The sequence below is a fragment of the Mchenga conophoros genome, linkage group LG3, assembly GCF_057382185.1.
Source record: "Mchenga conophoros isolate Kocher_MC1m ecotype Shallow Benthic linkage group LG3, M_conophoros_male_GT1.1, whole genome shotgun sequence".
NCBI classification, from domain to species: Eukaryota; Metazoa; Chordata; class Actinopteri; order Cichliformes; family Cichlidae; genus Mchenga; species Mchenga conophoros.
The window spans coordinates 15,037,187-15,098,469 of record NC_140528.1 but is presented as its reverse complement, the minus strand read 5'-3'; the positions used below and the strand labels follow the sequence as shown (position 1 = coordinate 15,098,469).

At 47.3% G+C, this 61,283-nt stretch overlaps 4 protein-coding genes across 10 annotated transcripts; 3 read left to right on the top strand and 1 right to left on the bottom strand.

Annotated features, from left to right (window-relative positions):
- Positions 1 to 1,466: 1,466 nt before the first annotated feature.
- On the top strand, positions 1,467 to 31,480 carry focad (focadhesin). Of its 6 annotated transcripts, XM_085253668.1 has the most exons (45): positions 1,467 to 1,570; positions 1,801 to 2,345; positions 3,968 to 4,039; positions 4,594 to 4,668; positions 5,074 to 5,228; positions 6,104 to 6,196; positions 8,101 to 8,202; positions 8,322 to 8,547; positions 8,733 to 8,939; positions 9,490 to 9,577; positions 9,742 to 9,935; positions 11,543 to 11,803; positions 12,523 to 12,627; positions 13,208 to 13,309; positions 13,406 to 13,533; positions 14,641 to 14,767; positions 14,882 to 15,016; positions 15,794 to 15,844; positions 15,978 to 16,061; positions 16,322 to 16,460; positions 17,820 to 18,008; positions 18,372 to 18,493; positions 18,594 to 18,686; positions 19,758 to 19,846; positions 20,554 to 20,595; positions 20,695 to 20,803; positions 20,889 to 21,005; positions 21,132 to 21,370; positions 21,445 to 21,534; positions 21,853 to 22,000; positions 22,583 to 22,702; positions 22,779 to 22,901; positions 23,002 to 23,079; positions 23,408 to 23,479; positions 23,591 to 23,693; positions 23,866 to 23,946; positions 24,016 to 24,144; positions 24,224 to 24,339; positions 24,693 to 24,953; positions 26,768 to 26,857; positions 27,420 to 27,597; positions 27,727 to 27,824; positions 28,060 to 28,311; positions 28,400 to 28,475; positions 31,260 to 31,480. In XM_085253668.1, exons 3-45 carry the CDS (start codon positions 3,983 to 3,985, stop codon positions 31,331 to 31,333), a joined length of 5,418 nt encoding a protein of 1,805 aa, XP_085109794.1. In that variant the 5' UTR covers positions 1,467 to 1,570; positions 1,801 to 2,345; positions 3,968 to 3,982; the 3' UTR covers positions 31,334 to 31,480. The 6 variants fall into 6 exon arrangements, with proteins under 6 accessions (XP_085109794.1, XP_085109777.1, XP_085109810.1 ...); XM_085253651.1 differs by lacking the exon at positions 1,801 to 2,345; XM_085253676.1 differs by lacking the exon at positions 1,467 to 1,570 and having other exon boundaries at positions 1,627 to 2,197.
- Positions 31,481 to 31,505: 25 nt separating this feature from the next.
- Positions 31,506 to 37,457, bottom strand: hacd4 (3-hydroxyacyl-CoA dehydratase 4). Of its 2 annotated transcripts, none has more exons than XM_085253990.1 (7): positions 36,757 to 37,457; positions 36,194 to 36,300; positions 35,401 to 35,528; positions 35,204 to 35,313; positions 33,109 to 33,215; positions 32,646 to 32,777; positions 31,506 to 31,644 (listed from the first exon to the last, which is right to left on the bottom strand). In XM_085253990.1, exons 2-7 carry the CDS (start codon positions 36,204 to 36,206, stop codon positions 31,568 to 31,570), a joined length of 567 nt encoding a protein of 188 aa, XP_085110116.1. In that variant the 5' UTR covers positions 36,207 to 36,300; positions 36,757 to 37,457; the 3' UTR covers positions 31,506 to 31,567. The 2 variants fall into 2 exon arrangements, with proteins under 2 accessions (XP_085110116.1, XP_085110108.1); XM_085253982.1 differs by having other exon boundaries at positions 36,863 to 37,456.
- Positions 37,458 to 45,823: 8,366 nt separating this feature from the next.
- Positions 45,824 to 52,503, top strand: lg3h4orf54 (linkage group 3 C4orf54 homolog). Its single transcript, XM_085253706.1, has 2 exons — positions 45,824 to 50,273; positions 51,267 to 52,503. Exon 1 carries the CDS (start codon positions 46,057 to 46,059, stop codon positions 50,251 to 50,253), a length of 4,197 nt encoding a protein of 1,398 aa, XP_085109832.1. The 5' UTR covers positions 45,824 to 46,056; the 3' UTR covers positions 50,254 to 50,273; positions 51,267 to 52,503.
- A 226-nt stretch (positions 52,504 to 52,729) lies between these two features.
- Positions 52,730 to 56,672, top strand: trmt10a (tRNA methyltransferase 10A). Its single transcript, XM_085253926.1, has 7 exons — positions 52,730 to 53,069; positions 54,053 to 54,215; positions 54,287 to 54,358; positions 55,032 to 55,106; positions 55,700 to 55,849; positions 55,924 to 56,029; positions 56,195 to 56,672. The coding sequence occupies exons 1-7, from the start codon at positions 52,846 to 52,848 to the stop codon at positions 56,383 to 56,385; spliced, it is 981 nt and encodes a 326-aa protein (XP_085110052.1). The 5' UTR covers positions 52,730 to 52,845; the 3' UTR covers positions 56,386 to 56,672.
- Positions 56,673 to 61,283: the final 4,611 nt, after the last annotated feature.

Here is a 61,283-nt window from a genome sequence, read left to right as displayed (position 1 = left end):
GTATGGAAGACACAGAAAGACATGTGACTAAAGAAATCTGTGCTAGAGGGACTTTAAAAAATAAATAAATAGTAGAAAACAAAACAGATGTTGAATTCTTTAGAGAATTTTCTAAAAATCTTTTTCTTTCTAAACAGAATCCAGAATATTAATGTTTGACATGGAAGCTGTTTCTACAGGATCCTGATGGACACTCAGAGGTTTAGAAAATGTTCTCATTAGTTGTTTACAGCAGAAAATCAACCGATGTGAACCAAAACTACAGAAATGCACAAGTGGTGTGTGAGACTAGAAATGATAGAATCAGTGCTGCTGATTTCATTACTCTGAACTTTTAAAGGCAGGTTTTGTATCTGAGAGCAGGGACACTTGCTGTGTTCAGTGACTGTAAGTTCAGGCTACCCTTGATTTAGTTGCTAGATGTTTTTAAACTGTGTTTATTTTATAAGGCTCATTAAAAGCCATCTGAACTAGAGATGGACCGAGCCGATGTTGCATATCGGTATCAGTCCGATACTGACCTAAATTACTGGGTCGGATATAAGTAATAAATAAAAAAAGATGTAATCCGATCTACTAAATATCACAAAAGCTCCTCAGAAAACTTGGTGTAACCCAACACATGACCTTAGCACATAGGAGCAGTATGTGTCACGTGATAGAGCGGCTGTGGTGTGCGAGACCTGTCGGCGGTCTGGTGGAGCATTTGGAGCCTCGCGACGTGCTTCCAAACCGGCCGACGTGGTTTCTTACGGACTCATCTCAGACCCAAGACTTTGAAGGCTCGCCGGCTGTAAATCGTCTGTAATGAGACGCTTTGCATGTCTGAGCTGAAGTTTGTTATCAGTGTTTAAAAAGGCTGCATCTCTGATGGTTGGCATTAGATCAGTGCCTATGGAATTGGCACCTTGCACATTTGGAAAGGAACCAAGACTGAATTATATACACAGGTTTTAGAGCAACATGTGCTCCCATGGAGATGATGTCTTTTACATGTTTAAGGAGGATGTTGCTAAGCTGCACACTACAGCAGGGCTTTGTAGTGGAAGACCGCAAGTCCTGAACCAGATATTTGATGATATTTGTGACATCACGAGAGGAAAAGCCGCAGGACTGTTGGGCAGCTCTGTCCCTTATATCAGACAAAAATGATGCTCTCCCAAAAGTCCAGCACCTGGTCTCCTCAGTTCCCAGGTGTTTATGGATGGTTGTTGAAAGTAGAGGTGATGTTGGAAACATGGCCATGCTGCAAGCTTTTTGGGATGTTGCTGCCACCAAATTCACAATGAGCTCATTTGGGTTCATGAGATTTACAAACCATTCAATTTTATTTACATTTCACACAGTGTGTCAACATTTTGTCATAAAATAATATTAACAACAAGAAACAGCAACAGCAACAACAACAATAATAATAATTGCAGTGCTCTATTAAATGTGCTGAAAATATGAAGTCAGCCTGCGCGTGTTGTGCATGTCTGTGACGTAATCGCGTGAGACAGGCGGTTTCCTGTCCTTTTTGGCCCTCGCTGCTCGCCGTATTTCCGCGCGGGTCTGCTGGATGGAGGAGGTAAAGTTTTTTGAACAGCATGTATAACTTTAACTGAGCTTCGTTAGTCTTTCTTAGCCTGCTGCAGTTACAGTTACAGCCGCGTATCTGTTACAGTGAACCTGCCGTCAGCTGTATAACGTTAGCATTAGCTTGTGGTGATGCTAAGCTGCTATTAGCAGGTCCTGTTCAGCGCTAAGTTGTGTCCGGACGACTTTACAGTTTAGTTTTCTCCGTATTACGATCACCAGATAACTGTGGATGGCCTCGTGTGTACGGAAGCTTCGTGGTGAAGCGCTTTGGCCTGTGGGAAATGTAGGAAACACCAGGACGAGCTGCGCACCGCAGGAACCGCTTTGACAAATCAACCTTACTTTCACTCACTTCATTAATAAAAGTCTTGTCACTTGGAGAACTGCAGTTTTCACACATCTCGCCGTTAATGTCACCCAGCTAACGGTGTAGTTTCAAGAAACAATGCAGTGTTCCTGCCACGAACATCACGACGGAAGCCCTGCAGGGTCGATCTGCGCAGCGGCTCTGATGGAAACGCCACAGATAGTAGCTCGTTCTCCTTCTTCCGGTTTCTCCTCTTAGTGTCTCCATAGCAACTCATCTGCCTCCTCTCACCTGGTCCCGAGGATCCAGGTCTGTCACCTGGTCTCAGGTTCACCCTGAGCTGGCCCTCCTCGTCCATTCCAGTCACTCTAAAGACAAACTGAACATTTTCCACTACGACACATCCAGCTGGGTTTTAGATTTTAATTTGAAGTCATTGTCACCATCTCCAAAACAGGTCTAACTATAAACTGTCCTTTTCACTCCTGTTGCATCCTTCACTCAGTGACCCTTAACAGCTGTATTCACCCACTCATCATGTAACACCACAGTTCCTCTCCTGGTTTCTCTGACGTGTCCAGTTTCTTGTGGGACACTTCATAAACATGCTGCTCTGTCTTGGGTGGTCGGCTTTGCCATTTCCAGCGTTGTTATATATCTGGGGGATTACTCCTGATTAATTATTTGAGCTGTCACGTACTATGTGGCTGTATCAGTGTGAGTGCAGCTCATCATGGTGTGTCGCACTAATTTAATAACAGTAGATGTTAGCCTGATGTTAGCCTGATGTCCTCTTAGAGACCAACAGAGCAACGCTGCTGATTTTATTTTTGTATTTTATAGTTTGAAAGTGACACTTGGGACACAATGAGTGTGCGTCCCAATGTATTGTGCTCCTTCAGACACAGATCCACACAGCATGTGTATATAAACCATGGAAGAAGCAGAGCTTTCATAGTGACACACTGCTCAGCTTCACAGTGTGTGTGACACAGGTGGGTCACTTGGATGGGCAGAGGTGAGGCCTGGTAAAAAGCTACAGCTGTAAACTGTGACAGTGCTCATATAGGGGGCTGTTGGGGTTGTCTCACTTTTGGATGCAGGCTCCAGGGGCCGTTAGGGGAATTGCAGTTTTTGGCACTTCTGCACAGGTTTCAGTTTTCAGCCCTGGAGGTGCCGCCTGATATGAGGTGACACTTTTGTCTTTGTCCTCTCACCGTCTGTGAGAGATGAGTATCCACCATGTGAGTCCCTCCCTCTCCACCAGTCGGTCAGACGTCTGCCCGTCCTCCAGTCTGTTTCGGCTAAAAGGGAGATTTTCCTTCCTGCTGTGGCCGAGGCCTTGCTCATTGGGGTTGAGCGGTTAGTGGGATTTTCTCTGTACTTCGTGGTCTGTGCCTTCACGTGACTGTTGTTGTGATTTGTTGATCACAGAGACCTAAAAGACCTGGTGACCTCTAATTTCCTGCTTCTAAATCCAGACAGAGGCTGTTGTGCTCGGCCCTAAAACTCTTAGAAACAGCATCATCGTGGCCTCCAGTGAAGCTGTGAGGAGCCGTCTTTGAGCAGAATATATCATTCAGTGTGCACAAACAACCACGTAGGTCTGTGAACTAAGCTGAGAGTGATTCTAGCTGCATGATTGTGAGTCAGTGTTATCAGACAAGTGCCATGAAAAGCCTCAAAGCCTCCAGTTAAGCTGAAACGCTGCAGCACGAGTACCAACAGGAAGTAGAAAGAGAGCATATCTGTCACATATTAGCTCCTCTTCACTGACTCCCTGTTAAATCCAAGATTTAAAGTCCTCCTTCTGACAGACGAGGCCTCGAATAATCAGCCTCTGTCGTCTCTTAAAAAGCTTGTAGTACAAAGTTATACTGATAGAGCACTCCCTCCTCAGACTGCAGCCTTATTTGTTGTTGCTAGGTAGAATAGGAGGCAGTGCCTTCAGCTGTCTCTCAGTGGCCCATCTCCTGTGGACCAGCTCCCAGCTTGGATTCACGAGACTCCCCATTTAGTTTTTGTGTTTTTTCTCAAACCTCCTCCTCTTGTTCTAATGGAGATTCTGGATGTTCACAGGTGTGATCCAGTGACATGATGGAGAGTTTAAAGACGCGGCTCCAGTTCCCCAGCCCCGTCATACAAGCCCAGGTAAGAGGCGGACTCTGCTCTGTGACTCCTCCCATCCGAATGATACAAATGATCCTTCCCTTGTCTGCAGAGATTCCACAGGTACGAGTGATTTGTTACTGATAGAGGTAAACTAGCAGCTCACACGGGCAGAAAATCTCTACCATTAACAGGAATTCAGCAACACTCATAAAAAAGTCTCCTAATAAGACAGAGTAAAGAGTAACGTAACTATTTGATAGAGTAACATGACTGTAAGGTGCACGGATGCATGTGTGCAGCTGTTGGAGGATTTTAAAGAGACAGGAGGTGAGTTTACAGTGTAACAAGATCCAAGACACAGAGTTACTTTGTATGTTTGCTGGCAACCACAAGGGTTTCTGAGTCGCTCACACTCGTGTGTATAATATGTTTATGTAGAGGGGAGGCAGGTTTTACTGAACACACAGACTCAGGTCCCTGTGGGCACATTCATCCATTCATTCATTCATTCACTCACTCTGTAGTGTTGGTTTCTCTTCCTCTCTTTGTTATTGTGAATCATGGTACAGAAGTGTGATTTTCTTGTGTTGCAGACGGTGAGAAGTCTTGTTGCAGCTGTCTTAAAGGAAAAAGGGTCAGATGGGCAGATCACCTGGTCCTGTGCTCAGGTGAGTTCCTGTAAGAGTCACATATGATCATTTCTTTAGTTACATGAAGTATAAAAGAGCAGGAACATCTGCTTCATGTGGTCCTGTGTTTTATCCTCAGTGACTTTGACACATCTGCTGTGAGGCTGACGCCTCTGATCTCACAGTGTCAGCTTTGTTTTTATACACAGATATAAAATATGGATATGCACTGAGAAACGAGCATAGTTATATTTCTGACTGTCTGAGTCCAAATTGAATCAAACCTTGTGGGATTGAATCAGTGCTGAGTGGCTGAACTGAGTGGGACAGATTGCACCTGTGTCTCTGTCCGTTTTCATTCAGGGCTTCAGTGCATGTGTGGAAACGGCACAGATAGTCTAGTTAAACTTCTGAAACTCTGACTGCATCACTGTTGTCGTTCAGGGCCCAGCACTGGAAGCTTTGTGGCAGCAGTGCTGCAGTGACTGTGCTGTGGTGTGTTCAGCGTGCTGTGACACCTTGGTGTTATTGGTGGACCAGGGCCATGCAGACCTGGACTACATCCTCAATGGTGTCCTCAACCTCCTGCCTTCTGCAAGGTATGCAACACGCAGTTATTGGACGCCACGATCCTGCCTCAGAAAGCTCAGCTGTTTGTCAAGGAGTCTGATAGAGGCTCTGTAACCTGCATCCATGCAGCGTTACAGCCGCTGCACAAAGGCACAACATGAAAGACGGACCTCAGCAGGACGAGGTCGTGTATCAGCAGGACAAAGAAGGCTCTCTTTAGCATGAGAATGCTAACACTGGGAACTGAGAAGAGGCATGAAGAAGGCCGTGTTTGTCCACTGTTACGAATTCAGTCTTTAAATCCCTTTAAAGGCCCACTCACACCTCGCCTCAGGTGACCTCAAAGGTCACATGATGGGTCGCGGTAAGGTCTCATAGTGGTTCAACCCTTAACCCTTGGTGTTGACAATGACCTACGCTTTTGTTTATACTCATGTGACGACGCACATGACAAATAGCTCGATGACCATCTCCAAGGAGGGCAACGCCCTGTAGGGTTTGAGTATGTGGGTCTCTCCACCTTGTATAAGAAGGAAACATCTTTAAAACTTAATCAAGTCCAGTCGCCTTCTTTTCCAGCTACCAGTGTGTAACACGGAGTCAATGCTTCCAGTGCAGGAGCCCGACTGACAGTCTACAAACCGAGTTAGACACATGGAGGTCACAGCTTAGTCTGTGCTGAGGATAAATCCACGATGTCATTGCTCTCCATCAGGGCTCATGAAGTAAAGAAAATAGCTTTGAAACATGAAAATGTTAAAGGTCACTGTTCCACAGTTCAGACCTGGATGCTCTCTAATCTGGACGCTGACCTCGTGGTGCAGCATAATGTAACTATTTGAAAACATTTGAAAACACTCAGACTGTTAGTTTTTTCAGTTATTCTGACTCTGATATCCAACAGACACACTCAAGGGTTGATAAAAGTCATTCGGCGATTGTTGGAGATGCAGGCTGACCAGAGCGATGGACACTTCACCTGTCCGTATTCTATCAGGTAAGTATCTCGTGTCTAATATCTAGAGGTGTTCATACATGTTGTCTTGTGTAATCTATCAAGCTACACATAGCTTGTAGCTTACTGCTAGTCCAAAGAGGCAGCATTGGTCCATCACCCACTTGAAGTGCTGTAGGAGTCCGGTGCTCTGTGGGGTGGCAGTCGTGGCCCTGGTGCTTCAGTCCCAGCTATAAACTGGCTCTTGGAGCATGAACATCCCAAACTAGTGCGTGTTGAAAAATACTGACTACATGTAAAGAGTGAGAGGTGGCAGGCAGGGAATGGGTACGTTTGTATCTCCCTGACTTGATGCCAGCATTTAGACGTTTTCCCTGGTGGACAGGACGGTTGCTTCCCTGTGCCGCCATGTTGGGAACAGGTGCCCATAGTCATTTGTGCATATGTGACTAACAGTTGCTTAGAGTACTTTTTAGAGTTGCTGGGTGAGGTGGGTACCCCATCTAGCAACTCCATAGTCCTACTGGGGGACTTTGATGTGGTGGTGGCAATCCCTGAACCAGAAGATAGACATTGGAGGTTCAGGAGCAGCAGGTTGAAGCGTCCTGTTAGGCTTGGCTATCTTCTGGCAGATATCGACAGGATGAGTGTAACTCTTGCAGAAGCTGTACGAGGAGCTTGGTGAGGCAATGGAGCAAGACTTTTGGAGCTTGGTCCGTTTTGCCATCACTGTCGGATCTATTCCTGGTGGGTGTTGTTATCGATGCTGTTTTGAGTAATTCTGCAGCTGCGTGTGAAACATTGGGAATGAGAATCAGCACCTCCAAGTCTGAGGCTGTGGTTCAAAACTGAAAACAGTGGAGCAGCCACTCCAGGTCAAGGACGAGCTGGCGCCCAAGTTGGAGGCGTTTAAGTATCTGTGGGTGTTGTTCACGAGTGAGGACAGAGTGACAGACGGTGCTGTGGCTGCAGTGATGGGCCGCTGTAAGAACCAACAGGGTTTTAACATTAAAAGTGATGTTTGGTCACAATATAGTGAGCTCTCCTCTTTTTAGTGTATAAAATCTGTCCTGTGGATGAATGCAGACTTCACCTCAAAGGCAAAGACACTCGTGAACATCCGTATAAAAATCAGCGGTGCAACAGAAAGATCTCCCCTGTCCAAATTGCCTGCCAGTGCTCTGAAACACCAGACTTTGAGTCACAATAAATAGAAGAAACTCCTGATTGTTTGCTTCCTTTGTGCTGAAATGTGGGGAGTGCTCTGATAGGCTGACGAGTTGGCGCTGTATTGAAACTCAGGGTCTGGAAATGGCGTGCTGAAGGGTGACACGTGGTCAAACAGGTTACGTCATGTGAAGACTGGAAACACGGAGGCTGGATCTATAATGGTATCAGTGGATGCGTTAGTGTGTGTGGAACTGCTAACGTTTAGTCTCTCAAACTCGACTCTGGTTAGAGGTACGTGTGAGTACGCGATAGTTTTAAGCTTGTTTTCATCCTCATAGGTGGCAGCTACGTGACACTTTGCCTTTAGATTGTCACTGTGGGAGTGGGTGTATAAGTCCAGTTTGTGTGGAAACAGTACGGATGTTGGAGGACTATTTATGTGACTGCATTCTGCAAAAGTGACGATGTGTAGCACTTGGCCAACAGTAAAGGGTGGATGCTTTAAAATAACACCGTCAATAGTTTTTAGTGTTAACAGTTTGTTCTTTGGAGAACTTGTAATTCAGTTTTATTCATACAGCAACAAATCACAACAACAGTCGCCTCAAGGCGGGGCGGGGCCATGTGCTGTGATTGGTTGGGGTGAGAGGAGGAAGGCGACAGGTCTTGTGTGGATTTAGGCCTTCTTAGTTTGTCTTCGTTGTAATAGACTGACTCAGTGGTTTGTTGGGAGCATAACTTGAATCAGAGCTGGGACACTGACCCGTCCATTGCAGGAGCAGCCCTCACCCGTACGTCACAGCCCTGGAGAACAGAGAGGACTGCTGGCCGGCTCTGCTGTTCGAGATCGATGACTTTATCCAGAAAGCTGTTGACAGGTAAGTCTTACTGGCTCCTGTCGTATCCTGTTATGTTGTTGTCTTTGAAGACAACTGGACATTATCAGATGATATATTTTCAGAGATTCTTCTGACTCCAGTGTGTGTGTACGTTACAGAGATAAAGAGGCTTATATCACCATGCTGGCCCCCTTCCTTCGGTACCTATACTGCCAACCGCACAGGCAACCCGAGCACGCGCTCCTTCGACAGAGTCTTCTTAGGGTGCTGCTGCCCATTCAGGGAGGATCCAGGTCCGCCCCCCAGAACGAGGAGCAGGAAACGCTGTCCCCAGTGTCTGACAGGCTGCTGCTCTGTCTTTGTCAGCTGGTTCCACACATGCAGGTAACAAGCTGAAGTTATGTTAGGTAACTGTACAAAGACACGGCTGACATGTTTCCACTCTGTATGTTACAGTCCACCATCCTTTAAATGTGTCTCTCTTATTTGCATACGCTCAGATTGACAGGAAGTGACTAACACAGAGAGCAGGATGGAGCTATGTCAGCCTCTCCTCTCTGTCCCTGCAGGTGGACAGCGTGGAGGCAGTCCTGGAGCTGTGTGCATTTGTGGGCGCTCTGCTCCAAGATCTAACTGGGAGCTCTGGAGACCAGTGGAAACCAGAGAAAGCGGCGCTGGCTCTGCAGCTGCTGTGTGCGTGTCGGCGATGCCTCGAGTTCAACGGAGACTGCAGACCAATAATCGGCTTAATACAGCAGCTGGTTCCAGCCTGTCAGGTGATGGCTGTTTGTAAACAGACACCAGCAAAGATAAAGAAGCCGCGCTGCTGTGCTGGTTAACGTGAGCGAGCCTAAATATGGAAGCAAACAAAAGGGATGCTTTTTCTTTTACGTGTGCAAATGTCTCTGCTCCAAACCTGAGCCTGGACTCCCAGCAGTGGCTTATTTGGCATTAATGCTTATCAGCTTCTTCACTCACTGCAGCGAGCTGACATGTGAATATCTGACACTCAAAGACACTTTGTAGAAATGTAGCATTGTTTGGTTCAGTGTTTTCAGCCTTGTTGCTCCTACCAGGGAGAGCACACCTGAGTTTGAGGCCTGAACAGGTGTGAAACCTTTTGTCCTCCATGATGGCTGAAAATCAAAGCGGGTCTCACTTTAGCGCGCTCACGCTGCCCGTGTCTCTGTGTACCTGGAGAGGTTTACACATGTGGGTCAAATGTCCCCCATTGTGAACCAGTCAGTGCTGTAATGTGTGAGCCCTCGGGCCTCTGTGGCCTGCGGCCTGTATTGACCTGTTGGCATCGCTGTTTGTTTTCTGTAGGAGTTGCTGTTGGATGAGCTGGTGATGGGCGTGGCCTTGCTCTTGTTGGAAGCCCCTTCAGATCAGCTGACCAGCCTTCTCAGACTTGGTAAAGTGATTATTTTGGACAAAGCTCTGCTGGCTTTAGCTTCCTTTAAGAGACTTTGAAGCAGTGAAAGAATTAGTGGGAACAAAACTAGGTCCTGTGCAGGTCATGGTTGGAACCTCACAGAGCTTTGTGTCCTACATGAGATATTCTTTCTCTTAACACAGCACTGAGTTTGGTCCCTGAACAAGCGGAGGCGTCGCCCTGGTTGAGTCCGGTCCTGATTCTCCCCGTGTTGCAGCTCCTGTCCTGCTTGGGTCTCACTGAGCCGCTGTCTGACCAGAACACACACAGCACCAACCACAGGCTGGCTCACAGCCTGCTGCACAGAGTTAGCAGGCCCACGGATAAACCCCAGCAGGTAACCCAGCAGGTAGCCCAACAGGTAGCCTAGCGGGTAGCCCAGCAGGTAGCCCAGCAGGTAGCCTAGCAGGTGACCCAGCAGGTAGCCTAGCAGGTAGCCCAACAGGTAGCCCAACAGGTAGCCCAGCAGGTAGCCTAGCAGGTAATCCAACAGGTAACCCAGCAGGTAACCCAACAGGTGACCCAGCAGGTAGCCCAACAGGTAGCCTAGCAGGTAACCCAGCAGGTGACCCAGCAGGTGACCCAGCAGGTAGCCTAGCAGGTAGCCCAACAGGTGACCAAGCAGGTAGCCCAACAGGTAGCCTAGCAGGTAGCCCAGCAGGTAGCCCAGCAGGTAGCCTAGCAGGTAGCCCAACAGGTAACCCAACAGGTAACCCAGCAGGTAGCCCAACAGGTAGCCTAGCAGGTAGCCCAGCAGGTAGCCTAGCAGGTAGCCCAACAGGTAACCCAACAGGTAGCCCAATAGGTAACCCAGCAGGTAGCCCAACAGGTACCCTAGCAGGTGACCCAGCAGGTAGCCTAGTAGGTAGCCCAACAGGTAGCCCAACAGGTAACCCAGCAGGTAACCCAACAGGTAGCCCAACAGGTACCCTAGGAGGTAGCCTAGCAGGTAGCCCAGCAGGTAGCCTAGCAGGTAGCCCAACAGGTAACCCAACAGGTAGCCCAATAGGTAACCCAGCAGGTAGCCCAACAGGTAGCCTAGCAGGTAGCCCAGCAGGTAGCCTAGCAGGTAGCCCAACAGGTAACCCAACAGGTAGCCCAATAGGTAACCCAGCAGGTAGCCCAACAGGTAGCCTAGCAGGTAGCCTAGCAGGTGACCCAGCAGGTAGCCTAGCAGGTAGCCCAACAGGTAGCCCAACAGGTAACCCAGCAGGTAACCCAACAGGTAGCCCAACAGGTAGCCTAGCAGGTAACCCAGCAGGTGACCCAGCAGGTAGCCCAACAGGTAGCCTAGCAGGTAACCCAACAGGTAACTCAACAGGTAACCCAGCAGGTAGCCCAACAAGTACCCTAGCAGGTAGCCTAGCAGGTGACCCAGCAGGTAGCCTAGCAGGTAGCCCAACAGGTAGCCCAACAGGTAACCCAGCAGGTAACCCAACAGGTAGCCCAACAGGTAGCCTAGCAGGTAACCCAGCAGGTGACCCAGCAGGTAGCCCAACAGGTAGCCTAGCAGGTAGCCTAGCAGGTAACCCAACACGTAGCCCAACAGGTGACCCAGCAGGTAGCCCAGCAGGTAACCCAACAGGTAACCCAGCAGTTAGCCCCAGGCCTGTTTCTCACATTCAGTTTTTGGAGTCTTTCTTTGAGGTGTAGCCACGTAAAGAAACACTGTTACAATAGTGCAGGTAGGTGTTAGGTGGTGAGTGGACAGAGCATTAGAGCATAGACGACATCCATCCAAAAATACTGTTTCCCTCTCAGTGTCATAGCAACAGGGCTGTCTTTAGTGCCTCTTCTTCAGGGTCAGCATCCAGTCTCTGGAGTGTTGTTCCTCTGGGATGCTTTGCTTGATCCTTAAATTACACTTCATTAACATTCATGGTGCATCTGTAGCTTTGCTCTTTGTTCTTTATCATTTGTTTCTCGTGAATCTGTCTCCCTCAGCCTGCCCCATCACTGCCTCTGTCTCTGAGTTCCTGGTATAGTGAGCTCAGCGTGTCTTTGTCGGTACTGCGCAAAGTGGCCAACAATCCAGCAGCAGCGACCGATTGGCTGTTGGCGGTTAGCTCCACCCTGTCGTCCAGCCAGCGCCTGTCCTCCTCTCTTGTCCTGATTGTGACTTATCTCATCATCATGGGTCAGGAAAACATCTGCCAGCTGGCTTTGAAAGCAAGCCAGGCTGTCGCTGCTGCCGACCCCTGCCAGGTAGATAACCCACACAACTGTTCTCTTAAATCTGTGGACTGAATATAAAGTAATGCATGTTGTTCCCTCTGACATGTAGATATGTTGTATGTAAGGGAGCTAGCTTGTGTTTGTCTTTTTAAGAGCAGGAAACACATGTTGATAACCTGGTGTTTTGGCACCAACACATGACTTTGAAATGGTTCAGATCAGCAGGAAGATAAAAGCTGTCACTGCTGTGTGATTGCTGCTAATCTGCTGCCGTATAAAGGGAGAGGTTAGGGAGTGCTCTAAGGGGACAGACCTCTCTCTGGACTTGTGTTGGAGTCACTAGCTGCAGATGAAGTGTGAAGTTTACCCCTCATTACTCAAGCGTGCACCGGGCCCCAGAGGATTCACCTTCTGCTCTAATTGCTCCCAGAGTGCTGCACACACTGGTGTTTGGATGCACTGGTTGAAGGTTGTTGGCATATTTGAGTCCTCTGGAGATCTCTGCTCGCTCGTACTTGTCATGTTAAACGTGCAGCAGCAGGTCTTTGTTACAGGAAAAGCCAGAAGCTAACCACTATGAAACCTAAATGATGATTTACTGCAGTGATGTTGATTCAAAGTGATGTTTTTGGCTCGACAGCATTAAACGTGTGCACGTACAGGTCAGTGATGCAGCCTCTGTACGGTCTGACAAAGTGCATTTAATGTTTGGTTGGTGTGTTTGCTGATGTGGGTGTTTCCCTCTGCAGGTCCCGCCCCTCGTGCTGCTTCTTTTGTTCAAACTGACCAAAGAAAAGAATCCCGTCCTGGCTCACGCTGTTCTCACAAGCCTGCCAAACCTCGGCACTCATAAGGTACGCAGCACGACTAAGAAGAACCTGTACTGACTGTGAGCGTCTGGAGACGGGGCTGGAACATCAGCAGCACCTTTCTACTTCATCTGAGCGCTCACAGTGTGTTTTAGTCCATCATACACACATGTGAGCTTTTATCTGTGGGGTCGTCCAGGTCATGTAGTCTGAGGAGCTTCTCTTCATCCAGGAGGCTTCTAGAGTTTAAAAACCAGGGACCCGCGTGTCCCAAATACCAGCCTGTGAGCACAATCCACCAATAACAGCGAATAACTGAAATGTTCCCCTCTCGATGTTTAGCACTTTGACAAAGGAGCAAAGAGAAATTCCCACGTCTCCCACACAGTTTTCTCTGTGTGAACACAGACAGTGGTTCTTGTACCCAGTTTGTAGGAGCTGGGATTGGACTCCACCACAGCAGCCTCTGTGTGGGATAGATGCAGTGCTCTGTAGTATAAAGCACTCTGTCAGTGAGCTGGACTCTCCAAACCAGCAGTCATCGTCTAACATCTGCCTTCTTCAGCTGTAACCGTGTGTTTCTCTTGTAAACTTGGCTCTGATCATATGTGCTGTAATATTCCAGCTTTGCTTCCCGATCGTGCTGCACAGTCTGCACATGCTGGCCGGCTCCCCCAAGCTGAGAGCAGTGGGACTGCGCCTCATGACCGCTCTGTGGAAAAAACAGGTTTGTAATAATAACGCATTACTATAAATGTCATATTCATGTGTTCAAAGCTTCTGTTTGTCTTTGATTGTGTGCTGCTTTGGTCATGTCTGTAAGGACCGGGTCTACCCAGAGCTGCAGCGTCTAATGAGCCAGCAGGACAGCAGGGTGGTGCTGGGGAGGGACGCCCAGTGGGAGCAGATCCTGGCCAGGGCCGCCTGTGTCAGGGACATCTGCAGAGAGAGGTGGGTCCTCCCATACTTACAGAAACAGTGGGCACTTCCTACATTCACTGGTTCATTCATTCAGTGGACTTTACATGCACAGTGCAGACAGTGTGAGCTTCCAACACCAGGATTCTTCATCTTCCCTTCTAATGAGTAATAATCACTGACTGGACTCTTCATAGATGTTTCTGCTCAGCAAGCTGATGAAAGTTCAGAAAAATAGAAATATTTGTTTTTTCAGTCACATCAACTTTGCTTGTTAAGATAAATGAATGCACTTTGTAGCTTTGCAGTGAATGAAGCCTCAGCTCGACGCTCCACTGAGTCCCTGTTTCTCCAAAAATCAGCAGGAGTCCAGTTTTAAATATTTCCGTACAAATGTCCAGAGCAGCTACACGTGCCTGAATCCAGAAGGATCAAAGTCTTACAAAGTTCAGTTCAAACAGAGAGACTGAGAGGCAGCTAACTTCCTGTCTCTGCCAGACTATCAAAATAAAAGCATACATTTGAAGCAAAAGAAATCCAACTATGTCAGTCTGTAAGCACTGCTTCCCATATAATACAACTCTAAGCAAGTGAGCCATAACTTTATACTTTTAACCTTTAGCCCAAAAACTATGTTGATCATATAAACTCCACAAACTGCATCCAGGCTCCTGCACACGTCCTTTACATGTTAGCTGCTAGCTAATGCTTGTCAGTTTTTGTGAACTGGCCTTTATGTGTGTTGATGAAATAAAACGATGATTTTATTTGATTATTTCCTTTGTTCTAACCAGCTGGTGCACACTGTTCATCCTCCCGGGGCCTGTTACACCTGCTAACATGTACATGCAGCTTTTTTAGCAGCATTAGTGAAAACCTGGGAAACCCTCTTGATGGATGCTACCGTACAAATTTAGCAAATCATTGAGCTGTTTTGTTGTTTTCACAAATGCTTACGTTTGCTTTTATTGTAAAACATTTGCAGCCATAAGAGTTTGCAATGATAAGAAGCTGTGTTTGGCATTTACTTACTTACACGTGTCCTGGCACTTTTAATGCTTTTTTCTTAAATAAAAATGGTAACAAAATTAGAAGAAACACATTTCCCACTTTGTTCACGCTGATGTGTGTGTTAACCAGGCCTTACCAGCATGCAGGGGACATGGTGGCTGCCATTTCACTCACTTTAAAACAGTGCAACAGACCAGACCTGGCAACCCCGGCTGCTCTCGTTCTGCAGGGACTACAGGAGCTGTGTCGAGCAGAGGTACCTCGCCTGTCTCCATTTGTCTCTTTAAATTCAGGAATCATCATTTTTCTGGATTATAACTTTTGAATCTTTTCCAAAGTTCTGGTCTTAAAACAAATCTTTCTTTCTCAGGTGGTGGATATTATCTCAGCATGGAGAACTGTTTGGCCTGAGCTCAGCTGTCACTCACAGCCAGAGGTGGTTCAAGCCATCGCTGAGCTTTTGGCTCTGGTGCCTCAGCTCACAGTTAAATCAGAGCAGTACGAGGTGCGTCGTAACGTTCATGTTGCTCTGTGTTGAGAAGCTAACAGAGCGACACAGGAACTCCACCAGGTTATGTTTTTCTCTGTGGTTCTGTCTGTAAACAGGACTCTCACCAGCTGTTTGTATAACCTCACTGTAGAGTCACATCTCTACATCACTGTGTTTGGTAGCTAAAGTTAGCACATCAATGTAAAGTTGTGTAGAAGCACAAAGTACAGACGTGTGAGGGTCCAGTCCTCAGAGTCCTGCTGTGGTCGGACTTCACAGTAACTAATAAATGGATCAGCGAGTGTGAGCATCTTTTTAAAAACAGAAGTTTTGGTCATTTGTTGCTCTGGAGGATTCAACACAGTGCAGCAGTGGCCGTCCCAGCAGATGAATCCTAGACCATGCAGTGCTGCTTGTTGGAAAGCTCTCCTCCTCTCTAACAATGATATGGCAGTACAGCTTAGGTTAGCAAAGTTGCATCTAAACAAACACAAGACCAAAACCAAACATGGCGTATTAGCACAGGACATCTGATAGGGATGCTTTTGGGTTGCAGCCACAGGACCTGTGCACAGTGTTGAGGAGTAACAGAATACATGTAAAAAATAATGAGTAACAAGTCTGCAGAATACATAAGAAACAGGTTGGAATCCTCTATTGATTCTAGTGCTTTGTCTTATGTGTGTGTGTGTGTGTGTGTGTGTGTGTGTGTGTGTGTGTGTGTGTGTGTGTGTGTGTGTGTGTGTTGTATGTGCATTAAATTCACTTCTTATTTTGTGTCTTTGCTCTTAGAAATTAAAAGAAGAGGTGGTCAGCATTCTGTGGACTTATGCTCTGAGCGAGGTCTGTATATACTGTATCTACACACACAGCTGACATGATGACTCCTACATGCACAAATATGCTGTGATGTCGCATAAGTTTCATCATTTTGTAGGAAACAGAAACATGTGTCTGCACCTTTGTGTTGTAACAGGATCCAGAGGTGTCCAGCTGTGGCTACAGGGCTTTGGCAGACTTTCCTGAAACAGACCACACCATAAACCACCTTCCTGAGGCAGTTAAGAGTCCTGCTCCACTCTCATAACAACATCATAGCAGTTTGACTGACTCGTGCTTTCTAACATATTAGCCAGATCATTTTGCAATGTTTCTTTATTAATTGTCCTCAGACGTTAGTCGGATGTAATTATGCGGCACTAGTTAATGAGGAAGCTGACCGTTTCAGTTGTTTTAGCGTGTTCAGAAACATTCCTGTACGCCGCCGTGTGTCCGCTCTCTGTTTGAATCGTCCTGCTCTTCTCTTCTCTTTGGTTGAAGGCCCGACCACCTGCAAAGCTGCCTGAAAACGAAGAAGATGAACAGAGTAAAGAAAAGGAGGAAGAGGAGAAGGATCTCTCCGTCCCAGGCTCATCTTATGTGAAGCTGATGACTCTCACCACCTCGTCTGTTCTTCCAGGTAAACCGGAGCAGCCAACAAACCAGCAGGTTGTATCCTGTGGTCCCGACAGAATAAAGTGCTTCTAGAGATCCATCCAGGACACGAGACAGAGCAAGAGGCAGTCGACATCACAAAGCAGACATCCAACAATGAGTCTGGGGACCACAGCAGGACCCGACATAATCCACGTCTACTGTTGGAAGAAGCGTTCAGTGATCAGCGGTCTATAGATATGGGGAATGCTAAAAGCACGAACACAGGACAGAACCATCAAACCACGGCCCGATTACTCGCCTCTCCACGACACAGGAGCTGCTCTGTGAAGCTGTGGAGGCACATGAGCCAGTACACGACTCTGAAAGGCATTAGAAACAACACAAGCACAGGCTCCTGGTTCGTTGCTATCATGTCATTCTGACAGTACAAGAGCACTTGAGACTAGGCAGACCAGCCTGACTCCATGCCCCACTCATGCACACTGACCTGCTAGTTACTGTGCTTCAGCGCACTGCTAATATTCATCAGGACCTGTGGAAGACAGTACTGGAGTGTGCAGTGTACAAAGACAACGTCCCAGCTTCTGTCTGCACAGGCTTCAATCCCCAAAGCCAGCTCATCACTAAGAGGTGATGTCATCAAATGTCATCCTGTAGATGGATGACATCAAGCTGTGTGGGAGGAGTCAGTGAGATCCACCTGGGTATACCAGAGCCAGCAGGATGAAGATCAGTCAGAGCCACATCCTTGCAGATGCTAAAACAGATGCTGAGAATCCAGATGACTGGTAGAAAGATCCAGATCCTTAGAGCTGTGGTAGGAGGGAGTCTACCACGGCTGCAGACTGTGCAAAGGTGCTACGGACATTTTCCACCACGTAGTAGCAGGATGTAAGATGCAAGCTGGGATAGCATAAACTCAAAGCACAACCAGGAAGCTGTAGTGTATAGAAACAGCCGCGTCACATATGGACTAGAAGCCCCGTCGACCCGGTAGTAGGGCTAAGGGCCGGGGGTGCTTCAGCTTCCAGAGTAGCAGGGACCGGAGAGGTCAAGAACAAAGTGGTCTTAGTGGCAGCAGGAGCGTTGGAGGCTGTAACCCTGAAAGCAGCTGTGCAGGAGAGTGCAGTCCTGGGACCGCTAAGATACTTTAGGAACACGTGTATGCTACATGATTTAAAACATTTTGTTTAGCACAACTGTTCACAACCATCCACATCACAGCTGTTTGAGCTGTTTGAGCATACCTGCACAGAAACAGACACCAGGTGTTTGTGTTTCCTGCTGGTTCCCTGGAGAGATCGTGGATCTGTCACATCTGCATGTGATACTGAGTAATGCTGATGATGGTGCACTGATGGTGTTTCTTTTATGTTCCCAGCCTTCGAGCTCTTCCTGACGTCACTGGTGAGGCAGGAGATGAGTCAGATGCCACGGGGAATCTACTTCTCAGCCCTGAGGGGGGGTAACCTCCGCTCAGACCGGGGTAAAACGGTGGCAGGAATCCCGTCGTTCATGCTCAAGACCTACGAGAAAAACAAGCAGCCTGGGCTGAAGCCAGGACTAGCAGGTGACCCAGTAACAGCTCATTTAGCTGGTCTCAGTGACATCGACTGTGTGGTGTCGTCGAATGTGACTATGAACATGTCAGCTGCTTTGCCTTTCACATGGGTCAAATCTGTCAGTCAGCATATCAAAGTTATGTTTCTTAAATTGGTGAGGAAGGGAGAATATGTGGAGCTACAGGAAGGGACGTCTTTCTGAGGAGAGGTTTGGAAAATGAAGATAATCTGCAGATTTAATCTGTGTGGTTTTCATGAAGCCAGGACATGGTGGAGATTTCTAACCCACGCGTGCTGAACAGTGTGTCTGTGTACCAACATGTTACTGTTGGAAGCACCATTATAACTCACCCTTTCTGTCTGTGGTGCAGCTGGGCTGCTCCTGTCGTACAGTTTGTCTGTGCAGACCGATCGTGCTGGGAGACCCATCAGCCGCTTCCTGGTCAGCCGCAGCCGCAGCTACCAGCAGACGCTGACAGCCCTCGTTCATGAAGTACGTGATGTCTCCTTCCTTTCCTTTCACGCTTGTTCTTTGTCGTGTACGCAGAGCTTGAAAGAGGAACTGTTTCCTTCTTCTGTATTTTGGTGCACAGGTCAACATCCAGCCCTCTGAGTGGCACCGTGCCCTCCTGCTGCCACAGGCCTGGAGGGGCTTCATGAGCCGAGCTTTCTACGCCGTTATGGAGGTTTGTGCAGGTGTTACAAAAGCATACAGTAAAGACCTCTGACCTTACAGTAAAGGCCTCTGACCTTACAGTAAAGGCCTCTGAGGCCTCTGACCTTACAGTAAAGGTCTCTGAGGCCTCTGACCTTACGGTAAAGGCCTCTGACCTTACAGTAAAGGCCTCAGAGGCCTCTGACCTTACAGTAAAGGCCTCTGAGGCCTCTGACCTTACGGTAAAGGCCTCTGACCTTACAGTAAAGGCCTCTGAGGCCTCTGACCTTACAGTAAAGGTCTCTGAGGCCTCTGACCTTACGGTAAAGGCCTCTGACCTTACAGTAAAGGTCTCTGAGGCCTCTGACCTTACGGTAAAGGCCTCTGACCTTACAGTAAAGGCCTCTGACCTTACAGTAAAGGTCTCTGAGGCCTTTGACCTTACGGTAAAGGTCTCTGAGGCCTCTGACCTTACAGTAAAGGCCTCTGAGGCCTCTGACCTTACAGTAAAGGCCTCTGACCTTACAGTAAAGGCCTCTGAGACCTCTGACCTTACAGTAAAGGCCTCTGACCTTACAGTAAAGGCCTCTGACCTTACAGTAAAGGCCTCTGAGGCCTCTGACCTTACAGTAAAGGCCTCTGACCTTACAGTAAAGGCCTCTGAGGCCTCTGACCTTACAGTAAAGGCCTCTGACCTTACAGTAAAGGCCTCTGACCTTACAGTAAAGGCCTCTGAGGCCTCTGACCTTACAGTAAAGGCCTCTGACCTTACAGTAAAGGTCTCTGAGGCCTCTGACCTTACGGTAAAGGCCTCTGACCTTACGGTAAAGGCCTCTGACCTTACAGTAAAGGCCTCTGACCTTACAGTAAAGGCCTCAGAGGCCTCTGACCTTACAGTAAAGGCCTCAGAGGCCTCTGACCTTACAGTAAAGGCCTCTGACCTTACAGTAAAGGCCTCAGAGGCCTCTGACCTTACAGTAAAGGCCTCTGACCTTACAGTAAAGTCTCTGACCTTACAGTAAAGTCTCTGACCTTACAGTAAAGGCCTCAGAGGCCTCTGACCTTACAGTAAAGGCCTCTCAGGGTTTGGTTTTGTTGGCAGGGTCGACGTGCTGAGTTAGAGATGCTCCAGAAACAAGGCAAAGAGGATCCACAGGAGCTGCAGTACAAGCATCACTGTGCCTGGCTGTGGTGAGACCCACACTCATGCTTGCTTGTATATGTGTAGACTGTGTGTATAAATGGTAGTGCTTTTGTACATCGTCTCTAATCTTACTGTAATGACTGTAGTGTGTGTGTGTGTATCCCTGCTGTGTGGGCCAAACTTCACATCAACACTTTGTGGTAACATCTGCACTATGTAGCCAAAATAACTGGTTCTGAACCAGCAACCTCCTGACCAGTAGACCACCTGCTCTCCCTCCTGACCATGAAGAGAGTGAATCATGGTTTTCAGGCATGTCAGTCACAGGTTATAAAGCCTGTGGGACGGTGTCGTGATCGGATGCAACAAGCATAGTTGTAAAATGTCGTGTTCACGCTTCTCCGTCTCGCAGATGGAGGAGTCTGGTTGGGCAGTTATCAGGAGACTGGTACTGGTCTGACTTTGGTGGTGGAGGGATGATAGTGCGGCTGTTTTTTAGAGGTTGGGCTCAGCTGCTTAGTTCTGGTGAGAGGAATTGTTAATGCTTCCAAATACAAAGACATTTGGGACGATTTCCTGCTCCCAACATGAACGTGTGCACAGGAAGAACCTGACTGGCCTACAAAGAGTCCTGACTTTGACCCAGCAGAACATCTGTGGGATGAATTGGAGCGCAGACTTGTTTAGAAAGCATGGAGGGAAGCATTCACGTTCTTCATCTTTTTAATGTATTTTTCTCATGTTTCTGACACAGGGCCAGAGATCAGCTGGCAGATGTCATCAAAGCTGCTACAAAGTGAGTCCCCTGGTCGCTCTGTTTAGGGAAACGTTTGGTGAGCTGTGCAGAGTAACCTGATGTGAGCACTGTGAAATGACTTTCTGTGGATCGTTTCAGGGACAGTCCTGTTGTTCAGGGAAATGCCATCTTGGCTCTGAGCGGCCTCGCCGCTGTTCTCGCCAAGTATGAGAGCAACCTGCCCACTGATGGTGACGGCAGCCTGGGGGTGAGACACCGCAGGGTCCTGTTACACACTGTTTGCTATTTCATAATCATATAGATGCTTAGCTCAGTGCTGTTGGACTTGATAGGCTGGACCAGAGTTTGTGGCCACAGGAAGCTGGTTGACCATGGTGCTGGACACCCTGCTCAGCATCAGCAGCAGCAGCTTCAAGGCCACAGGACGAGTTTTCCCCTGGTTTCTACACGTGAGTTTCATCAGAAGCCGTGATTGGCAGATGATTCGAGTTATTTAAACGCTGTGACAGTTGTTGTGAATAGAAAGTTGCTTTCTTGCATTGATCACCTTCATCCTGTGCTGCCGGCCTCCTCAGCGCTCCTACTCGGGTGAGAACACAGCGAGCACCATAGCGCGCTCCTGTGCAAGCCTCGCCCTGTCGCTGCTCGTCTCCGTGCTCGTGGTGTGGCAGCGGGACAGTCTGACCCACATCCTGTCGGCACTGCGGGCCGGCCTCCCGGGCTCCCCCGCCGCAGACGACTCCCAGGCCATCCAGTTCCACTCTGGGCTCGGTCTGGGCATGGTGCTGTCCACCCTGCTGCACCAGCGCCTCAGGTACAGTCTGCAGGAGGAGATTCTGATGTGAACCAACAGCGTAACGGTTACTGACTGCCTCTGTCCTCTGTCAGTGATGAGTCTGCTCAGAAGGATGCTGATCTCCTCTTTGGCCCTCTGGATGCTCTGGAAGGTTCCTCTTTCAACCCCAACCTGGAATACAAGTAGGTCCTCTTATGAATAGAGTAAATGCACACTGACATCACACGGTTGGTAGGAAGCTGAGAGAGTGTCACTCACAGCTAGAAGGAGTGTGTGGAGTGTACACAGTGTCCCTGTGTGGCATCCGTCCATCATCCAGAAACATTACATGATGTTAACGGGAGATTCAGCTGTTACCAAGGCTGCATTCATGCTGCTGCTCGTTTGGCACATTTACTCTTTTTCACAGACACATCTGGAAGCATGTTAGGATATTCAACAGTGAAACAGCGGTTAGCATATTAAACGTGGTCTTTCCATGTTCTGCCTTCTTTCCTCAGCACTGGCTGCATACTGGGTCTGGGGCTAGTGCTGTCTGCCTTCTGCAGCAGTGGACAGAGGAGTCGACATGTCCGTGTCAGCCTAACGCTCGACAAGCTGCTGGCCAACCTGCAGGACTGCAGTGGGCGGGGACGCATGGAGCAGGAGGTAAGCAGCCCTGCACACGGCTCGCACGCTGACACAGAGCCGAGGTCCTGAATCTGATACAGGATCAAGTCTTTGATTGTAACTGTCTGCTCACACACGCTTGTGATAGAAGAAGCTGAGATAGTACTTAGTTCTGTCCAGATCTTTGATGAATTATCTACTAAAGACAGTTTCTGCTACATGAAGAGTTAAAACTTTGAGCCTGATGGTGATGTGTGAACTTTGACCTATGACCTCGAAGCACTAAAATCCAATCCAATCCAACTTTATTTATATAGCACATTTAAAAACAACAAAGTTGACCAAAGTGCTTTCCAATAATAAAACAGAGATAGCAGTTAAACCCATACTTTAAATGGTGCATCTTATGATCTTTACTGTACGACTGGAACAGATTCGTCTTGTGTAAGCTGTAAAAACGTGTCGTCGTGACCTTGTAGAGCAATAAAAAGTGTAACACAGATAAGCTTTGTTTGCAGCTGTCCAAGGTGGAGACGTTTCACGGCCAGTGTGGGGTGAAGGCTGAAAACTGTGTGCCGTACAAAGTTTTCACTGACCTTCACATGTGGTGTGTGTGTGCAGGTCTTGGCGTACTCTGTGGCGTGTGTGAGCGTTTCAGCGTTCAGCGCAGGTCTTATTGACGCTGCCAAGGCGGAGGAGGTGATGGACACGCTGCGCAGCCTGACTGAGGAGAGCCAGCAGGTCAGTAGGTAGCTGATGGAGGTCATTCTGGCTCCAGCAGCTCTTTGTGGTTTTATTGATGACCCTGTGTCCCCAGACCCCGGGCTTCTCCCTGGCTCTGGGGTTAGCGGTCCACGGGCTGTCGGTGTGCGGCCACGGCAAAGCAGAGCACATCCACCCTCACCTGCTCGCAGCCTGGATCAAAATCTTACTGGCTGAGGTACAAAACCTGACGTTCATGTTCATGTAAACGATGTCCAATCACGTGAAATGATGTTTGGGGTCCCAGCGCTGACCTCCGTGCTGCCTTTGTGTTACAGGGCTGTCCCACCATGCAGCGGCTGGCTGCTGTCAACGGGCTGGTGGCTTTGGTGGGGTCAGAGAGTTACCTCATTCAGGTGAGACGCCTGCAGCTGTTGGAGCTGAGCATCAGCATGTGCTTCACTCAGTCCCTGAAAACATGTCGTCACCAGCTGCTGTTTCTCAGGATGTTTGTTTGGTGGTTTCAAGCATGTGGAGGAGGATTGAGCTCATGTGACCCTGTAAGGTTTTAGGAATCACCATGGTTACCATAGGAACACACTGGCAAACCCAGCATTAAAAAAGATGTGACAGAAGTGCAGATGTGTGGAGCCATGTGAAGTGTCCCCGTGTTCACAACGAGATGCAGACACACCTTAGTTGCAGCTAAAGTTACCGACTGATGCTGATTCTCCTCTGATGCAGCTGAAGAGTGAGACGGAGCTCGTGTCCAAGCAGCACAACAGGCTGAATGAAGTTATTCGGGCCGTCACACAGGTCAGAGTTTACTTATCAAATATGACTTCACTCCCATTACTACACACCATACTTCCCCTCGCCTCACCTCGGAGCGTCTGTTTCATCCTCTTGTCGGCTCTCTGGTTGCAGATCGTCACGTTCTCTGGAGCCATCGGTTTGCAGTCCAACAGCGCCTGCTTGCTGGGACATTTGCATCTGGCCCACATCTGCAGCAGTCACAGTCACACAGCAGGTAACACAGGTGTCAGTGGGCGGAGCAGAGCTGGATGCAGCATCAGTAATCCTTTAAAATTCATTCCTCATAAAGTTTCAGCTCTTAGAGCACACACACATACAGACACACACATACACACACACACATGCTGGGAGCTACTGGGCACTAACTACTTTGATCCAACTCCCAGTTCCTCCAGATTTCAGTTACCTCTCAGAGAAAAGTGTCGTCAGATCCACGACGGAGTTCATCGCAGAAGCTGGACACAAAGGTTTGTGACATCTGCAGAGGTCGTTGTGTTTGAAGCTGTAACTCTGTAACATCCTCTCTCTGGGCCCAGGTCCTCAGGCCTCCCATCCAGGCCTGGTTAAGACCGCTCTCACCGCTTTGGCGTCAGTCGGCGCCTCTTTCCAGTATCCGCCCATCAACTGGAGCGCCGCTCTGTCTCCTTTAATGAGGATGAGCTTTGGTAAGAGTTGTCACTCAGTGCTGTCCGTGAAGCACAGCCACAGATCCTGTTCAGTCTGTGTTGTTGTTGTGTTTTGTAGGAGAGGATGTGCAGCACCAGTGTGTTGTACTGGCAGCCTGTCAGACCCAGTCCTCCCACAGCGCTGCTCTCTTTTTGGGCTCCTGGTTGTCCCCTCCCCTGGTCCACAGTCTCAGCGTAAGTCCAGTTGTGTATTAGCGCTGTGACAGCTGATATTCAGTTCTCCATCAGGTGTATAGGCTGGTCCACTTTAATCTGTTGTTTCTGGTGTCCAGCTTATATTTGAACAGCTAACAGAAACAGGTAACAGGAGCATCTCAGCCTCACCTCTGAGCTCAGCTGCTTCTCAGTCGTACAGCAGCTGAATAAACATCTGAATTAACAGCGTTTGGCTTCTGAAGCTGAACAGATGCTCTTTAACCGTGACACACATGCAGTCTGTCTCGTCACTGCTGTAGGAGAGCATGAGTCCAGTACCTGCTACAATGATGAAGGCTTTGAGATCCTTACTGGCTGTCTGTCTCCCCCAGTACCAGACCCGGGCCCACCTCTATGAGACTCTGGGCTCGTGGATGAAGCACGTGACTGAGGACAAGCTCCAGGTGTATGTGGAGAGTTTGGGGCTGCAGCAGTTTCAGGAGGACCTCCGACCCCAGCGCGCGTCCCTGTGTGGCTCTGTGCTGCGGGGCCTGGCTCAGGCCATGGCCCTCCCAAACCCCTCTAGCAGCTGCTGGACCATCCTCTGCTCTGCCACGGAGAAGATCTTCACCTTCCTGCCCGACCGAATCCAGGTGCAGTGTAACTGCTGACTGTTGTCTGTTATCACTGACATGTAGAAGCTTTTTCTTTGATACATGGCTCTGTCCCTGGTTTTACGCTCGGGGATCCTGATATCCTCTGATGCTCCCGTCCACCCACAGACACGAACAGGAGCATAAACCCATTTCATTCAAAGCAAGAAGCTGTGACACATGCTGTAGGTGTGCAGAGCTTCAGAGCTCGGCTGGAAATGAGCTTTTCTCTTCACCACAGCAGCTTCAGCCCATCGTTAGCTCAGCTGTAAGAACACGGGCCAAACACAGCATCATAATAACAGCAGTGGCAACTGTAACAGTTACAGTAACAGCTCACTTCACCACTTCAAAGGGAGCTCTGGCCCCTCCCTGCCTGTATCTCACATATCTGTTTCCTGTGCTCAGTTATTATATTAATGACATAAGTAATACATAATTATCTTGATGGATGTTGGATGAGGAGGCCTGATAGAAATGCCAGTCAGGTTTATAACAAGTGCAAAGACATGATGTGCAGCAGGTTCCTGTTAGTGTTCGTTTGATGTCGTCAAACTCAAAAGTTAAAGCTGTCGAACTCTTGGATACAAACTGGGTGCTTCAGTGAAACATGCAAACATTTGTACATGTGTTGGTGGGGTGGCTGTCTGGGTTTATTAGGACAACATTAAGTTTGCAAACATAAAAACAGGATGCAGTCATGATTACATCCGTAGCAGAACACACAGGACATGTCAGCTGGATAAACTGAGTGAATGGACACAGAGCATTCCCTCTGTGTGTGCAGACTAACTGTGGCACTGCGTGAAGAGCAGGTGGTCTGATGTAGGACAACAGCTGCTTAATAGGCCAGATGTTTTCAGCTGGAGAAAGGTGAGACGCAGGTCACGATGAAGTCTGGCTGTAGTCAGACAGATGTGTGTGCCAGTTCCAAAGACACTAACGACCTTCATCCCATCAGAGATGCAGGGTCTGCTCCTCCTCCTCTTCATGAGGAAGGATGTCACGTTTGATGCACCTGGTCAGAGAAGTGTTTACAGTTTGCTGCAGTCCATTTAAAGCTGATTCTGCCCGTAGAAGAAGACCTCTGGACCATGGTCACATGACCTCTTGGTCCATGATGCAGCTGTAACCAGCACATCTGCTCGCTCTGGCTGACAGTGATTTCTGTGACACAGCTGTCGCTGTTTCTGCCACTCCAGACCTCCTTTTACCTTTGTTTGTACAGGCCGTCACATTGAGACTCACAGGAGAGAGCTGATCTAGACCAGCATGTTCAAAGGACAATAAAAGAAACAGGAAAAATAGCTAAAGTTGTGTAAGGATCACGGGCAGTTACACTCATTTTAGCCTTTGTCCAAATCCTCTTGCTTCTGAACCTGTGGCATCATTAATCTCCTCAGTCTGAAGAACAGCACAGTGGTCGTGTTTCATGGTACTTGATGCCAGTGTGGCTACATTTCAGCTTTTGAATGGCTGGAATAATTTAGTTGATGATATATGCGCGCTGGTGTGTGTCGCCTCAGCTCGCCTCAGTTTAACAGCTGCTAATAGCTGAACCTGCTAGCCTGCTCTGTTCACCTTTCTGTGAAACCAGCTGATCTCCTTCAATCAGTCTTTGTCTGTTTTGAAACCCTGACTTTGTGCAGTCTAACAATGAAAGCCTTTTATTCGTCCTGCTGCTGGGCCCTGCTGGCATCCAGCTTTGCCTCTTTAACACATGAACACAGGTTCAAAGCTGTTTAAATGAGACATTTTAACTAAAAAATAACAATTTTTATGTTTGTGTTTGATTTCTTGTACATTTGTTTCAGGATAATGAAGTGGATCTGTATGTGGGCGTGGCCAAGTGTCTGTCTGAGATGTCTGACACAGAGATTGAGAGGATCATGAAAGTCTCTGAGGTACAGTCTTAATAACCCCAGCAGAAAATGAACAGAGGGACCACGTCCACTGTTTCCATGTGGGCAGAAGTACATTTGGTTTACAGGGTAAAACACATGTTGCTGGTCTCGTAGTGGAAGGAGAAATTGAATTAATTCCAGTCACCTGTAGCTCATATTGCTTTATTATTTATAGCTGTCAGTGTGTGGACAGTAAAACCTGCATTCTTCCTAATGCCCAGCAGGGGGCCCACTCTGAAAGCGTGCATTTCTAAAAGGAGTAAACGTTCAGTTTGACCAAATGTAACCATATAGTATTTAAGCTTTCAGTAATTTAGAGGAGTCTTCCTCACATGGTTACTTTGTTCACTTCAGCAGCAGTCGGCTCAAGGTGCTTTATACTGTAAGGTCGACCCTACAGTAATAACACAGAGAAAAGCCAACAATCATATGACCCCCTATGAGCAGCACTTTGGTGACAGTGGGAAGGAAAAACTCCCTTTTAACAGGAAGAAACCTCCTGCAGAACCAGGCTCAGGGAGGAGCGTGTGCTGTGGCTTTAACATCTCTGCGCTCTGTTTAGACTCAGATGGAGAAGACCTGCTTCATCTTAGCCTACCTGACCTCTCAGGGACGAGTGCCCCTCCTTAGTCTTAATGATGTCATTGCTGGGGTCCTCCGTGGTTGGCCAAGCCGCAGAGTGGGGTGGCTCCTCCTGCAGACGTTTTACCAGTGTCGCCTGGCAACCAGCATCAACACAGGTGAGACAGGAAGGCGTTCCTACTGCGTGGAAAGTGGATCTCTTCTGATCTAACAGACGACTGACACCTGTGTGTTTTATCATGGTGGTTGTCATTTAGTCAGCATGCTGAGCTCGCTCTTTGTCACAGGCATCTCCAGACGGATGGAGTGGCTCCTGCAGCTGATGGGACATATCCGAAATGTTGCCTACGGCGTAACAGACGTCCAGTGTGGAGACACCAGATCGGTATGTTTCTGAGTGACCCACAGTGACTCCCACACATCCTCCTCTTCCTCCCAGCAGCTGAGCTTAGCTAAATGCTGGTCCACCATGACGGTGCCATGTTTACTACAGTGATGGCAGCGAGGCTGCTCTCGAGCATCAGCAGCAGAGGAAAGCTTGCTGCTGTTTTCTTCTTCTGTGTATTTGAGTTGGTGGAAGCAGATTCTGTGTCGTGTTTCTAACTGAGTCTGCTCTATAGGCCACCGACTTCCTGTTCCAGCTCTTTGCTGCTGCAGTAGTTTCCTGGGGTGACCACATCATGCCACTCCTCTTTGGCATCCGGGTCCAGTGGTTTCCATGGCAGCCAGCCCCCAAGCCTCAGGCTCTAACACACGGTCTATATGGCGAGGAGTCGTCGGTGGACGGCGCCCTGTCCCAGTGCCTGTTAGCGATGTCCCACAGCCTCCCTCAGCTCCTGGACAAGGAGCCCTGGAGCAGCCAAACACCCAAGGTCAGTGTTTGCGCTGTGAACTTTGAACTTTAGCTCAACTTTCACTCGTTGTAAACGTGCAGAAGGGATGACCCCGTGTGTGTCTCAGTTCATAGACTGGCTGCTCAGCATCATGGAAGCTCCTGAGCAGAGCGTGTCAGCATCAACGGTCAGCACAGCCAAAGGTGAACAAAGCAGCCTTTTTCCTACTTACACACTCTGTTTGAGCCGCATGGCAGCACTACCCACAGACTGCTGTCTCCACAAAGTGCTTAATGAAATCAAAACAGTGAAATCCTGTTTGAACACAGCTGAGCTGGATTTAAATCACACCTAAATGAACAGTTTAATTAGATTATTATTATTACTGTCCTTGTGCAGGTCTCATTGAAATTAAGACCTGGCCTGAGTTTTGTCAGGTTCTTACATCCTCCAGGTAAAAACTTCACTGTAAAGCCAAAAGCACTCACCTCTCCAAACCACTGAGTGCAGGTGTTCAGTCACTTCTGTGGCCACAGGTGTAAAAGCCCGAGCAGCCGGGTGTTTGGTAGCGTCTACAGCACGTGCTGCTGATAGGATGGCACCTGAACACAAACTCCAGCTGAGGTGACAGAGTGGAAGCAACTGGGAACGACAGCGTCTCTGCTGTGGAGTGATAGGCCATCTAAAATCGAAGGGCGGGGTTGTTGTTTCTTCTTTACTGGTTTTGCCCCAGAAGCTAAAGCTTCGTGGTAAAGCCTGTATGTTCGGGTCTCCTTGTGAAATGCGTCGTGTGTTTCATGCACTGGTTCTTATGCAGCACTGTTCTTCTCTGAGTGGTTTATACTCATCCACGCACAGCTTTCTGTGCTTACATCGCACTGCTGTGGATGCAAATGTGTGCGTTCAGGTTAGAAGCCTGAATTTCAGCTCAGACACATGGAGTTTGTAGTTTCTGCTGAAATATTTCCGTCAGTGATCACAGAGACAGAGCAGTCCAACCAATCATAGCCTCCATGAACCTGGTTGTGTCGGAGCTCCTCCCTCACCACGTCCTCAGACAGGGTCGTTGGACTGTTAGGGTTTCTCTGCACTGCTGCAGGTTATCTCACAATATCACGTTACCATAGAGGGGGACTGTTGTGATTCGGCTCTATATACACAGCTGCAGTGATGTTTGTTAGCAGTAATTGTTTTTGGCCAAACGAGCTTCTGCTAACAGGCCTCATCTGTGGCCGTCTTTACATGAGAACTAAGGCACCATGTTTATTGACACACAGCTGACAGCACTGTCAGAAAACAAGGTGTGGAAAGAGCAGGCGTTACTGTAATCAGATTACTTTTTCCAGTAACGAGTAAAGTAAGGGATTACTATTGCAAAAACGGTAATTAGATTACTGTTACTTTCCCGTAGGAACGCTGCGTTACTGCGTTACTAAAACCGTGATTTTTTTGCGAGAACGTCTCACGACAGTGACGTAAGCGAGTGCGACGTTAGTGACAACAGCTGTGTGCAGATCAACAGTGGATCAGTATGAGCGTGCAGCGTTTAAAGCGTGGAAGCACTGACCTTACTTTGAGTTTGATTCCATAAAAAGGGACAAACATTAGCGTCCGTTGTGTGTGGGAAGAAAACTTCTTTTTACAGCGAAAAAAACCCTAAACCTCAGAGTAAGCACCGAGCAGCTACTGTAAGGTAAAAGAAAGACCTCCAAGTAAATAGCTTGCCCGCTCCAGCTCCTACGACCAAATACAAACAGTAACAGGAAGAGGGTTAGCTCAACCCACCACAACTTCCAAGCTAGCAAGGAGTATATATTCATGCGTTCACGTTCCCTAGAACACATCTGTGGCACACACATACTACACATTTATAGCATCTAACAAAAACAGGCATAATGATGACGATAACCGAACTAAAATTGCAATCAGGAACATCAGGGTGGCTAAATATGCATTATATGTGTGTTTTACAGTGTTGGAAAGAAATGACACCCAGCGCTCCCACAGGGGGATTGTAGAAAAGGGGAGGGGCCAGAGGGGTGCACTGTATTTATAGGGTTGCACCAAAGAAGAAGAACAATGAGGGGGGGCTCTAACTGATAATGAACACAACTACAGGCTTGGAGGTCCTAACAGTCAGGTATAACAGGAACGGTTTGGGGGTTATAACAAGATGTGATTTATGACCGTGTTACACTACGTGATGCGAAAGTCACTTCTTCCACTGACCGCTGCAGCTCACCTGCACCAGGGTAAACCTCCGCCTGCCCCAGTCCTGCTTTACAGGTGAAAATAGAGCAACAGGACCGCTGAGTCTGTGACTTTATTTATTTTCTGCTGTGTTTTACTTGCATCTATTTGAAAGAGTGAGTGTAAACACACAAAATATTTTATTTTATGTGCTGGAATGTGCAGAAAATAGGTTTAAATGTTTCTTCCAGTCAGAGAATGTTGCATATAATTAAATTTTTGCTTGATGCATAAAGTTAAAAGATTAAAACTAATAAAACAAGTTTTAAAAAGAGACTTTTCCATTTGATTACATTTTGTATGATGGATTATGCAGAAAAAGTAGAATTGAAAGATCTATCGCTTTATCACCTCTTCAGGTTGTAAATCGTGTTTTTAAAATGTAACTAAGTAACTAATTACCTTTGAAAATAAGTAATCAGTAAAGTAACAGGATTACTTTTTGGGGAAGTAATTAGTTACTGATTACTTTTTTCAAGTAACTTGACCAACACTGACTTTAAGAGAGGTTTACTCAAACATCATGGTGAAACAAATGATCTGGCCTTCAGAACAGCCATCTGATCTCTGATTCCTCTGATCCCTCTGATCCCTCTGATCTCTCTGATTCCTCTGATCTCTCTGATTCCTCTGATCTCTCTGATTCCTCTGATCCCTCTGATTCCTCTGATCTCTCTGATTCCTCTGATTCCTCTGATCTCTCTGATCCCTCTGATCTCTCCTGTGCTTCCTTCCAGCTGCTCTGTTGGCGCTCAAGTCCTCTGCAGAGTTCAAGAAGAAAGCCGTGTGGACCAGAGCGTACGGCTGGTAGCCCAGAGGAGCCTCGGTGTCCTGCTCAGGCGTTGCTGCTCGTACACAAAGAGACGCACGGCTGCTGGTCTGAGCTGTGGGCATGTTTAATGTTAGACAGTAACTGTACTGTAGGAATCTGTGCTGTCAATAAAAGTGCAACAAATCATTTTGGGTTTAGAACATCCTTTTCTCTCTTTACAGCAGATCGTTAAATTCGACTTCATCCGTAACTCCAGCGAGCTGTGACTTCATGTTACTTCCTCTTCCTGTTCCACTTCTCCAGGTGGTGGTGCCTCTCCTTCAGCAGCTGCCCGACTGTGAGCGAGGCTCCTGAAAACATTGCCAAAAACCAAACAGTGCTTTACATCACAGTTACTGTACAGTTACACAGTAACTTCATTCATGACACCAGTTTAACATCCCCAGATAGAAGATCCTCCTCAGTGTTGTCACCACAGACCTGGTCAGAAAGCTCGGACACTATGATGATGTGACAGTGAGGCCTGTAACTGTTCTTCATCGTCCTAGTCTTCCTCAGGAAACTGTCACACGTAGTTTTTCCAACAGTAACAAATCAGGAGAACCTGAGAACGTTTTCTTTTCCTTCAGTGTTCTAGCTCAGGTGGATTTAGGTCGTGTTACTGAAGCGACCGACCTCTGTGTCTCTCTATCAGCCTGACAACGGCACGACTAACCGCCTCATTAACCCTCGTCCAACCAGCATGTTTAACATACAAGGACGAGCGACTGAGGACCACAACAGTGACCTCATGTTAAAAAACTAGTAACGGTAACATATGTCTTAGTTATGTAACGATTATGCAGTATCTAAAGAAAAAAGTAAAACTGTCTCTGCAACGTTGCAATGCCGATGCTGCAAGTATGAAATGTATAGTTTAATCTGTTTTACAGCTTTTATTACGTTTAATCCACATGATTACTCAAACTTTACTGGCATCAGAGCTTTCAGTCACTTTAAGCATCATTTGTTCTGTATTTGCATGAAGCAACTAGTCAGAGTCAAACTGACCGCAAAGTAAAAAGGCCCAGAGCTGCACGGGGAAGGTGTGTGTAAATATGGACAGAGTCAGATCAATGCCCACCAAGAGTGAGTCTGATTTATCGAGAAAAGCTTTAACGTGGCTGCACGCGGGGGGAAAGAAGCTGAAACAACCACAGCTAATCAAAGTAGTGGCTGACGGAGGACGACTGCAGTGACCATAAGTGTAAAGGAGGAGCTTGGACTCAAACTATCGTGGATCAGTGCAGCCGTGCTGCGTTTCAGCAGGTCAGGTGACTGTGATGTCACAAAGGGTTGTTCTCCGTCTTACCAAGAGTGAGGGCGGGCAGGTAGAGCGCCAGCACCAGGGGGAGGTGGCTGTTTGGAGCTGTCGTTGAGTTGAGTGGACACGACTGGGAGGCCGTTTGCTCAGCATAAGGCAGCGCCTGATAGATGGTGGCAGCTGAGAGAAACAAAAAGGGGAACAAACGCTTTGACTTCATCCACTATCACAGTGTTGTTGGCCTGTGTGTCACTGATATACAGGACGTTCCAGCACTTCTGCTTACAGGCAGCACAACGGTTACTCACTGCAGCTGGAATGCACTGTGCTCATTTCCTGGCTTCATATCATCAGCTCTGCTTGGCTAACACATTTCCTGTTTGCTCCCAGCACTTCCCTTACACAACACTCTGACCACACAATGAACCTCTTAATGTTGAGAAGTCAAAGTACTTATGAGCTCAGCTCTCAGTTTGTTGGAATAAAAGATGGAAACGTAATGATTCAACACCTTCAACGATGACTGTGAGGATGTATAAGGGGATCCAGAGCGTGTAGCGAGTCCACAGCATGGTGCTGGACGGCGTATCCATGACACACAGCAGCTCGTGAGGATACCTGTCATCAAACCACAGGCACAGCTTATTGGACGAGAAACAATGTTTGCATCTGGAAATCCAAATGTACTCAAATCATCACGTCGTATATCACAATGCAGCTACATATGGTGTAGTACGAATACGGCATTAAGGATATTATCATTATTATCATTACTATTATTATTATTATTATTATTATTATTATTATTATCATTATTATTATTATCATTATCATTATCATTATTATTATCATTATCATTGTTATTATTATCATCATTATTATCATTACTATTATTATTATTATTATTATTATTATCATTATTATTATTATCATTATCATTGTTATTATTATCATTATCATTATTATTATTATTATCATTATCATTATTATCATTATCATTATTATCATTATCATTATTATTATCATCATTATTATCATTACTATTATTATTATTATTATTATTATCATTATTATTATTATCATTATCATTGTTATTATTATCATTATCATTATTATTATTATTATTATTATTATCATTATCATTATTATCATTATCATTGTTATTATTATCATTATCATTATTATTATTATTATTATTATCATTATCATTATTATCATTATCATTATTATCATTATCATTATTATCATTATTATTATTATCATTATCATTGTTATTATTATCATTATCATTATTATTATTATTATTATTATCATTATCATTATTATCATTATCATTATTATCATTATCATTATTATTATCATCATTATTATCATTACTATTATTATTATTATTATTATTATCATTATTATTATTATCATTATCATTGTTATTATTATCATTATCATTATTATTATTATTATTATCATTATTATCATTATCATTGTTATTATTATCATTATCATCATTATTATTATTATTATTATTATTATCATTATTATTATTATTATTATTATCATTATTATCATTATTATCATTATTATTATCATTACTATTATTATTATTATTATTATCATTATTATTATTATCATTATCATTATTATCATTATCATTATCATTATTATTATTATTATTATTATCATTATTATTATTATCATTATCATTATCATTATTATCATTATTATTATCATTATTATTATTATCATTATCATTATTATTATCATTATTATTATTATTATTAGAGACATTGTTGAAATTGTGCCTTCAGAACAGTCAGTCTGTCCACAGCATTGGAACAAATGTGGATGTTTGCACTTCAAATATTTAGATGTGAGTGTGTGAGCACGTTAACCTTCTACAGCACAGATCATCATTGTTCGTATTAGTATTATGTGTGTGTAAATACGCTCCCTCCTCAGGCCTGGGCCCGGTGTTATGGAGATCACCATGAATCAGAACACCAACGCCGGGTCACGGGCCGGTGCCTGAGTCGTTTCAGGCTCTGCTGTGGTTTTTATTGTTACTCTGTTTTCTTCCTGTGTTGTGAATAAATCTTCGGTACTGGTTTCATTTTGTTGTGTTTATCTGCAACACCTTAAAGGCCGGACTGTGGTGCAAAAGGTTGGGGACCGCTGGTGTAAATAATAAGCTGCTCCACCAACACTCATTAAAGCTCCAGTCAGACATGCTTGGTTTTGTATCAACATGTTTTCTTTTTCTTTGGTTTCTTTTTCACAGAAATAACCAAAGATATTTCCACTGCGACCTGATATCAGTGGATCTCACACTGGAATGTAAACTGGCTGTTTAGGGGGGGGTTCCTGCCCTGGGTATCTGCTTAGAGGGAAAGTGAGACTGCCGTGGTTTAAAATATGCACATAGTTTGACACATCAGTAAAATAATTGCATCAGTGCTGAGAGGTCAGGTCCAGGCAGTGCTGTTCAATTGTAAGGAGCTAAAAGCTTCTTAAAGCTCTGCATCCTGTGCTTTTAAAATGATTTAACAAAGTAAAGTTGAAGTTTGAATGCCGATGTGTTTGTGCATCACTGTAAAACCTGCGGTGCTTACCGGAGGAGGTCCAGGACGTTCCAGAAGAAGAGCTGCACACACACCACCGGTTTACTCTGCAGCTCCTCCAGCATGATGATCATAATCAACAGAAGGTTCTTCTCCATCACCTGAGGAGCAGGAAGACAGCGTGTCCGTGCATCAATCAAAGATAACAACAATGATAAAAATCATTAAACTTTGAGCTGCGTACGCACTTGGATGAAGCGAGGAAGGAGTCGGGCTTTCTCGATGCCGTCTGCAATGTGGAAAAGCTCCAGAATGGAGAGCAGCTGGCAGAGACTCATCACAAAGCCCACAGAGTAAAAGGTGTCGGCCAAAGCATCTGCAGTCACAAACAACATGTGCGGGATGCTCATCAGTCCTAACTTGGAAATATACTTCTTAGTCAACTTATGAAGCATTTGGAGCGATGTCTGTGTTTACTGGAAACTTCACTCAGCAACAGCAAATGAGCCTTTACAGAGAAACGAGCAGCGCGGTCCCTGTTTGTGTCCCACAGCAACCTCACGCAACAAGCGAACGAAGGCACAGAAAGGATACCACGTCAAAGAGCTCTGAGAGAAAGCGTTTAACGTCAGGAGAAAACACAGTCTAACATGATGTGAGAGCGCTAACAGCCAGACTAGCAGGAGGCTGCTGCTCCATGAACTCCTCTGATGCAGCTCTGCAACTCAAGTTTTCACAGGAGGATTTGGGGGAAGCAGATAATGTCTGAATACCTTTTCTTAAATACATAAATTAGCTCGATGAGGCTTAATGAGATTTAAACGACGGCCTGATCAAACCGAGCCTGGAGTCTAAGCTGGGTGTTTTTCTATATCGGTCCAAGCGTCCGTACAGCATCGGTCCATCGCTCAGGGTAGCACTGCCATCTTAGCGCCTTTATTATTTACTTTGACCTGCACAGCTGCTCCACAGACCGTTCACTTCCTGGAAAAGTCAGACTAATTCAGATTAACTGAGACTGGTAAGTTTTCCTAACCTTACCTTGGCCGAACATGAGAAACCTGGCGACAGTATTAGCCAGTATCCACGTGTGGCCACAGAACTGGAACAGGTTGTATGAGAAACTGTAGGCGAGTCTGAAGCTGAACCTGCAGAACAGGAATAAGGACACAGATTCGTTACTGTGGTTTACACAACGATGATGATGATAGAGGTGACAGCAGCTCACTTGCTAAACGTTGTGCTGAGGCACAGTGGCATGAATCCAGCCATCAGTGCTTGCTATCTGTGTGAGCTGCTGCACTCATCCCAGCGCTCTCTCAGGTCAGCTGATGCTTCCCTGCTCCACACATGCAACACAAGCTCAGCGATGCAGCAGCTTCCACAGTCGTGGCTCCAACACTGTGGAAGTATTTCCCCCTGCACGAGGCTCCCTCACTAAGCTGTCCTTCGGTGCTGACTGAGATCTTTAGTTATTCTGCTGTTGTTCAACCTCTACAGCTCTACTGCGGACTCTGGCCTGTATTTGTATCATTGTACGTGTTCAAATCTAACAGTCTGTTACCTAAAAGGTGTACATCTGTAATCAGATTACTTTTACTTACAGACCAGACTTGCATCCATCACTAGACGTGTGGATGCGTCTGAATGAGTGAGTGTAAGTAGCAGCAGATCCCAGAGAGACTCCTCACTTCCTCCGTATTCACTTACATTGTCCTCCTGAAGTCTCGTCTCCGTCCAGTTTGGACTCCTCCGAGTTCAGCGTGTGAGGAAGATCATGTTCCCCTAACCGGACACTCCTCCTCCCTTCACAAGAGAAAGCAGAAAGAACACACAGCGGCCAATCCGTGTAGCTTCCTCACGCCAGCTGCAGCACCCACGACTTCCCCACAGTAACACAGAAGGCTGTGGACTCCCGGGCAGCACTGACACAGGCAGACACGAGCATGTAGAGACAGGCGCACGCATACACAAGCGGTGAGTCACGGAACTACACAGCACATGAAGCCAGACATCATCCACAGTGGAAGCTGTGGCTACCGTGGAGGACAGCGTGGAACAAACTGTGGCTTTTACCTCCTGAAGCTTCCGTTTTATGTTTAAACACCACCTGGGTTCAACCTGCACCAATAAAGTGTACAGGTGTACCACACCGATCAGTGCGATCAGCTAACCAGACCGACAAAACACTAGAATGTAGCTGAACAGAAGCATCAGCTCTTCAGATGTTCTGTCTACAAAGGCGGGACAAAAACTTACACGTAACTGCATCTGTTCTCAGACAGCGCTGTCACGGATCTCTCTGTTTGCATCCACCGGTGACGTTACTGCCACCCTGCGGCTGAGGCTGGTTACTGCACAGACAGCTCCACTGGTTTCACACTGACAGAAACGCCCGTGAAGCTGCCTCCATTGTTCGGACTGTCCAGCTCACTTTAGCTTTTCTCCGGAGCGCATTCACCGAGCAGCTAGCATCAGCTAGCATCAGCTGGAGCATCAGCTGGAGCATCAGCTGGAGCATCAGCTGGAGCATCAGCTGGAGCATCAGCTGGAGCATCAGCTGCTAAACCAGCTTCGGTGACCTGTCATCGTAACAGTCTCCTCGTACTAACCAGCCTGGTTAACGCGTGGTTTAGTGAACAAGTTGTTACTAACTCAGCCAAAGCTGACGGAGAGTGGACGGCAGCTCATCCGGTGTTTTAACCAAAAGTGATTAAAAAGGCTTAATGAGCAGGCTCAGCCCTTAGACTGCAACCTATGAGACTAAGCAGCGGTGGCAAAAGTACAGACATGCTGTACTCAAAGTACAAGTACAAATACTGATGTTAAAAATACTCCAGTAAAAGTCACAGTACTCATTCAACTTATTTACTCGAGAGAGAAAAGTAAAGGCTCTAAATGTGCTCAGAGTAAGGAAGTAAAGGAGGACGCTTCTATTTTGTCCTAGGCTGACTGAACCCTGTGCTATGTGAACATAATGATAGAATAATATCAGTAGAGGGGAACACAAACTTTAGTCTGAAGAAAAAGGAAAAGCAAATCTATCTGCTGTTGCCTCCGTTGTAGAGGGGACTTTGCCTGTAAACAGGAAGTCAGAGGTTGAAGTGGGTTCAGCAGGTGGGGAACCTGAAACTGGTGTCACGGCTCAGTGAACTGAATCAAACTCGCACTCATTTCTCCTGAGAGCTCCAGTAGGTGTTGTGTGCAGGCTGTGATCAGCTGGCCTGCTGCTCTCTGTGGATGGACACACCTGGATTCAACCAGATGTGAGCAGATGTTTCATCCTCCACAGCTCATCAGTGGATCTAAGCTCATCAGCTAAAATTCATATGACTCTGCTACATGTGATGCTAACTGTGGCCATGAACCCACGGCCACTGTGCACCTTTAAAGAACAGCGAGTTCTTTAGTTTTCACAGTACAGCAAACTAAGCTGTTTAACCTGCACTAACATGCAACCTTTAAGTATCACAGTTAGTCTAACTCTGTCTTGCAGCCGGTTTCACCACATAATGCCACATGCACCGATCCAATATCTGTTTTAAAAACATATCAAATACCACTGAGCAGTCCTTACAGTGACAAAAGCTGCTGGGATGAACCCTCTGTGGCCACAACATCTGTACATGCAGCACAGAGGGGGGCTCAGAAGGAAACAACATCAGCAATACACTGATAACTTTATTAACAAGGAAATACCCGACAGAAACTCAGGCAACATAAGGGGAGTTCAGTTGCAAACACCACCTCCTGCTCCTACGTGTGTTTTTCTGACAGCAGACTGGTGATGTGCAGCAACGCAATGGAGCCAGTGCAGCATTTAAACAAACGGGGGATCCTGATTGATCAGAAGCAGGGGTCTCCAGCTCCAGTCCAGAGAGCTACTGTCCTGCAGCTTTTAGATGCATCCCTACTCCAACACACCTGAAAAACAAGTATGCATCTAAAAGCTGCAGAAGCTCTCTGGGCTGGAGTGGTGGGGCGGCTCCGCTGTGTGGGACACCGAGGAGAGCTCTGCTGCTTAAAGGAAAAAGAGCCACTGTCCTGCCTTCACACAGTGCCACCACGTTCATAGGTGACAGGTTTTAACCCGAGTTTGCTGAAGTCTAAATGGACAACGCACAGAATAAACATCATCCTAAGTGCCTGCGACCTCTGAGCCTGCTGCAGCGTCTCAGGTCTAATAGTTGTGCACCCTGCTCGAGGTCTCTTACGGTGTGTCGGGACATTAGCACAGCACAGCTAAGAATTATTGCAAACATGAAAACGGAGAAGCTCGACATAATGTTCTGGCAGAGACGCAGCCAAGCAGCACAAAACATCAGAAACAGGTTTTACTCATCGTGCAGTCATTACAAGGAGCGTGTGGCAGTTTCTAACTGAGGACGTTTTCAAGTCTCACTGGAAATCAGCCACAGAGAGGGGGCGCTACATTCTTCTCATGGGATTAATACAGCCCTAGATCAGGGTCGCCCTGCTATTCAGCAGCAAGCCGCCCCTGTTACACCTGTGAACATCCAGGCTTTGGACACTGAAACGGTGGAGGAGCACAAATACCTGGGTGTTCACTTCAATAACAAACTGGACTGGTCCACAAACACAAATGCACTTTACAAAAAGGGCCTACGTCGTCTCCACCTGCAGAGATCCTTGGGGGTGAACAGGACACTGTGGTGGCGTCTGCTGTTTTCTGTGCTGTGGTCTGCTGGAGCGGCAGAGAGGGACGGGGGGACCTCAACAAACTGGTCAGGAGGGCCAGCTCTGTCCTGGACCGCCCGCTGAAGTCCATCGAGGAGGAGAGGCTGTTGTCTAAGCTAACATCCATCATGGACAACACCTCCCTGCATGAGACTGAACACCGAGCTGCTCGAGCAGCAGTGGACTTTCACACCCACAGTGCAGGAAGCAGCGCTGCCACAGGTCGTTCTTACAGCAGCTGTCAGACTCTGTCACACACAGTTATCTTACTCAGCAGCTGCTTTGTTCACTGCACATTTCATGTTTCTGTGCATCGTTACCTGTTTGTACAGACTGCAGTTACTTATGTCTATAGGACCACTCTGAGGCTTCCTTTTATATTTTATATTCCCTTTGCTTCAAGAGCTGTGTAACACCCAAACCTCTCATCCATGGGATAATAAAGGTCTATTCTATTCTATTCAGGAAGTCTGCTTTGAAAAACTAACAAAACGGCAGGAACAGAGGGAGCTGAGTTACTTTGTATGACAAACTGTTCCTGTGCCTACGTTTGTTCTACCTGTGGAAGAAAATGAAACAAAGAGCTGGAACAAAGAGAGCCGATCCTGCAGCTCAGAGGAGACACAAGCAGGAGAACTACCTCTAAATCCTCTACAGACAAACCTGCCTTTATTTGGCACCTTCCCAGCATTACTGATCATTGGTTCAACGCTCTATGTGCTATTCATCCAGGCTTTATGGCAAAAGTAAAGTAAATAACACAGGTTGTGCTGTTCGTTTCTTCAGAAAGCTGAGTTATCATTTTAAAGCAGCGTTGGGACAGTCGAATGTTATAAACGTGTTGAAATAACTGATGTCTCCAAATCTGCCCTTCCACACAACGCTGTTTCTGTCCACAGGTCGGGTGAAATTTCAGCGTGTCACACAGTACCGTGGCCGTTTTAAACTGTGGAGCTAATTACTGTGAGCCCAGGAGCACAAACAAGTTATATTTAGCCAGCCTGCAGACTGCAAGTCCTCAGGAGATACAGTTACTTCTGCAGGACATATCGCAGCAACATGTGGTCACCCGTGCTGGGCCGAGCGGGTAACCCACCTCTGCATTTGTTAGCACAGAACCTGCTGCAGTCTGAAGCCTGTCTCCATGGCAGCAGCAGACATGGAAACATTGTAACACGCGGTCTTTCTCTGAGAAGGTTGACTCTGTTCACCTGGACAGTCTGACTGCAGGTTTCCAACCTTCTCAACAGGAGCTGAACCAGCAGCACTGATGAACAACAGGCAGCTTATGATCATTAGTACGCAAACTGTCACAGCCGCTGATCCTTGCATGAGTCCACAGAGAGGTGGGGAATCCCTCCAATCACAGCATTGTAGAGCTGTGATTGGAGGGATTTCTTCTCTGTTATTGTGGCACCATTCCTGTAACAGAGGCCCCGCCTCCATTCAGAGGTGTAAATGGCCTGCTTGACTCAAACCAGAGCGCTCCCTCTACACTACAGCACACTGACAGTGTGTGTGCTGGGCCTTGTATAGACAGTCCCATCTCTATTATTAAATGGTGGCTCCTTGGTGCTGCTCACTCCACCATCCACACACAGCCTGGCAGTACAGACTGTGCTGGTTAAACTCTCGCCTCACTGTATTCTGACTAAGCATAATTAATCACATGAATCATGGCTCTGTAACCATGACAGTGTTGGTGACACGTTTCTGTCACACACACACCTGCTGCACATCTGCAGACACATTCAGACAGAATCATGTTCATTTTTCATTCAGCACATTAATGAATGAATATCTTGATTTTCTCTGTGATTAACAATCCAGACGTGTAAGCATCTGGATGAGCTCTGCTGCAGCCCTGGGTATTTTAAACAGGAGAGGCTGGGTGTGTCTCAGATGGTTGAACTTTAACCTCAGTCCCACGTTCCTGCCTGTCCTTGCTGCTGAATGCCATCGATAAGATGACTCACAGAGGTTGGTCTGATGTTTAGATCAGAGTTTGAACTCTCCTCTTTAGAAGTATCCCAACTACAAACATGCCAAACCAGTGAGCGTTTGTTATCTACCCTGAGCCCAGTTCCTTATGTGCACCTGTTCAGTGAAGGTGACTCTTACTCAGTACATTAGTAACACTGTGACATATCAAATGTATTATAAAGTGTCACTTAAAAATATGCACACGTCTATTTTGCTTTGTCACTTATGCGCTCAGTCCTGTCGCACGTTTCCAAAGACATCGTCCCAGCCCCGATATAACTCCACCTGAACAGCTGAGATACACATCCACCCACATCCACCCACATCCACAGAGTCACTGTGGTCTGATTCACTCTAATTTGCACGGCTGCAGTAAAAACCAGCTTTGTTCTCAGCCTGAACTCTCGTGGAGTCTATTTAAGTAGTCTGGAGGAACAGTTTACATGCATCTTGAAGGACATTCAGAATTTGGATGTTGGATCCTTTTTGTTCCAGTCGAGATATTCATGCATCCCTAACATACTGTCAGCCTGCAGAGTGAGAGCAAAGCACTCTAATAGGGTGATATGGTACTACAAGGTCATTAAGATAAGATGGGGCCTGATTATTTAAGACCTTGTATGTGAGGAGCAGGATTTTGAATTCTGGATTTAACAGGAAGCCAAAACAGGAGAAATCTGCTCTCTCTTTCTAGTCCCTGTCAGGACTCTTGCTGCAGCATTTTGGATCAGCTGAAGGCTTTCAGGGAGTTTTTAGGACATCCTGATAATAATGAATTACCGTTCAGCCTGTGTCAGACGGCCGGTGTTCAGCAGCTGAAAAGTGCGTCAGCCCACTGGGGAAATGCTCGATTACCAGTCAAGCCTGAATGGAGACGTAACCAAACAAACATGGAGGCCGAGGAAACTAAAAGAACTACACAAACAGAAACTACATAACATTTTTTAAAAAGAACATTAAATAAATAACAAAAGCTCTGAAAAATACATGAAAAGCAACCTTAACAGTAAAATGTAACTGTATATTAGAGGCACAGCCTTTAGAAGCATTAGTCTCTACATCACACTTATGAAAGGCTCCATAATCATTGTAACTGGATGTAACGTAACACGGACCGGTCTGACTGGAGCAAACATAAACATGAAGGCCAGCTGAGTCCCTGCAGGACGAGCGTTCAGGAGAAACGGCTCTTAATAATGTTCAGCCTGCTCAGACTAATGCAGAGGGCTGGTACCCTGAGTCCTGACTGAGGCTGTGGCTCGTCTCTGGTTTCTGGCTCCTGTGTTACACTGTTGGCCGGTGCTGAGGGAGGTTTTATTGCCCTCTAACAGCAGATATCCAAAGTTCAAGTTGCCAGCAGACCATCAGCAGTTACTCATGCACTCTGTGACCCCGGCTCCTTTCTGCAGAGGTTAACCAGGTCTCTTAATAAGATGCTACAGTATTCTCACATCATGGTGTACTCACAGCTGCTCTGTAAAACTCTGACTTCTGGCTTCTCGTCTATGAATTCAAATGTGCTAAAAGTCCTGTAGCACATTGTTGAGACAACACACGAATGAAAACAAGGCAAAGGACAAATGTCATATTTCTCCAGCCTAAGACGAGTTGATCCTTTCTAGGATCTCTATTAGCATCAACCTTTTCTTACTCAGGCCGAGGTTGTTTGGGAACACGACCTACCCACAGCTGACCAGTATTTACTTACCGTGTCACACATTCATGACACAAACAGCACATCCATGTTTGTCATGAGGCGTGGCATCCACAGTTAGCACACTCGTGTGTGTGTGACATTAGTATGGATGAACAATGAAGAACTAATCTTTTTTGGATGTCTTTGGTACGCAGCTGTAGCTCAGGTGGTAGCTCACCTGCCTGTCGTCACTCCTGGATTCCTGGAAGCACCCAGCTGGAACTCCACCTGCAACCTGTGCTACGCTCCTCTCGTTGCCCTTCGTGCATATGACCTGTGCACGATAAAGTCTTCTTAAATATCAGCTTGTTTTCTCCTCTGAGTTTGCTTTTGGGTGCGCTCACACATACTTGTGACACAAGCAGTGTTTGAAGCACCTGACATACACGGCTCTGATGGTCACTGGTGTCGCTACAGGAGATAAGAATGTGGAGAGTTTGGAAGATTGAGCAACCCAGGAAATGCCCAAGGTCAAAGGTCGTCTTCTCCTGGAGTGGGAAGAGATGCTTTCCTGAGGCCGAGCTTGAAGATGGAGAAGCTCAAAAGGAGACGAGAACAAAGACAGCAGATATTTGTTGAGCGATTTCGCCCTCTGCATGCATACAGACACATCTCTCTTTTCAACAACAAAAAAATAGCTGCTAACGGTTAGGAAGGACAAATAATTCCAGCTTTCAGTGAGTCATTAATATATTTCTTCATTTGTTCCCTCTTAGGTTTTGACAAACTGTAAAGTGACAGGAAGTGGATCACCCAGGAGCACATGTAGTCTCTGTGGATCCTCACAGAAGGCATCAGTGAGGTGCCCCTGAGAAGAGGATGTACACACTGAAAATACTGGTGATGCCAACACAAAGTACAGGGTGGGGCCGTGGATAAGAAGCAGACGTGTGTGAGACATACTCACAGTGGTTTCTTGAGAGAAGGATGGAGGTGAGCTCAGTGGAAAGACGCTAACCATCCAAAGCAGAGCCTGGCAGAGGCTCCGTGAGAGAAACTGGTGTATCGCTGGATTAGTGTCAGTTAAATTCTGCAGCAGAGCGTGGAGTTGAACTGAGTTACTTCCACAACAAACATAGTGTGTTAACACGATGCACCCTGTCAGCGTCCCTACTGCGGCCCTTCATCTGCCGACCGTGCCCTGTTTGTCCACAGGAACAGTACTCACGAGCTTGTTTTATTTCATGTGATAATGTAATATGATGGACACATGCTGCCTGTATTCATTCATCTCCATGCGTGTTGTGGGCGTGGCCAGTGGCTGTGCTGGGTTGTATCCATTGAAGGCAGGTGATTGATCTGGTGTGCTTATCGCCCACAAACACTGCTGTGATATTTGTCTGTGTGCAGCTGCGACATGCTGCAGCCTAAAGGCAGAGTTGTGTTGCTGAGGCCGGAGTGATGACTGGCCGTCTGCTTACAGGGTGGCGGCGCGTGTGAAGTGTAACTGACTTGTGGCATCGCCGGCTCTGGACTCTGTGTTTTCTGCCTTTTGGACACTGGACTGTTTTATCCTTTCGTTGTTATCGTTGTACTGATAAATTATTCTTTAGAATTTTATTGTGTGTGTTACAATAACCTATTTGTTTCAACACCAGTCTGTTAAAAGCACAGGTGAGCTGTAAAGTTGTGTTTTAGCCTAAACGAATCACTTGGACAAAAGAAAAATGTGTGATGTTCGAAGAAGAAGGAGGATTTGAAGTGAAGCAGCTCATGAAACGCTGGAGATGGTCTGTGCTTGCTGGTGTTAATCTCCATCATATGCTGATTTGTGGCTCTGTGACCACGTGACCCGACCTCCTCCTTCACTCCTGTCATTATTACTACTGTGGAAAAATCAGAGAGTCAGTTCAATACAACGTGTCTCAAAAGGTGAAGCAGACACAAAGATATCGAAGAGCAACAGAAAAAGCAAAGTTCAGAGTCAGAGAGACTTTATTTAAATAACATATTTTTAATTTGTTAATCCCAGAGGAAACTGAGTTGTCATAGTAACAAATATGCATCAAGCACTCATATATGAAGTGAGTGTAGAAACAGAGACACTGATAGATATGAAGATCTATAGATAAATGGGCATAAATATAAAAGGAGAACAGTGGCAGGGTGCAGTTTGTTAACAGGTAACCAAACCCAGTTACTGACAACTACCCGTCTGAGAGGCTTTTAAGACCTCAGTCAGAGCTGTAACCACAGAGCTTGAACATGAAGTTCAAAGCAGGTTTGACCTCGACTGTCATTAGAAATACAGCTTTGTGGCTGCATTGGTTCACAGACTGAGAACCAGACAGTGGTTAATGTCTCTGCTCCTTTTTAGCCTACATGCTTCAGTCTACATGTGGCGATGAGCTGGAATGTCTGGAGCGCTTTGGTGACATCGGAGTCTGTCTGTCAGACTCAGACTATCTCTGCATAAAGGACGACGGAATCTTGTCCGACTCCATCTCTTGCATCTCCTGTCAGACACCAAATGTGAGCTCAGATCTGCGACTTGAGCTTCGCTGAGAAACGCTGTGTGGAATTATCGATGACACGTCACCAGGTGAGTGATCTGCCGACAGAAGATGGTCCCGAGGAGCACGATGAAAGGAAATACGTCGAGTTGGACTCAGTGGATGTGAAAACAGACCGACGCTTCTGTGAGACAAACCAAATGTCTGTGATTGTTTCCGACAGCGGAGCTGGAGCTCCGTGCGCAACGGGACGCAAACCCGAGGGCGACACTAAGACAGAGAATGGCACAGTTGGGAAACATGGAGATGGTGTTAAGCACCAGCACGCTGACCCGTCACCGCCACCGATTCCTTTTTGTGCAAACGCAAAGTCGGAGCGTTTCCACGAGCAGCACGAGGTGTCCAACACGGAAAGCAGCGCAAGCCTGCAGCCGGACGTGGATTTGCGCGCTAGTGATAATTATCTCGGGGAGACAAGTGAGCAGGATGATTATGAAGTGGACGATGGTATAAGTTTGGTGCTTTCTGATGACTGCATTCCGTGCGCCACGGAGGACGAATCCCATTATATTACCACGCACGAGATCCAGCTCTCTGAACTTTCTGACCACGAGGAGGACTACGAACTCGGAGTGGGCTCTTCCACGAGCTGGGACGTTGAAGAAGACAACCGGGTTTACTCATTTGCCGATTACGCTTCTTTTGATGCCGGGGGCGCGGCGGGCGCGAGGGGGCACGGCCGCCAGCCTGGCTCTCAGGGCGCAGCAGCAACAGTCAGCACTCTGCTGGAAAGTGATCCGCGCGAAGCGGCCAAATTCACCAGCTCAGATGAGAGTGTGTCAAAGCCCGAGCAGCAACGCTGCAGTGGCAACAGTGGCGGACAGATTCACCTGTCAATCAGAACCACCTCTCGAGCTATAAATGACCCCAGCAACATCCAAGAACAGGAAAAGATTCTCTATCATGCCAGGCGCTCCGGAGATGTGAGTCGCTATGTGTTTAGGGGAGTTGATGGGAAGGCAGAGACCTTGTGTGACACGGCGAAGTGTTTGGTAGCAGCGCCCAGGCGCGTACACTTTGGCGGCAAATTAAGGGGGAAAGAAGTCCCCGAATATTCAAGCGGCACGTCCAGTGCTGTCAGCGAGCTGGACGACGCTGATAAGGAGGTGCGCACTCTGACAGCCAGAGCCTTCAAGAGCCTGGCGTATCCTTACTTTGATGCCATTCATTTCAGCACCTCCAGCGAGTCCTCTGCATCAGAGCATGCCGTGGGGATAAACAGGTGGTCCACGTTTGTGGACCTGAAATATGGTAACATGAATGTGGACCAAAGTCTTGTGTCTCATCAAAGCTCAGCGGCCTCGTTTCAAATCGCCAAGAGCATAGACAAAAGGGGTTATAAGGGCATCATCAAAGCGCCCGCCAGCGAGACATTACCTCCCCACAGCGCAGCGTCATCTACAAAGAAAATAGAGCTGATGGGGAAATTTGGTCAGGGCCACAGCGGCGTCATAAGGCTGACAGAGACGCTGAATTTTCGTTGCAACGTTAAATCGGGAATTCCTGCGGGAGAACCACGCACTAACTTTGCAGGATCACGTTCCACGGATGAAGTTACCAACGCAAGCCAGAGCAGGGGGGGCGGCAAGCCGCCCTCTAAAACCATGGAAGACACGCACAAGAAGGCCGTGTTTGCTTCGAGTCTCATCAAAAATGTCATTTCTAAGAAAATGCAGTTCGAGCAGGAGCGCAAGATGGAGAGAGGCGAAATAAGCGAGCCGCAGCAGACGCCCTCTCCCAGCTTTCTGCGCCAGGAAAGCGACGACGTCAGAGCGAAGCACAACTCCAAGCTTTCCGACAGCAGCTCGGACTACAGCATAATGCGCGTGAATGAGTTAGGGGACATAGCGGATGCCAAGAGCGACTCTCGGAAGCAACAAACTGGAGTTGATACTAAAAAAGGCGCAGTGGACTCATCCAGAAGCACGCTGCATCGCAGCCAAAATAGCGCGTTCAGATGCTGGAAGGATGACGAGCTAGAATTTCAAAAGGATCCTGAAAACGATCAAACACCAGAGGACACGCTGGCCGAGGGGAGTCTGTACTCGGCGGGCAGCAGCAAACTGAAGAAAATGGCTCATTTATTTGTGCCAAATATCCAAATGCTGCCGAACGAAGGCGAAGCCACGCAGCAGAGCAGGAATTATTCTACGTGTGGACACGGACGTGGAGCCAAAGTACGCTCTGTCGCAGACTCTGCGACCACATCCAAATCTCCAGAACTTCAAATTAACTTGAGGCGCGTCAAAGACGATAGCACCGAGCCGTGCGCCGTCTCCAAACTGCGCGCTCCTAATTTAGGCTGCAACATCATCCGAACAGATCACGCCAAATCCCACGCGCTTGCTACAGCTTTGAAGGGTGACTTTTCAGATAAAGTTCCACATTTCATGGTCCGAGACATTCGAGACAATAAGGGGAAGCTGCAGACTCCCATTTACCAAGTGAGAGACGTGCGTAAGCTGGTTAAAAGTTCGTATCACTTCGTTTCTTTGGATAACAACGAGAATAAAGCCCACAGCGCCTCCGCTGACAGACATCCAGAGCAAAACAAGCAAGTGCCCAATCAAAGCTTCAATACTGTGTCGCCTATAGTGATCAAGTGCCAGTCTGTGAACACGAGCAGTAACGGAAAACAATGTGGAAACCTTCACGGGGCTAAACAGGAGTCACCTGACGTGGACAGATCGTCTCCAGAGGGCGTCAAAAACGCATCAAGGGCAACAGGGAGCGCATCTCTGGGCCCCTCAAATAATGCCTCGCAGGGAAACACCGACCGAAGTGAAAGCAGAATATCTACAAAGAGGCAAGAAAAAGTATCGGACATCACTGATAAAAAGCCCGAGTCACAGGTGCCAAACCAGGCGGCTCTGCAAAAACTGCAGGCTGCCGTGAAAACCATGGAGCAGCTCTATGTATTTGAAAAGAACGAGTGGAAGAGGAAGAACGAGGCTCGGCCGCTGACAGACAGCCACCTGCTTTCACTGATAGCGTGTGAGGAGCATCCAGGACACGGAGAGGAGACTGCATGGACGCCCAGCGCAGACAAGTCTGCCAGAGGAAACTCCCAGTCCAGCGCAGACAAGCCCCCAGCAGGACGAGCAGGTGACAGCCTGCTGAAGCAGGAGCAGAAAGACCCACTCAAACCCCGCCCCACATCAGTGGGCTGTGATGACAGGCCTAAGTCAGTGCAAGCCCCCAGCAGTGTCAAGGCCTCCAGAACTTCAAAGACATCCCAACCGAACACCGTCACACAAACACCTTTCAGCACCAAAACCTTCGTCCCCAAACCACCCGCATCATTCAGCATCTGTGAGAGACGGTCAGCTGGGAACGAAGACGCCGACGTGAAGGAGGCCGACGGGTTTGCACACGAGTTTTCAACTGACAGTGAGAACTACCTCGCTATTCCAGTCAAGTCTCAGCCCAGCAAAGGCAAACAGCCACCTGATAAAGCGTCCGTCTACACGTTCACCCGGTCACATCCAGCCACACCTTCAGGACACCTGGAACCTGGGCTCAGAGGGCACGAGGAGCACACAGCTAGTTACTCACCAGAGATCCCCTCAGCTACTATCTACCACTCTCTGCCACTCGGGATGCCCGCCAATCAGCCACAGGTCTACTGCTTCTCTCCAGCAATCACCCCGGCTCCCACCCTGGACCCGTTCCAGGCCACCCAGAGGAAAATGCTGCTGGATCCCAGCACTGGCAACTACTACCTGGTAGACACACCAGTGCAGCCTGCCACCAAGCGTCTCTTTGATCCAGAAACGGGTCAATATGTGGATGTGCCTATGCCACAGCCTCCCATGACACCTGTGCCCATGCCCATCTCACCTTTAGCCCTCAGTTCTGGCATTTACGGCCACACGTACATGATCTACCCGGGTCTCGTGCCGACGCCGTCAGTGATACCTGCCAGGGCGCTGCTACAGTCGCAGATGTCGGTGCAGGCAGAGGTGGACAGCAGCGATAAAAGCTCCTCGCAGCAGACCGAGGGCATGCACGTGGAGAGTCCTTTCTACATGTCCACCGGAAAGTCTTCCCAGGTAGCCTCAGGTGTTCAGGCTGCTGCTAACAGGCCACAGCAGGGCTTCTCTAGCATCAAGCAGCCTGTCATCAGCATCAGCTCCCAGCAGGGGCCCCGGATCATCGCCCCCCCCTCATTTGACGGGACGACTATGAGCTTCATGGTGGAGCACCGATGAACGGCAGGTCGTCTGGACAGGTGAGTATCTGACTGCTTCCCTTTTACCGAAGCATGTCTGAGGGCGCAGTGGAGAGTTTTACATAACTAATCTCAGAGGAACCATTTATTTATAGGATACACTGAAATATAATGTAGCCTAAAAGCTGCAAACTGCAAACTATGGAGACAGTAAGTCAGTGAAATGATCCGTGCAGTAGTTCTGAAAACATGGTGACAACAAAAGGAGGAGACAGAGGCTCACAGCACATCACATGTAGTTACTGCAGCTGATTTTATGGATGAGTTATCAAACATGTTTCTGCACACCATCGTGACCCACACTGTTCTCACCTGTCTGTGCTCGCAGAACAACGAGGGCGTCTCATTGCCAGCCTGAGGAAAAGAAAATAAGAATAAAAACTATAAATCAGAAAACAATATGGGGACTGTTTCACGCTTTAATGAATGTTTGCATTTCCTAAAAATGATGCTGACACCACACGTTTCACTTAATGCATGAAGTCAGTGATCTAACAGGATGCTGTGCATCATATCTAACAGAAGAAGAAGAGATGTGGAGTGACTGTAAAGCAGCTGCAGCTAACTAACACTGATAGATATCCTGTAAAATGCGATATCACAGCAGAGATGTGGTTGGATCAGCTGTGTGTGTGCAGCCAGAGTGAAAGGTCAGGCAGGCATTCATGTGAGGATGGAAAAGCTTCAGCTGCTGCTGGGTATCAGCAGCCGGGCTGGCACATCCTGCAGGCTCAGGCTCTTTTTATAGGAGCAGCAGGGTGAGGTTCACGTGGCTCTGACGGCTGAGCGGTACAGTGAGGGGACATTTGGAGTTCCCCTCCAGGGTCTGACCCACATACTGGAGCGCTCACTAACGTTTTTAACGTAAACAGATAGTGTGCGGTGGAAAGGCACTCGCTGTTCTACAGAATAGGAGGAAAGCTGTGCGACAAATGTACAAAACTGTTGACGTGTGCTTAAGACTCTGACGTGTGTTTCTTTGTGTCCCCACAGGGCCGAGCTGTAAGCTGGACGGTGTGGACACACTCACACAGGAGCTGAATGAGCCGAATCATGTGTAGAAACCAAACTGTGAGGTTGTGAAATCGATGAATAGTTACTCTTGTCCAGCTGTTACACTTCCTGAACTTTGCAGATGTGCGTGACATGAAGTTATGAGACGTTATGTTCAAACTGAGGTTGCTGTTTGTGGTTGCACGTTGGAGTTTGTGCAGTGGGTCTGCTGGACAGTCCGTTTTCTTCTGTTGGAAACATGACAGGTTACAGAGCTGGAGCTTTGCTGAGGGTTTTTCTGCTGACTGTTTTACTGTGACGTGTTTAGTGTCCTGTTACAGATATACAGCAGAAGCATCAAACATACGTTTCTACCCAAGCTGATAATATTTTATACTTTTGTACCTGACTCTCAGCTTTGCTGCTGCACTGTTATCAGAAAAAGAGTCGAACAGTTTCCTCTCGTGCCTCACAAACACGACGTCTGTGTTTGTGTATTTGTGGAGGATAAACCACCTCTGAGTTCATTCAGTCTTAAGAGTGGACACTGCTGTTTCTTAGAGCTCCATGGTCCCGATGCTACAGTGTTGCTGTCTTCTCCTGGGGATTTGATCAGATTTGGTTCGTGTCATGTTTCTGGTTGTGCATGATTTGTCTTTCTTTTTTTAAACTTTTGCATAAAGTAGGAAATGTTTTCTATAAGTGTGAAAGCATTTCTGCACAGCAGGGACTCTGCTGCCTCAGAGCAGAGTCTCTGCTGCCTCAGAGCAGAGTCTCTGCTGCCTCAGAGCAGAGTCTCTGCTGCGCACAGTAAATGTTGAAGGTAGATGAAGGTGGTGGACAGACGGGAGCGTGGGAATAAAGAGGACCCGTGGATGAAACGATAAATGTGCAAAAACAACGAGGATGACTGTAGCTGTTTGCACAGCTACAGTGTCAGGTTCACTTTTACTGTGAAAACTGAATAAACAGGAAAACTCTGACTGACTCAGTTTATAACAACTAACAGTGTCACAGTTATGTTTCACGTGTTTAAATGCTATGTTTGCAAAGATAAGATGTTTACGTTGATTAGTGGATGCTAAAGGGGAAAGCGAGACGTGGAATAATTAAAGACATGAAAACTATTACAAATACTAACGTTTCTAAAGCTTCCTTGTTGTTACAGGACATAACTGTAGAATAATGTTCCCGTCCTGAGAGCGGAGGACATTTATGGATGTGCAGTAAAATCAGATTAATGGGTCTGTCTCTCTGAAGGCAGTAAAACCAAACAACACGTTTTGGTAAAAATAAAAGTACAAATTGTGATCAGATGCTGTTACTGATGAAAGCAGCGATGTTTCCATGAAACCAGAGTGAAAGTAAATGTATCTGTGTCGGTTTTATGAAATCTGCTTCACTTTGTTAGTACGGCCGGTAGAGGGCAGCACTGCATCTTAACGCGAGCTTGTGACGCGCATAAAAAACGTCACAAATGCGCCAAACAAAGCGTGGACTCGAGGTGAGCCGCTCGTTCGTCTGTTCGTCGGTGCCAGGCTAACTGACCCGTTTTAGCCCACATTACAAAGTCATTTAAATGCCGCCAACGCGGCTCCTGCACGCCAGCAGCGCAGACATGACCACAGCGGTGTGTTCACAGACGGCTGACGACACCACGGGAAAGCCAGCTTCGGCGGAGGAAGACCAAAGCGAGAAGGCTGTGAGCAGTCCCGGAGACCCGGAAGACCCGGTTCTGTCCAAGAGGCAGAGGAAGAAACTGCTGAAGCAGCAGAAGTGGGAGGACGAGCGCGAGCAGCGGAAGTAAGCTGTGGCGCGAAACACGCAGAGAAGTCACGGTGTTCTGGGAATCCATCCTACCCGTTGTTTCTACGCATGCGCACAACATGAAATTCAGTGGCGAACCTACCTTTGTGAATATAAGCTACAAACATACTCTGACGGGTAAAAATAATTGCCAGAGCGTCCTACCTTTGTGAATGTGAGCTAGAAGCATCATTTTACAGTAAGAATTCAGTGGCACGTCATCTTACCTTTGTTAATATCACCTAGAAAAATACTCTGACAGGTGAAATTACGTGCCAAACCATGCTACCTTTGTGAATGTGACCTACAAGCACACTTTAACGGGTAAAATGAAGAGGCAAACCGTCCTGGCTTTATGAATGTGAGCTACAAGCACACTTTAACGGGTAAAATGAAGAGGCAAACCGTCCTGGCTTTATGAATGTGAGCTACAAGCACACTCTGATGGGCACAGTTAAGTGGCAAACTGTCATACCTACTTACATTTGTGCTGGAATTACTGTGTGACAGCAGAAATGTGCATAAACTACTTACAGTAGGACGTTTTGCCAGAACAACGGCCTCCACGGGCCTGCTGAGCTGTTACACTGTGATCCACTGTGAGATGAATGTGCATGCGCACAAACAGGCGTGAGATTGAAAGCTCGTGCTGACCTTTGTCTCACACACCTCGCGTCCTTCGGTGTGTGTGAGACTGTCAAACAAAAGGATGCTGCTGCAGGACACCTTTATGTCACATTTCTCTCCATCCTTCCTCCAGTCCAAATATCCTCCCCTCTAAATCAGTATAGTTAATAATGGCACCAATGATCCAGTAATGAATTAGTTATCAGGTAAAACACAGACTGGCTCAGTGACCATCGGCTCTGACCCACTCTGTCCTGATGTGGAGGTTTGAGCTTCCCACAGTGGACCCAGTGTTCAGTCCATGCAGACCAAGCCCACACACGTGCTGAACATCATCCTCGCTTTCATGGCAGGCAGAGGCGAAAGGAGAGGAAGCAGCAGCGTCGCCTGCAGAGGCAGAATCACCAGGAGGGCGGGGAGGTCCAGAGCGCCCGCAAACGTGCGCGCAGAGAGGCCACGCCCAGCTCTCTGAGGCTGGTGGTGGACTGCAGCTTCGACAGCCTCATGCTGATTAAGGTAACCGGGTCAGAGGTGTAGGCGCTGCGACTGTGCTCCCAGAGTTCCCAACACACTGTCTGTTTCTTCAGGACGTGCGCAAACTTCACAAACAGATCCAGAGGTGCTACGCAGAGAACAGACGGGCCTCGCATCCAGTGCAGGTTGGTGCCGAGCACGTGACGATGATAACGATGTTACTGCGTTTGTTTTTGTGATGACGTTCTCAGTTGCTCGGAGCAGCCCGTGGACTCGTGTGAAGGACACGAGCTCGTGCTTGTATCTGCACGTGAGGACCAACCCCCACACTGACCTGGCTTCAGTTTCACATGCACAGCATGAAGTTCACGGGTGGATCTGTGGCGTGTTTAGAGGGTGGTGAGATTCTGACACGTCTTTGAGCTGTTAGTGGTTACCTCCCTGTTTACCAACCACACGCTGTCCTAGCCTAGCTTATAAAATACTGTCCTAACTGTGCAGAGCTGAAAATACTTACAGTGCAGAAACTTTCCTCGAGCAATAAGAACACAGACGGCACTGAGGACGCTGCAGCCACGTGGCGTCAGGTAGCACATGTGCTCATGTTTACACACTAACAACCCTTCCTGGTCAAGACTTCTGACCACAGCTGAGCCAACATCTGGATGTGGATGTCGCTGCGACATGCTTTGCATCCTCTGGATGAGCTCCATGATGAGATGCTGAGCACTTGTTGGTCTCCATCCCAAACCGTCTCCACTGGCTTTGGGTCGAATATAAAATAAGAAGAGTAACAGGCAGTAATAACAGTTTTTCATGTGGCGTCAAACATCTTCTAACTCCTTCTCACGTGTCCAGTTTTACCTGACAAGCCTAGGAGGACAGCTGAGACAGAGCATGGACGAGAAGGACAAAGGCTGGGTGAACTGGAAGGTGAGCAGTCACACGTCCAACAGAGGTCTGGAACCTGCACAACGTTATGTCTGATTTCCAGTTTATTAAGTTCATGAAACGGTGGCGTCACCTGTAGTTCACACCCACAGGATGCTCAGGAGTCAGCGTCTGCCCTCATCACTTTATATCAGCTCCATCTGCACACGATTAACATGAGGCCCTGCTTCAGAGCAGGGAGCTCCAGGCCTCGAGGGGCCTGCAGGTTTTAGATCTCACCCTGGGTCAGCACACCTGACTCACATGAGTTCATTTCTCATGCTGAGGAGGTCATTTACACCTGCAGGACACTCGAGGCTGGAGTTGGACCCCTCTGACTAACATTTAAACTTGACATGAGATGGAGGGCTGTGACGATGCATGGATTTTATTCTAGATACCAAAACTCATGACCCAGGAAACATGAATTTGAAACGTTAGAATAAACATGAAGTAATACAAATTACAGTCCAGAATAAAAAGCTTGATGATTGGGTCCATGAGCCGCTCCGAGCTGACGATGACCACGCTGAAGATGCTGTGTTCAATGCCAGCAGTTTGTCACATTGATTGGTTGGATGCTGTGTGCTGTGCAGGACATACACATTAAAACGGAGCACTACACTGAGGTCGTGTCCCAGGAGCAGCTGGTCTACCTCACCTCCGACTCTCCCAACGTGCTGACGGAGCTGGATCCACAGAGGGCGTACGTCATCGGAGGCCTGGTGGACCACAACCACCACAAGGTGTGCTCGGCTCCAGACCCGCTGTAGCGTGTGGGCGTGGCTGCGCTGGCTAACCTGTCGGGCTTTGTTTGCAGGGACTCACCTTTGAAAGGGCCACAGAGCTGGGCATCAGCCACGCCCAGCTTCCTCTGAGCAGCTTCGTCAAGATGAACAGTCGGAAGGTTCTGGCTGTTAACCACGGTAAGGAGTGGGAGTGGCTTCACCCGCTGCTCTTACTCAAGTTTAATGTGCAGATATTTAAAGGATTATGTTTCCTGTATTGTGGCTCCTCCCTGCTTTAGCCCGCGGAGCGGGGAGGAGCCTCAGCTGCTGCCTCTGTGGTCTGAACGGCGCTCTCTCCTGCAGTGTTCGAGATCATCCTGGCGTATCTGGAGAAAGGCAGCTGGCAGGAGGCCTTCTTCACAGTCCTGCCTCAGAGGAAGGGGGTGGTAGCAGTCGGCCGGGACGCCACAGAGCCTCCGAAAAAAGACGACGAGACGGACTCTGATTCTGACTCTGACCCAGAAACTACAGCGCAGACGGAGCAGCGAGCTTAGCGTTGGCGCCGAGCGGACAATGCGTTTGTTTTTTTACAAGATGGTTTAAAGAAATTTCTGTTTGTTGAAAGTTTGAAGTATTTATTGAAAAGATTTCTCAGTTAATGTTCGAGACGTGGGCAGTGCAGCTGTTTGCTGTTGCAGCTGACAGATGCCACAGGGCGCGGTCCCCTCTGTACAGCCATCGATGATGATGATGCTTCAGTCTTCTACTGTTGGAGGACGAAGCACAGAAATGAATGTGAGCAACAAATAGATGATGACTTCCATTAAACGGGTCAAAGAGAGTTTGTTTTATTTTGTAACAAGCAGAAGGACGATGCATTTACATGATACGTGTTCAGGAGGTTCCCAAAGGTAACGGCTGTGATATGTTGAGTATAAATGTTAGTCTGGGTTGTAGGAAGTAAGCCTGGAAGCTGCAGTATCCATGGTAACGAGTAAATCTGACCCCAACCCAGAGGGGGGCGATGACCTCACCACAGACGCTCTAAGGAGCAGCAGACTGCAGCGTGTGAGATGCTGCTGAGGGTTCAGACCTTTTCTTCTGCAGCAACACGATGCTGTGATAACTGTTTGCACTGCTGTGCACGGAGGAACAGCTGGGCCTCACCACTGACACGAGCACATTAGTTTTAATGACGTCCGTGGTAGGAAGTAGGATCCCGCACAGTCTGCGTCAGGACTGTTTATCACGCCATCGATCTCTGCAGCCCGAGCTTCACATGAACGCCGACGCTGCAGTCTGTTCCAGCCTGCAGGTCCAAACGAATAGAAACACAGATGTTCTGGGTCAGTTTGGTCCTCTTTGCTGTAACGTGTTCGGTGCGTCTCAGCACACACTGGCAGCTTTGTTCAACCGTTTCTTTCACTCGGTCAAAGGCAGCAGGTGGCAGGAAGAGCTAATCACGTCTCTGTGCAGAGTCTGTTCCAGCCTGTACACGTCCTCCCCCACCTGGGGTCACTGCTGTGTGATCACTTTTCCTGGTAAAACATTTTTGCTGTCGTTTGAAATCGACTGAAAACAAAAGCAGTGACTTATTTACAGTTACGGACACAAACAGTCTAAAGATGGAGAACGTGTCAGAGCGATTCCCCGTGTGTGTGAAACAGATGTTTCTGTGCACGTGTTGCTGCAGGACATCACAGGTGAGTGTAAGGCACAAGAAAAGGTGATCTGACAGGAAGTCCCGAGACAGAGTTTGTGTGCATGCCTCTCAGGCTGATCGGTTTTCTCATGGTTTCATTAGTGGCTGCATGTCGTGGCTGCTGTGGTAAAGCTATGAGGAGATGGGTTAGCAGGCAGAGGGTGCCACTGGACAGGCCTGACACATTCAGACCTGCAAGCAGCGTCATTCTATGGGCAGAAATCTGAAACTGAATTTGAATAAGTTAGATTTGAATTTGAATTCATGGCTTGAAAATGATCATCACTAAATTGAAATTGCATTTTATCCTTTAAAAATTCAGCTCTCGAATAATTTCAGTTTCACTTCTCACCGTTCAGTTTGGAATTTAAATTGATGGATTTAAATCCTTGTCGTCTTTTCCTCCTCAAGCTCATCTTAAGCTCTCAGAGGACCATATGACCCCAAACACAGCAGCTGCTACTCGTGGTCCCTCGGATATTTCTCTGAATAGAAACCAGAGCCTTTTGTAAGGTAAAGACCCTGAAGTAACACTGGTGTGTGAAGAAGAAACACCCAGTGCATCATGGGAATCCCCCAGCAGCCTATGTCTATTGCAGCATAACTAAGGGAGGATTCAGGGTCACCTGGTCCAGCCCTAACTATATGCTTTAGCAAAAAGGAAAGTTTGAAGCCTAATCTTAAAAGTAGAGATAGTGTCTGTCTCCTGAATCCAAACTGGAAGCTGGTTCCACAGAAGAGGGGCCTGAAAACTGAAGGCTCTGCCTCCCATTCTACTTTTAAATACTCTAGGAACAACAAGTAGGCCTGCAGAGCGAGAGCGAAGTGCTCTAATAGGGTGATATGGTACTACAAGGTCATTAAGATAAGATGGGGCCTGATTATTTAAGACCTTGTATGTGAGGAGCAGGATTTTGAATTCTGGATTTAACAGGAAGCCAAAACAGGAGAAATATGCTCTCTCTTTCTAGTCCCTGTCAGCACTCTTGCTGCAGCATTTTGGATCAGCTGAAGGCTTTTCAGGGAGTTTTTAGGACATCCTGAAAATAATGAATTACAGTCGTCCAGCCTGGAAGTAATAAATGCATGAACTAGTTTTTCAGCGTCACTCTGAGACAGGATATTTCTAACTTTAGAGATGTTGCACAAATGAAAGAAAGCAGTCTTACATATTTGTTTAATATGTGCGTTGAAGGACATGTCCTGGTCAAACATGACTCCAAGGTTCCTCACAGCGTTACTGGAGGCCGAGGTAATGCCATCCAGAGTAAGAATCTGCTTAGATTCTTACTCTGAGTCAGATGTACAGTGAGAGTAGAAGAAAGAAAGAAAGGAGAGGCCCTGGTCCATAAGATGTTCAGTTCCCACATGCAGCAGAACATCGACACCATCTCTGGTGTCCGTGGGTCAGAGTGGACCCTGTTCTGTGCCTCCATTGTTGAAGCAGCTGCATGTGGTCATAAGGTGGAGATGATAATCCCTGGAGCACATGGTGGACACTGGAGGTGAAACAGGAGATCAGTCAGGTTGGGTTAAGGCGGCTGACAGGTACCAACCTGTGGGAGGGTTTGCTGAGTCAGCGATTATGTCAGGTGACTCAGAGGCAAAGCGGTATTGCTCACATGGTGTGGATGGGTGCTGCGGACTGAGGACACAGTCGGGTGATGGAGGGAATACTTCTACATCAGCGGCCCCCAACCCCTGGGTCACGGAGCGGGATAGGTCCGTGAGTCGCTTGGTTGAGGCTCGGGTGTAAAATATATGGTTTTCAGGGTTTTCTTGTTATTTTTTGTCATTTTCCTCGTTGATCTGGTTTCCCTGGGTCTTTTCTCGTGTGTTATGAATAAATCTTTTTGGTTGTCGTGGTTCACACTGCTATGTAACGTCACATGGAGCTGGGCTGTGTTGGCAGACTAATGATAGAACTGTTATATAGCCAGAATCTGATGCGTCAGTCGATAGAAAATGAAGCTGCGCTTGCAGAAGCTGCAGCAGGTTTAGAACCTCTGCTCACTATAAAGCACCTGAGTCCCTGTCCCCTGCAAAGACTGTGAGTCACCATCTTCCACATCACCGCACACAGAGATAATGCTGCCTGCACTCGTCCAGGCCACAGTGCTAACGGAGCATCGTTGTATATCTTGCCCTCTGGTTGTTTCGGCGGCTAAACTAAACGGTGAGTGAATTTGAAATTTAGGAAAGGGGACAAACTCCTCTGATGAAAGGAGCCCGTTTACACAAACTATTTAGTCACATTTCCAAGGATCCCAATAAACCAGCGAAGAAACTGACTCGCTGTCCTGTGTCTGCTGGAACTACATGGTTGTGTCGTCTGTGTGGGAGGCTGGATAGGTGACCAAATCCAAACACACACATGTCAGCGTGCAAGGAGAGACTCAGACAACACAAGATAAGAAAGGGGGAAAATCCTGTGCAGGCCTGCAGTTCCCCCAGGCCTCTGCACCGCAAACATCAGAGCTTCTAGCCTGCAGTGCCGCCTGTGTTGTCCCCGTGAAGGAGCGTATGAATGGTGGACTCTGTCTCGTTCAGCTGCTCCCAGCACATCAGTCTGAGTCAGTAGGATCAGGCTGCACTTTGCACTGATCTCCTGTAGAAAACTGTTTCCTTTCTGTCTGCTTTCAGTTTGACACTCTCTTCATACCCATCAACACTACTCACATACTCTTTCTTCAACATCACCACAGCTTCACTTCACTCCCATCTATACCAACTTGAATCCACATCCGTTGCTCTTGACCTTGCTTTGGTCTCACACACACAACATATGGCTGTTGTCCTTCTTTCTACCATATCCCAACACTCCTGCCTCTCCGCTCGTCCCTCTTCTCTCGTCTTTCAGCAACACTGACGCTTCAGCACTGGAGCTCATCACTGTAAAACCTGAGCCTGAATACAAACAGACAGGACAGAAATAATAAAGAAACATACGTTGGCATCAATCTCTGCAGTTTCAGAAGCTCTCAAACGCTGAACGCTTGTAGCTTTATATATAAAATCCTGCTTTATTTTTCCATTTCCTGTCCTGCTAAATGGTGAACACCATCAGGTTATTGTGGTCATGATAACAAAAGGCAGCTCTGACACGCCTGATTCACTTATTATCGAGCTTCCTGTGGGAGAGGAAAACGTAAGAGAAAAAGGGTTTTAAACCAAGAATTAGGGGGCGGTTGTGTACAGCGGTGAGCTGGTTTCAGAAAACCCTTAGCCCAGACCAGGGGTGTCAAACATAAGGCCCGGGGGCCAGCATTGGCCTGGTGAAGGCTTTTCCTTTTGATAAAGATAATAATTACCTAACAGATAAAGAATTAAAGACAAGAAAGTTCCTGTTTTTCCTCTATAACTGGGTCCACGGGGAATGAACTAAATTGTGTATAAATGTATATCTAGAATTAAAGGACGGTCCGTCCAGTTACCTTTTCTGTAACTTCACACATTTATCATGTATTTCCACTGGTCAGAGCGGGCTGTGAAAAACTAGCTATAAGTTATAAATTCCCTTAAATAATTAACGAGTGCGTTACATGAACTTTGTGTTAAAATGACACTTCAGTTTTAGGAGCTGTGTTACTTTTAAAAACACTTCCAGGATTCGTGCAAACAAAGCTCACAGCTCCGTGACTCGTGGTTTTGCACACAGATCAGTAATCATCTACATCACAGCGTGTGAGGCTGACCACATGTGCCACTGTTATAACCTGTTACATCTGTATGTGATGGTGACGGCTGTAA

Coding starts and splice junctions, on each gene's coding strand:
- focad (XM_085253651.1), top strand. CDS start 3,983: ATGATGGAGAGTTTAAAGACGCGGCTCCAGTTCCCCAGCCCCGTCATA. Junction 8,548..8,732: donor AGCTGGTTCCACACATGCAG/GTAACAAGCTGA, acceptor CTGTCCCTGCAG/GTGGACAGCGTGGAGGCAGT. Junction 22,001..22,582: donor GGGGACGCATGGAGCAGGAG/GTAAGCAGCCCT, acceptor GTGTGTGTGCAG/GTCTTGGCGTACTCTGTGGC.
- hacd4 (XM_085253982.1), bottom strand. Junction 32,778..33,108: donor CCTCACAGTCATCGTTGAAG/GTGTTGAATCAT, acceptor TGTTTCTCTCAG/CTGCCACCATCTATCAGGCG. Junction 31,645..32,645: donor CCTGCCCGCCCTCACTCTTG/GTAAGACGGAGA, acceptor CAATGTTTTCAG/GAGCCTCGCTCACAGTCGGG.
- lg3h4orf54 (XM_085253706.1), top strand. CDS start 46,057: ATGACACGTCACCAGGTGAGTGATCTGCCGACAGAAGATGGTCCCGAG.
- trmt10a (XM_085253926.1), top strand. CDS start 52,846: ATGCCGCCAACGCGGCTCCTGCACGCCAGCAGCGCAGACATGACCACA. Junction 54,216..54,286: donor ACAGCCTCATGCTGATTAAG/GTAACCGGGTCA, acceptor CTGTTTCTTCAG/GACGTGCGCAAACTTCACAA. Junction 54,359..55,031: donor GGGCCTCGCATCCAGTGCAG/GTTGGTGCCGAG, acceptor TCACGTGTCCAG/TTTTACCTGACAAGCCTAGG.